Below are 70,235 nucleotides of genomic sequence, written 5' to 3'. Positions count from 1 at the left end.
TGTTCTCAGCTTAAACCCCTCTCCTGGAAAGCCACTTATTGTTCCTTTGAATGGGAACCCCGTTCAAAACAACATTGCTCTTTAATAAACATCAGACCTCAAACTCCCTCTCTACACTTAGACAATTGAGGGAACATTTTCAAAAGGAGCCAAGTGATCTGGGAGCCTGAGCCTCATGGAAAGTCAGTGGGATTGAAGGCTTCGCTGTCAATTAGGTGCTTTTGAAAATTTCACCCTTTGGCAGAACGCTGAGAAACGAGCCAGGGTGAGAATTCGCCCAGCCCGGGGAGAAGGAGCTAAGAAGTCTTTAAGCCTTAAGGAGGTTTTAGTACCCTTATACAAGGCACTGGTGAGACCTCACCTGGAATACTGTGTGCAGTTCTAGTCTCCCACGTTTAAGAAGGATGAATTCAAACTGGAACAGGTACAGAGAACGGCTACTAGGATGATCAGAGGAATGGAAAACTTGTCTTATGAAAGGAGACTCAGGGAGCTTGGCTGGGTTAGCCTAACTAAAAGAAGGTTGAGGGGAGATATGATTGCTCTCTATAAATATATCAGAGGGATAAATACCAGAGAGGGGGAGGAATTATTTAAGCTCAGTACCAATGTGGACACAAGAACAAATGGATATAAACTGGCCACTAGGAAATTTAGACTAGAAATTAGACAAAGGTTTTTAACTATCAGAGGAGTGAAGTTTTGGAATAGCCTTCCAAGGGAAGCAGTGGGGGCAAAAGAGCTATCTGACTTTAAGATTAAACTCAATAAGTTTATGGAGGAGATGGTATGAAGGGGTAACATGGTTTTGGTAATTAAATATTCATGGTAAATAGGCCCAGTGGCCTGTGATGGGCTATTAGATGGGGTGAGATCCGAGTTACCCAGGAAAGAATTTTCTGTAGTATCTGGCTGATGAATCTTGCCCATATGCTCAGGGTTTAGCTGATCGCCATATTTGGGGTCGGAAAGGAATTTTCCTCCAGGGCAGATTGGAAGAGGCCCTGGAGGTTTTTCGCCTTCCTCTGTAGCATGGGGCACAGGTCACTTGCTGGAGGATTCTCTGCTCCTGGAAGTCTTTAAACTACGATTTGAGGACTTCAATAGCACAGATATAGGTGTGAGGTTTTTTTTGTAGGAGTGGTGGGTGAAATTCTGTGGCCTGCGTTGTGCAGGAGGTCAGACTAGATGATCATAATGGTCCCTTCTGACCTAAATATCTATGAATCTATAAGCCACTTTTGCGCCCTCCTGATTCCAGGCTGCTGTAGAAACCAGTGCGCTCCCAGAGAGCGGCTGTAGAAGCCAGTGAGACCCCTTCCTGCCCCCAACGCTCACCCAACAGAGGGGCTTGCAGCAGGGCCTTTTAGGACAATGTAAACTGCCTTGCCCAAGCCTGTGCGGGGGATAGGGGGAGGAGGAGAATTCTCTCCTGTCTGGAAGCAGGGCTCTGCTACACTCTGCAGCAGTACAAGGGAGCCGTAGAGAAGAGAATCCTTCCCCCTGCTGCCCACACTCCTCACTACTTCGCCTTCAGTGATGGGGTACAAACATCTCCTCTCCCACACTCAGCACCCAGTTGGCTACATCTTACAGAACCACTCATGAGTCAGCTAAGGAGCGAAGTGATCTAGCAATCCCTAGAACAGCCCTCCATGAGAGTATTGCAGGAGTGACGTAGGCCAATATGTTCGACAGTGGCTGCTGATTTTTGGATGCCCAACTTGAGACACCTGTTGATTTTCGGAGGTGCTGAGCACCCGCAGCTCTCTCTGATTTCAGTTGGAATTGTAGGGGCTCAGCACCTTTGAAAATCAACAAGCTGGGCACCCAAAACATGGGGCCCCCAGGACTGAGAGGACAATATTTCTAATTTTGGCTTTCCTGTCTTGCCCTAGAATCAACTAGGGCCCTACGACTTCTGGGCAGGACTGTATGGGAGCTCTGTCCTCTCCAGCTGTGTCTTAGCAAGTCCAGCTGAAGAAACATTGTCCCTAAAATTACACAAATTATCAGTGCTGCTACCTATTAGAATATAATAGTTACTAGGTCTTCACAGACATACTGATCACTTATTTATAATGTTAACCAGGGCAGTGGCTGACTTCTAATGCATACAACCATACCCATTTCAGCTTACCACACAGGGAGAATGCCTGAGAGACAAGGGTTGTGCAGATGACTAGTCAGCATGAATAAAGCATAGGACAGACATCATGATGATGCCAAGTATCAGAGGAGTAGCTGTGTTAGTCTGTATCCAGAAATACAATGAGGAGTCCAGTGGCACCTTAAAGACTAATCTTTTAGTCTTTAAGGCGCCACCGGACTCCTCATTATTATTGTGATGGGCACAGTATGGCTATAGTACAGTTGGCTACTGTCAGCCAAATTCTGCCCTGGCCTTCATTTAGATTGTAAGCTTTCTGAAGCAGGGATCATCTCTTTGTTGTGTGTTTATACTAGCACAATGGGATCCTGGCCCAGTGACTGGGGCTCCTAGGCACTACTGCCACACAAGTAATTAATACAGAAAATAATAATAGTCTGTATAAGATTCCAGGATTGTCACTCTGAAGCCTAGAATGCCTGTTGAGTCAGTGTGACGTGATAGACACCACTACAAGCATGGCTGAGAGCTTTTTGTTCCAAATATCACCAGGTTAAGTTATCACTGGGCTTCACGGTCTATTACCATCCAGTGTTTAAGTTCTCAGCCATTTTGAATGTATGAAGTACACCCGTACAGTGAACAGCTACAGTAAGGCCTGTATCTATGCCATGCCAAGAGTCCTAGACCACTGTGATATCAGAGGTAACTCAACCAAACACCATCCTCACTCTACAGGTAATTTGCTTGCAACAGTTTCATTCGTTGTATTAGGGAGTGTGGACGGATGGTGGATTACTTGGCCCAACTCCCATACCTATGCAACACCAGGGCTTTCAGTTCCTGGTAATAATAATAATACTGGCCTTTGTGTAACTGCACTGAAGTCTAGGGAGTTGCACAGCCTGTGAGTCATTGTGTTTGTGTAAGGGGAGAATGTTCATCTTGCCAGAGGTGTGCCTGGCTAGAATTGTTCTCTTCTATAACTGCCAAAATGTAGGTTTCTCCCAGCTGGCAGCAGCTCATAAAAAGTGTCTGAAAACTGCTGCCGAGCTCTGGCTATGAAGGCTCCAAGGAGAACTGTTCATCCCCATCATGCAATTCCCAGGCAAACCTCCTGTCACTTGGCAGAACACTTTTCCACGCTGTGTTTATTTCCCTTTTTATTTTATTTCTTTTTAGAAACCTGTATTTCTTTGGTTGGCAGCCTGCCACCAGGACTGGAACAAACTGTTCCCTTGCGTGTGGGGCACTCGCCTGTATCAGCCAGTCAGAGAGCCACCTGCCATGTCACCACTCCCTAGCCAGTGCCACTTTATCAAAACACACACTATTTTGTAATCAACTTGTGTTTGCATTAGGGGTTTAGGTTCCAAAACAACTAGGAGATGGATGAGTAATTTATACTCCATGCCAGTGTAGGGTGACCAGACAGCAAATGTGAAAAATTGGGACAGGGGGTGGAGGGTAATAGGAGGCTATATAAGAAAAAGACCCCAAAATTGGGACTGTCCCTATAAAATCGGGACATCTGGTCACCCTCTGCCAGTGCAACAGGCTCTTGGGCTCCTACCTGTCTGCAATCCACTCCCGGTTCACACACCACAGTGCACTGATCTGGGGGTGGAGGGATTTTAATCCTTAAACTGATAGGATTTTCTAGGCTGCCAGGAGGACATGCATAGTCTGCGTACCTCAGTTTAAAAGTGGTATATAGCTCCTAGGAAATGCAATTCCTTTCCCCCACTGTTGGCCTTGCAGTAGTTCAGCTACTAGATGAGGCGATAGCTTATTTTTGGTATTTCTTTGGAACTCTACCACCATAGTATCTGAGCACCCCACAATCTGTAACATAGTTCTCTTCACAACCCCCCGTATGAAGTAGGGCAGTGCTATTATCCCATTTCACAGGTGGGGAACTTAGGCACAGAAACTAAGACCCAGATCCTCAACAGCATTTAGGTGCCTAACTCCCATTGGAAATCAGCGGAGCACTTGAGTATTTCACACCCTTCATAAACGTTGTTACAAAAATTTCCTGCTTTGTTTTTTAATTTTGAAAAATATGGTGACCTTATCCCACCCCCGCCTCTCCGTCTCGTCTAATCTAAATGATCCAGCCACCGTCCACCCACTGGCTGGAATACATTTGCATAAATCATTAATCAAATACTTTTGAATAATGAACACATATGTAAGAGCCAGTGTCTCTTCATGGATAATTCATTGATTGTTTGCTGCAAATAGGTCACTGAGCTCCTCTGAAGATGCTCTCAAAATGGGGTCTAGTACAAGTCATCAGGTCTACCTTGTAATATTAATCTGCCTGAAGGGGAGCAGAGAACTACCCAACCTCCAAGTGGCATAGTGAGAGTGTGTGGAAGGAAGGGGGTTGGAAGTAAAGGGAAATTTAGGGAGATTTTTCATAGATACCAGATTCAAAGGCCAGAAGGGACCACTGTGATGGTCTAGTCTGACCTCTTTGATGCAGACTTTGGGCATCTCATGTTCCATCACAGAGACACTCTTAGAGATGGAGATAACTAACCTATTCTGTCATCCAGTCCATCCCACTACCAGCACAGAATGATTCTTTGCAAGCTAGTATATATTCTAGTGTTTATCCCTATCTAGTTCTAATGAGACTTCCATGACTTGAGATTATACCAATAAATACCACTGTCAGGAATTTTCCCCTTCTTAACTTAATCTTTTTGTAACCCGTCTGCCTGTCAGAGTTGGCAGCAACAAGGGCCGGGTTCAGTATCTAGAGGTTCTGTTCCAATAACAGAGTGCAAAACCGGCTCGAGCCCCCACCCAGTGACCTGGGATAACTACATACCCGGGATAACCACCCCCGGGCACCTTCAAGAGGCAATACTTCCCCTCTCGCAAGCACAGAGGCTGAGTGTAGCAAAAGCCTTTTAACAACAGAGAGAAACAATGTGGCATTATATTGGGGAAACACCACAAACAGGAATTGTAACACAAACCATGAGCAAAACCCACCCCAGCAAATTGGGCTGTGTCCTTTCCCTTTGGTCCTTGAGTCCCCAAAAATCACCCGAAGTCCCAAAAGTCCAACAACCCAAAAGTCTCTGTCCTTAGTCAGTGCATCCCCAGAGTTCAAAAGTTTATCTGCAGAGTTTTACCTCCCAGCCTGGGTGGAAATGGGGGGGGGGTTAAGGGCACCTTACGTGGTCCAAAGCCGACTGCCCCGCCTCTCCGTGGGGCTCCTCTCCACCAGCCATCCCATGAGCTGCTCTAGCCATCCCACAAACTGCTCCACTCTGTTAGCCGCTCCACTCCACCAGCCATCCCATGAGCTGCTCCACTCCGCCAGCCGTCCTGCAATATATCTTCAGAGCCCACCCCACTACTTAACACAGCACTCAGTAATTTTAGCTTTTTAGTGATTTCAACTTGTAGTAGGGGAGCCTCAGTACTGGTGCACCATTATTCCAAATCAAGTTCAGCTCTGCAGCCTGTAACTAGACTCCTAAGGGAATCAAAATTAGCTCTGATATTCCACAGTAGTGAGATGAAAAGGTACAATTGGTGTTTTAAGCCATCACCAGGGAGCCTATACCATCAGATATTAATACATATCCCCAACCTCTCCCCATTCACTGGGCTCTGGAGCCCATGACCCTTGCCTAGAGAGTGCTGCTTAGTTGATGGAGAGTCCCACCATCATAACAAAAGGCCAAGTATAGTTCCACTGTCCTTGATTCACATAATCAGGATAATAACAGTTTATTCCTTCCCCAATAACAGAGAAACTGGGGCTCCTACAGCAGCCAAAGTAACCATCTAGGCAGGGTGGGTGTGCCTATGCAAATGAGATCAGCCCCTGAAGTTCTTTTCCACAACCAGCCACAACTCACCACCAGATGTCAGGGTAGAGCTCATCCTGACTTTGCTTACATCATTATTCCCAGTTAGATTTAATAATTTATTAAGATGATGTTGAAATAAAAAGAAAATGGTACAGAGTTGAAGCATAGAAGTTTCTGGTTATCAGGGAATAAGGTACAGATTATCAAGGGGTGCGAATTCGGTTTAGGAACAAGGTGGCGTAAGGAATACATAATCTGCAATCTCCCCGATTGGGGGTAAAAGGTTAACGGGTCAAAGTACAGACATTGAGATATGGGGGTATGTTGTCCATATAATGGTTATGTTCAGGTGTGGAGTATAATGAGTGGATATGACGATGAGGATAGAGTTACCCTCATTTGGTGACATTTAATGTTCAGTGAGTTTATGGCTCCAGTTCATGTGGTCCAATGGAAAAAGTCTCTCGGTCCCTTTCTCGGTCCCATAGTTGATGCACGATGTCATACCCCCTCACATCTCCTGGTACTGTCGGTGGCCGGTGATGTGTTCGATGTAGATGTCCCTGGACCATCGGATGGTGTCCGAGACCATGAGGTGCCGCATGAGCCGTGCGTAGTGTCGACCGATCCCACAGGTCCACAGCACACGCTCGTTGTAGGAGTCCCAACCGCCCAGGGCTCCAACGATCAGGGCATCCATCTGCACCTCGTAGCCCTTCGCTCTCAGGGTGTCAGCCAGGGGGAGGGGGATGGGCGTATTTTTCCAGCTTACGAGCTCGGGCTTCGCGGATGGCTGAGGTCCTGTTCTCAAAGGAGACCATGACGTTAACGAGAATGATCTTTTTCTGGGCCTCGTCGGTGACTACCATGTCAGGTCATAACTGGCTGTCGGTACCGGGGATGGCACAGTTCACGGCGACCTCCCCGAGGCACGATGCGATGGCTTTCACCAGGCGGTTCTGGATGGTATTGTGGTGCAGCTGCCAGGCTCTGGAGTGGGGCTTACAGCTGTAGAGGATGTGGGGCAGGGTCTAATTGGAGTAGCCCCACTTCCTGCAACGCTTGTCTTGGTTCCCGTGGTGGACGGCTCCGTTGAGCGGGACGCAGTTGAGCCGGGCATGGTGGATGGCAAAACGGGTGAAGCTGCCCCTGGTGAGGAAGTGGTTGTTGGCGTCCCACTTAATGGTCAGTTCGAAGGTTTTACCCTGGTCTGGTTTACGCTTCAGGGTTTCCATGTACAGTGAGTGAATGGCTGCCTTCAGGGTCCTCTCCAGCATGCCCCTGGTGCTCTGGGTGATGATGGTGTTGTCGGTGGACCTGATCTGCGGCACCAGGAACTCCCAGCTCCTGGTGCTCCTCGCACCACTCCCAGAGGCAGCCGATGCGCTTCCCCAGGCGACATGTGGCATTGCGAGCGCAGGACCACAGCAAAGCGATGTTGCGCCTGTCCCGTCCAAATTCGCCATCCAGGGAACTGCTCAGGAAGGTGGCGATGTCTTGGTTGGAGGGGGCTCTGCTGATCCGCTTCTTTGTTGCGTCATGGAGGGCATTTGCCGCGATGTTCCTTACCATGGCGTCGGGACACGTCAGCAGGCGGAAGGCGTGGGTGATCTCCGCGATGTCACACAGGTTGCCCATGTGGGGGACATTGGCACCGCCATGCCTGTGGGTGACGTAGACCAGCTCGTTGCTGGCTCTCTGGGGAAGGAACAGCCACTTCTTCACCAGCTGCCGGACGATCTTGTCTGCCTTGTTGAGGGGTACCTTCGCCATGGCAGATCCCCTTAGGATGAATGGGATGCGCGGGATCAGGAAGGCGTTCAAAGTGTTTATCTTCTGCCACGGTGCTCGCAGGGAGACGTCAATCTTGGCGGCATCCTGCAAGATCTCTTGGATGGTGTCCTTGGGAGTCTGCCAGACATGGAAACCCGTCGGCGTGCCAAGGTGCTGGTATGCCTGTCCCTCTGCCAGGGGGATGACGGGCTCGCCCAGGATCTGGAACCCCATCGTGTGCACCGAGTCCCTTTTGCTGCCGTCAATGTGGAGAGTTGCACGCTTCTTTGCATTGAAGCGGAGCCCCATCCAGTCGACAGTTCGACTGGTGGCATCTAGCATACCTTGGAGGCTCTCTGGGTCGTCCACGGTCGGGACCAGGTCATCCGCGTAAGCCAGGACGCTCACCCTCTCATCATGGAGGTTGAAGCCATCTGTGCCATTGGAGATCGTTCGCAGCAACGGCTCCCTTCCAACCATAAATAACTCCTCTTCTTGATTTGTCTACACGTTTCAACTACTTATAGCAAGTTTTCATACCATCACCTCCCTTAGAGATTGTTTGCCTAAGATGTACATATTTAGCTCTTTCAGCCTTTCCATAATCCTTATAAAAGTCACTCTCTGTAGCAGCCCCATAATCATTTTTGTGCCCTAACTCCCAGTCTACATTGTCAATAACCGTATAGTAAAGCAGTATCCAATAGCCATTGCATAGCCCAAATGCTGGGATCAGCCTGTGACTGTGTGTGTGGGAGGGAAATAAGGAGAGGATCTGGGCTGATGGCGTAATGATCTTTCCCCCCAGTTGCATCAAATGTTTCCTGGAGGAAGGCCTCATCCCCTGAACCCACCAGATGGCAATTCTGTAGGGAGTGAGGGAGTCTGGTGCTTGGGCCCCAAAGATGGGAAATAAAGCTAAAATCCACCCACTTTGTTGGCCTGCAACATGGCTAGATCAAATATCCCTGCACCATGTCTTATAGTTATTGCATGGAAGTTGATATCTTATATAGAACAGCAGTTGCACCCTGCTTCTCGATATGTGTCTTGCTGGAAGTATCATCAGTGAAGGTATGTTATGGGGGCTGGCCCCTTGTCCTGGTTTCTGAAGGGTTGACATTACGTTCCCATGAGGACTAAGAGGCAATATATACAGGAACTGGTGTAGATCAGCCTTTGTATACCTCAACCACTGCAAACTTTTTGTTGTCACTGTGAACTGAGAGAAGAGACAGTCATTATGGAAACCAGGGGGAAAATATACATTATATCCCACTTTAGACCTGTTTCAAGGAAACCTTTTCATCTAATTCCACAGCTAGGTGGGTTACTACAATGATTTAATTTCTAAAGCATCTCTGGCCCGTCTGGCTGTGTAAAAATAGCCAGAGCTTCGCGAACCAGCTGAGCGGCGGCGAACCAGCTGAGCAGCAGGGGACAGCAGAGCAGCTCACAGCAGGAGTTTGCCTGGGACTGGTAAGTATCTGAGTGTGTGTGTGTTTGCTTGCGGAGGAAGTATCCGAGCGTGTGTGTGCTGGGAGGGCAGTGTGAGAGCCTGAGTGAGTGTCTGATTGGCTGCTAGCCTGCAGGGGGCGGGCAGTAGGGTGTCTGTTTGTTTGCGTCAGGGAAGCCTGGCTGTTTAAAAATAGCCAGAGCTTCGCGAACCAGCTGAGCAGCAGGGGACAGCAGAGCAGCTCACAGCAGGAGTTTGCCTGGGAGTTCACCTGGAGTGAGCCCAGTGAGGCTTACGTCTTGCAAACTGCTCTGAGGAAGCTCATAGTAGGAAGGTGATATGGAAGGGGGGGGGGTTCAGCTGTTGTGACCTGCACTGGATGTGCCATGTTTGTCTTTCTTCCACAGGACAGAAGCGACTTTGTCTGTACAAAGTGCAAGCTGGTCTCCATATTGGAAGAGAAGATTGAAGGTCTGGAGCAACAGATAACAACGCTGCGTTGCATACGAGAAACTGAGGATTTTCTGGACAAAACTCAGGATAGGCTTCTAGGGGCACAAAGCTCTACAGATATAGAGCAGGTTGCACAGAGAAGCCAAGAGGCCAGTGAAGAAGCTTGGCAACATGTGACCTCCAGAAGAGGTAAGCGGAATGTCCGGGTTCCAGTAACACAGACACAGGTAACTAACCGCTTTCATGTTCTCTCCACAGGTATCGTTGCGGAGAGTGGACCAGATGATATGTCTGGGGCGAGAAAGCAGAAGGAGACTCCGCTGGTTGGAAGGCATGAGATGCTATGTCCTGAGGTTGGGGGTTCCACGACCACCACTCCCAAGAGGAGAAGGCGGGTGGTGGTGGTCGGGGACTCTCTCCTCCGGGGGACTGAGTCATCTATCTGCCGCCCTGACCGGGAAAACCGAGAAGTCTGTTGCTTGCCAGGGGCTAAGATTCGCGATGTGACGGAGAGACTGCCAAGACTCATCAAGCCCTCGGATTGCTACCCCTTCCTGCTTCTCCATGTGGGCACCAATGATACTGCCAAGAATGACCTTGAGCGGATCACTGCGGACTATGTGGCTCTAGGAAGAAGGATAAAGGAGTTGGAGGCGCAAGTGGTGGTCTTCTCCATCCTCCCCGTGGAAGGAAAAGGCCTAGGTAGGGACTGTCGAATTGTGGAAGTCAACAAATGGCTACGCAGGTGGTGTCGGAGAGAAGGCTTTGGATTCTTTGACCATGGGATGGTGTTCCATGAAGGAGGAGTGCTGGGCAGAGACGGGCTCCATCTCACGAAGAGAGGGAAGAGCATCTTTGCCAGCAGGCTGGCTAACCTAGTGAGGAGGGCTTTAAACTAGGTTCACCGGGGGAAGGAGACCAAAGCCCTGAGGTAAGTGGGAAAGCGGGATACCGGGAGGAAGCACAGGCAGGAATGTCTGTGAGGGGAGGGCTCCTGCCTCATACTGGGAATGAGGGGCGATCAACAGGTTATCTCAAGTGCTTATATACAAATGCACAAAGCCTTGGAAACAAGCAGGGAGAACTGGAGGTCCTGGTGATGTCAAGGAACTATGACGTGATCGGAATAACAGAGACTTGGTGGGATACCTCACATGACTGGAGTACTGTCATGGATGGTTATAAACTGTTCAGGAAGGACAGGCAGGGCAGAAAAGGTGGGGGAGTAGCACTGTATGTAAGGGAGCAGTATGACTGCTCAGAGCTCCGGTACAAAACTGCAGAAAAACCTGAGTGTCTCTGGATTAAGTTTAGAAGTGTGTGCAACAAGAGTGATGTAGTGGTGGGAGTCTGCTATAGACCACCGGACCAGGGGGATGAGGTGGATGAGGCTTTCTTCCGGCAGCTCACGGAAGCTACTAGATCGCATGCCCTGATTCTCATGGGTGACTTTAATTTTCCTGATATCTGCTGGGAGAGCAATACAGCGGTGCATAGACAATCCAGGAAGTTTTTGGAAAGCGTAGGGGACAATTTCCTGGCACAAGTGCTAGAGGAGCCAACTAGGGGGGGCGCTTTTCTTGACCTGCTGCTCACAAACCAGGTAGAATTAGTGGGGGAAGCAAAAGTGGATGGGAATCTGGGAGGCAGTGACCATGAGTTGGTTGAGTTCAGGATCCTGACGCAGGGAAGAAAGGTAAGCAGCAGGATACGGACCCTGGACTTCAGGAAAGCAGACTTCGACTCCCTCAGGGAACGGATGGCCAGGATCCCCTGGGGGACTAACTTGAAGGGGAAAGGAGTCCAGGAGAGCTGGCTGTATTTCAAGGAATCCCTGTTGAGGTTACAGGGACAAACCATCCCAATGAGTCGAAAGAATAGTAAATATGGCAGGCGACCAGCTTGGCTTAATGGTGAAATCCTAGCGGATCTTAAACATAAAAAAGAAGCTTACAAGAAGTGGAAGGTTGGACATATGACCAGGGAAGAGTATAAAAATATTGCTCGGGCATGTACGAATGATATCAGGAGGGCCAAATTGCACCTGGAGCTGCAGCTAGCCAGAGATGTCAAGAGTAACAAGAAGGGTTTCTTCAGGTATGTTGGCAACAAGAAGAAAGCCAAGGAAAGTGTGGGCCCCTTACTGAATGAGGGAGGCAACCTAGTGACAGAGGATGTGGAAAAAGCTAATGTACTCAATGCTTTTTTTGCCTCTGTTTTCACTAACAAGGTCAGCTCCCAGACTGCTGCGCTGGGCATCACAAAATGGGGAAGAGATGGCCAGCCCTCTGTGGAGATAGAGGTGGTTAGGGACTATTTAGAAAAGCTGGATGTGCACAAGTCCATGGGGCCGGACGAGTTGCATCCGAGAGTGCTGAAGGAATTGGTGGCTGTGATTGCAGAGCCATTGGCCATTATCTTTGAAAACTCGTGGCGAACCGGGGAAGTCCCGGATCACTGGAAAAAGGCTAATGTAGTGCCAATCTTTAAAAAAGGGAAGAAGGAGGATCCTGGGAACTACAGGCCAGTCAGCCTCACCTCAGTCCCTGGAAAAATCATGGAGCAGGTCCTCAAAGAATCAATCCTGAAGCACTTGCATGAGAGGAAAGTGATCAGGAACAGCCAGCATGGATTCACCAAGGGAAGGTCATGCCTGACTAATCTAATCGCCTTTTATGATGAGATTACTGGTTCTGTGGATGAAGGGAAAGCAGTGGATGTATTGTTTCTTGACTTTAGCAAAGCTTTTGACACGGTCTCCCACAGTATTCTTGTCAGCAAGTTAAGGAAGTATGGGCTGGATGAATGCACTATAAGGTGGGTAGAAGGCTGGCTAGATTGTCGGGCTCAACGGGTAGTGATCAATGGCTCCATGTCTAGTTGGCAGCCGGTATCAAGTGGAGTGCCCCAAGGGTCGGTCCTGGGGCCGGTTTTGTTCAATATCTTCATAAATGATCTGGAGGATGGTGTGGATTGCACTCTCAGCAAATTTGCGGATGATACTAAACTGGGAGGAGTGGTAGATACGCTGGAGGGGAGGGATAGGATACAGAAGGACCTAGACAAATTGGAGGATTGGGCCAAAAGAAATCTGATGAGGTTCAATAAGGATAAGTGCAGGGTCCTGCACTTAGGACGGAAGAACCCAATGCACAGCTACAGACTAGGGACCGAATGGCTAGGCAGCAGTTCTGCGGAAAAGGACCTAGGGGTGACAGTGGACGAGAAGCTGGATATGAGTCAGCAGTGTGCCCTTGTTGCCAAGAAGGCCAATGGCATTTTGGGATGTATAAGTAGGGGCATAGCGAGCAGATCAAGGGACGTGATCGTTCCCCTCTATTCGACATTGGTGAGGCCTCATCTGGAGTACTGTGTCCAGTTTTGGGCCCCACACTACAAGAAGGATGTGGATAAATTGGAGAGAGTCCAGCGAAGGGTAACAAAAATGATTAGGGGACTGGAACACATGAGTTATGAGGAGAGGCTGAGGGAGCTGGGATTGTTTAGCCTGCAGAAGAGAAGAATGAGGGGGGATTTGATAGCTGCTTTCAACTACCTGAAAGGGGGTTCCAAAGAGGATGGCTCTAGACTGTTCTCAATGGTAGCAGATGACAGAACGAGGAGTAATGGTCTCAAGTTGAGGTGGGGGAGGTTTAGATTGGATATTAGGAAAAACTTTTTCACTAAGAGGGTGGTGAAACACTGGAATGCGTTACCTAGGGAGGTGGTAGAATCTCCTTCCTTAGAGGTTTTTAAGGTCAGGCTTGACAAAGCCCTGGCTGGGATGATTTAACTGGGAATTGGTCCTGCTTCGAGCAGGGGGTTGGACTAGATGACCTTCTGGGGTCCCTTCCAACCCTGATATTCTATGATTCTATGATTCCAATCCCAGAAAAGTGATGGAGGGGTGGGGCCTATGCAAGGGTTAACAGAGCTTAAAACTGAAGAAAAAAGCAAAAAGAAGCACTTTCAGATGGTTCTTATAGGTGCAGAAGGACAAACTGAGGAGGATACCAAAGGGAAAAAAGTGTCAGTTCCCAGCAGATGCCTCAGCAACACCTCTATCAGTGACCGGCCGTGGGTGTAACGGCTGAGCTCCTAGGTGGCAACTAGTGTCAGATACCCATCCAGAGGAGGCCCACAGACAAGGTCTTGAAATAACCCAGGCCTGCAGCTCTTTACAAGAACCAGCTCGGAATCAATTTGTGTGACTTCATCCCATCCATGCCCTTTCACTTCTCCCTTCTCACACCCACCTCTCCCTCAGCATCTTTCCCACACCTCCCCAAACAAACCTCCCACACATACTTTGGCCTAGCAACACTGGCAACTAACAAACATTAGTAGCCTTTCATCAAGCATGGAGAACCTACCAAAGCAGTCACATAGATTCATAGATACTAAGGTCAGAAGGGACCATTATGATCATCTAGTCTGACCTTCTGCACAACGCAGGCCAGAGAATCTCACCCACCCACTCTTGCGAAAAACCTCTCACCTATGTCTGACTGCTGTCACCTTACCCTCCTCCCATGCCCCTTACTATCTGGACATCTTTCCCTACATTATGTCTCCTTATCTAAGGCTGTATGCGCCCCCAGGACAGCCCCCTCCCCTTTTACTAGTCTGTAAAGTGCCTTGCACACTATGGGCACTGGACAAATATGAAATCATAATAGCTGTGATCGGACTCACTGTTTATCAGCATCCAATGACTCCTGCCTTCCAGGTGTGATTCAGACCAATGGAGAGCAATTCCACACACACATCAGCAACATTCCTTGGAACGCCAAGGCAACAGCACAGACTCAACCACCCCGAAAGCTGCCAAGAGGCCCAGCGTGGGCAGCTGGCCCCAACCTAAATACAGCTGTAGATCGTGCCTTTGAAATTATTGAAACAAACCATTTTGATTTGTCAGGCTAGATTCACAAGGAGATTTCGGCACTAGTCACAAAATTGAGGAAGAGCAGGTGGTAGTGACTGTGGTGCATGCCTTCCTTTTAGCCAATAGCCTGATGGTTAGAAGAAAAGGAGTACTTGTGGCACCTTAGAGACTAACCAATTTATTTGAGCATGAGCTTTCGTGAGCTACAGCTCACTTCATCGGATGCATACCGTGGAAACTGCAGAAATAATGTCTTCTGCAGTTTCCACGGTATGCATCCGATGCATAAGTGAGCTGTAGCTCACGAAAGCTCATGCTCAAATAAATTGGTTAGTCTCTAAGGTGCCACAAGTACTCCTTTTCTTTTTGCGAATACAGACTAACACGGCTGTTACTCTGAAACCTGATGGTTAGGACACTCACCTAGAAGGGGGGAAAACCTGTTTCAAATCCCTGCTCTGGATTTCAAGTGTTCCCAATCCCAGGTGAGTGCCTTAATGACTGTGCTACTTGTTAAAAGGGGGACACCGCCTCCTCCATGAATCTAGCCCTTCATGCCTTTTGCTTCTGTTAAAACTGTAACCCTTCTGCCAGGTGGAGCCATCAGCAACCAGGGCCGGGTTCGCTATCTAGGGGTTCCTTTTCAACAATACAACACAGAACTGGCTCGAGCCCCGATCCAGTAACCTGGGAAAATTACACACACACCCTGGGCGCCTCTGAGAGGCGATACTTCACCTCTCGCAAGCACAGAGCCTGAGTGTAGAAAAGAAACATTTAATGAAAGAAGTTACCCGACATTAATTAGGGAAAATGCTGCAAGCAGGATTCATAAACATAAAACTGTGAGCAGGATGCCCACCCCAGAGTGCGTGGGGCAGTGCCTTCCACCTCATGTTCTTGAGTTCGACACCCAAAAGGTCCTTTACTGTGTCCCTCTCTGTTCCCTCACCGTACCCCACTCACTGTGGTTGTCCTTGATCAGCGAGGACCCTGGGTTCAGAGGCGCATCTGTGTGAGTTCACCTCCCACCTGAGGAAGAAGGCACCTGGCTTGCTTCACCATCTGAGCACTTGCTGTGGCTGGCTGCTTCGCCAGCCGCAGTTCCTCACTGTCTGGCTGCTTCGCCAGCCACTTGTTGCCTCACCAGCCGCTCATTCGCTGGCTGTCAGTCACCTTCTGCTACCACCTGCCTCTCTGTTGTGACCTCTACACATCAGTCTCTTAGTGATAGCAGGCTGGACAGAAACATTGCGCCCCCCAAGTGATTTCAGCTCTCATTTGAGCTCTTTAATATAACAAAAGGCTCCTAATGAAGTCTATTTAGCTCTACCTTTTAACAGTGGGAAGGATCAGGTTAAACCAGATTAGGGACCGTTAGGAAGAGTCCACACCTCCGGCTGGGAACACCTGTCCCCACCCCTCTGACTTTCACAGAGGTCTGGCATTTGAGCCCCTGGCTTAGCAAGTTCCTTTCAGCTGAGGATGGCCACTCAATTGGACAATGTTCAGTTCTGCTCCCCTTTAGTCATACAATGAAGATAACATTGATAACATTTCTCTACCCCTGCATTCAATACTAAAGTGATTTGTAACCAAGCATCAGACAAAGCTGATTATTTGGAGCTACACAACTCCTGTCTGCTAGATACCTACGCAGAGGGGTGTGTTCATGTAAATACAGTTTGCTCCTGAAGTCTCTCCCTCTCCCGAGCTAGCTGTCAGGGGAGAGTACATTCAGACCCTGCTTACAAAACAAAAGGCTAAAAATACGTTCCTCCTCCCGCCCCCGCGCATGAATAAATAAATAAATAAATAAATAAATAAAATTAACCTGACATTTTGTTTCAGGTTGTGAAACGTTTCATTTGACCAGAAATGAAATTTCCAATTTTTTTTCAATACGCTGTAAATTCTGATTACCTTTTTCTTTGATTTTTCAGAACTGCCAGAGAACCAAACCAAACAAACAAAAAATCAGTTATTTTCACAGTTCTAATGGTGGGTCAGAGGACAATTTTCCTTCACAGAGCTCGCATCTAATCCAAGAAGGGGTGGACAGTGTTTTCAGTTCATGAGAGGAGGGAGAGAGCGGCTGGCTCCCTGCACCGTGAGCAATGTGGGGAGCATAGCTAGCTGCCTGTGCTCTGGAGGAGATACGGGCCCCCTTTCATTTGTGCTTGTAGCATAGCACCACGGCCTGTGACCCAAACAACCCAACCCCTTCTCAGGAGCTGCCAAAAATTATGGCATCCTCAGAGCTCTGTCAGGGATGTATGTATGTAGCGGGAGCCTTCTGGAGAAAATAAAATGTTCTGTTCCAAGCAGGTCAATGAAGTCTGAAAGGGCTATGAAAATCCCTTTAAATGTATGCTCCCGTCAGGAAAAGAGAATCCTTTTCTAAGACTTCAGCTGAAGCCCCCTGTTCAAAAATCACCTGACACCTTACATAAAAACCCTACTGCCTTCCTAATTACTCCTGCTAAAAGCAAAATCAGGCAGGACACTGCTAATAAATCAATCAGGTTTAATCATAAACAGTATACATATTTATAAAGAGTGAGAGAGACTTGAGAATATAGGGTGTTGCCATGGCACCAGGAATCAAACACTTGTGCGTTTTACCTGTGAATACAAGGAGAGGATGGAATGACGGACAAGTGGAGACAGGATTGGGTCTCTCAGAGGCTATTTCTAGCAAATATCTGTCATTTTTTGTCACCTGTCAAGTTACAGAATGAACTACCATTCAGCCCACAGCTCCAGCCAGGACACAGCGAGATGAATACATACAGGGGCAGTATGTGAGGGATGGGGCGGGCTGGAATATGCCAGGGCTGGTATGAGGTGTATATATAAAAACCACACACTCATGGGAAGAATATATGCACTGTTGTTACTTACAGTTTTAGAACTAGATTCTACCCACAGCTATGTATGCGTTTCTCCCATTTAAGTCAATGGGAGTGGCATGCTCATATCAAAGGGAATACATCTGGCTTTCTGAGTGCACACAGGGGCCCCAGCACACCAAACAAGAGATGCTGAAATAGAAAAGACAGGGAGAGAGCAGCCAGGGACCAGGGCAAGGGAGGAATGGGAAAGAGTGACTCAACTCCAAATTAATCACAGTGGCAAAATTCACACTGTGCAGAGAGCTAGCACAAGGACTGTGCTGTCAGGGACTTTAGTGGTGCTACCTATGCCCATCCTCTGTTCAGGGGCAAACCCCACCAGTAACAAGGAGAACTCTGGAATGAAGGGATGGTTCCAAGCAGAGTTGGTTCCAAATCAACTCCCCACGTCCTGTCACCCTTGAATTTCAGAGGAAGGTCCAAACCTCTTTCTATAATGGTTCAAGCCAAAATTCAAATCAGGTCCAGCTCTTGTCAAAGACACGAGGAAGGAACCATTGCTCTGATAGAGAGGTGGGGCAGAGTGAGTGAGTACCTGTAACAGATTTGTGTTTGTTTTGAGAAGCAATCACACATGAGGAGAGCTAGCAGTCAGATGTGTTGGCTTTACAGTACAACAATTTCACTTTCAATTACTGTACATATTATGTAACCTTAAAACTGAAAATACTTGGCAAGTCTAGAACACAGACACAGTTTTCATTTCAAATACACAATTGCCATCTGGTTTCACTTGAAAAAACAAAACAAAAACAAGATTAAAGCTATAATACAAAAGTGACATTTACGTCAATGGCTGTTAGAAATTGCCACCTGTACAGCAAAATTTCATCGCTCCCAGACTTTCTAAGATACAGCAAACCAGAGCTCATCTACCTGGCCAGTCAGAATTGCATTCCTATGTATCAAGTCCACCCTCAGTCCTGGGAGCCTGGGTTAATACCATTATCCGTTGGATGAAGATGGGGAAACTGGAGCATTTTTAAAGTGTGCTTGAAAAAAGACACACATTTGTTTTTCTCAGCAGAGGCTGAATGATGGGTTACTCGTTATTTACATATATCCAATGCCTTCTCTGTGTTGCTGACCTATTCCCTGGGTAGGCATGAAGCAAATCCTTCTTTACAAGTCCAAGTTCTTCAGACAGGAGAAGAACAAAAAGAAACTTAATTAAGAAATGAAGAAGCTAGTCACCTTTCAGACCTCGGATTTCCTCAACTGTTTATAAGGTGGCTTGGAAGTTTACTATTTACATTAGCGATGCTGTGGAGGTCTGAGGAAGAGCCAAGCTTACGGCCATGGTGGGCATCCTCCATCAGGTGGGTGCTATGAACCTGTTCTCAAACCTTTTACTTTAAGGCACTGCACCAACACAATGATTTCACTCAGAATGATGGATACCCCTTCACTGGATAGTGCATTTCTCCCTCTCCCTTGCCTGGCCTTCCCTGAGAACTTTGGATTTGATGTATTTCAGGTCACTGTTTACGCTGGGTCGGCGAGCGAAGGGGGAGACCATGCCATAGGCATCCATCTCCTTGACCCGGCGCATCCTGAAGGATTTTTGGTGGAAGGCGTCACCATACTGGACAGAGATTTTCCTGTGAAGGGCAGGGCTCATCTCGTGAGGTAGCTTGGCCATGCTGAAAAGGACATAGAACATCTCATCCACATTCGTGTTCTTCTTGGCTGAGATTTCGAAGTAGGCACAGTTCTCATCGCTGGAGACAAGCTTCTCTGCTTCCTCCGAGCGCACCTTGCGGTAGATTTCACTATGATCATTTTTGTTGCCACAAATCACCATGGGGAGGTCAGCTGTCTCCTTGGTCTTGTTCTTCAGGCAGGATTTGACTTCAAGGATCTGCTTTTGGATCCTCTTGACCTCATCAAAGGAGTCTCTGTTATCCAAACTGAACACTAGGATGAAAACATCCCCTGTAATTAAAAAGAAAGCCAGAGGATTTGTTTATTAGAATCCATCTCAGAGCAGTCTACTTCCCTTCCACCAAAGAAGTTGGTCCAATAAAAGATATTACCTCACCTATCTTGACTCTCTCTATTTAAAACAATAGATTTCGTTCCCCCTACACACCCATCATTCTTCCTCTTTGCTTGTTTCTCCTTCGATCCTATACACTCTCTAAGGAGTGTTCCTGGTCACCTTCTGATTTACCTTCTCCCTTGTTCCCACAGCTGTAGAAACGTCTTATGGTCAAAGTATTTCCTCAGTCATATCCTGTTGTCTTATCCTAGACTGCATTTGACTTATTGATGTGGCCTATTTGCACCATGTGTTTTCAACAATCTTCTGACTTAATTCTTCTGGGTCACTCACTCCTCCCCCCCACCCCCCAATCATTTCTCCTGAAAAACACCACCCGTTTAGCAACTCCTAAGAGCAGAAAACAGTAGCTATGATACCTCGACCCTTTCAATATACAAGAACAGGAGCAGCACTTGACCACAAGACCCACAAGCCAGTCTGTTCAGAGCATCTGAGAAATGAGTTTGAGCTTCCAAGAATCCAGTGCTCTGCTACAATTTCACTGGCTCAAGAGAAACAGAGTACAAAAGGAAGTGCAAATGACAATTTGCACAATCTACTTACAATGCTGGGAGAATCTTTCTTGTACAAATATAAGATAAAGCAAACTAACAGCCTGTTAAGTGCAGTTTACATGGAACTGAGAAAGAGATCTTTCATGGACCCAAGCTTACCCCCACTCACATCCTGGAGTTTGGCATCTGCATCATGTAGGATGCAGATCCTGGTATCAAACGCTACCTAATATAGACTTGGGGTCTCACTGGATAGTAGGGCAAGTAGGACTTAACCCAGGTGGGCTATAAACTATGGCTGTATATTCAGCCATGTACACACCCACAGTCTAATTTTCAGAAGTGATGTACGCACAGCAGCACCCACTGAAAACAGGAACTCCTAGCTTATCAACACTTTCCATATGAGGCCACCATTCTTCTAATATGTGGTTTACTTCATTCTGGGTGACTACAGGAGAAGGCAGAAATAGTAAGAGTGGAGGGAGTGACTTTAGGGAGATGCATTCCACTGGAATTTTTAATTGTCCAAAAGCAGGAAACCAGTTTAAAATTTTTTTTCAAAACCTTGTCAAGTCATTTTTAAATCCCTCCATGTATATTTTACATTTGTATTACATTGCTTGTGCATGGTGGTGACAAACTTCCTCTTTCTCCTGGTGTTCTTTATACCTGTGAGATTTTGATTTTACCATTCACTTGTCACCGCAGTTAAAAAACACAAGTCATACGTATTATACACGGGGGGTGAGGGGAGGAGAATAAATTAGGCAAAACAACTCAAATTTTTGAACATCTCCAAGTTGATTCCTGGGTGAGTGATGTACTCCCTGATGACATCTGGAGTGCTCCAGTCAGGGAATGTCACTGGGGAAAAGATGCATCTTTATAACAAGCTCCATCCCATTACCCATCATTCCCTCTATCTATCTCCCATAACTAGTGCTTTGTTAGGAAAGAATGGTGTCCTGGTTATTATTGTCAAGCAGAGATCCACAGTTGGGATCCTTGACCCACCATCCCTCAGTAGGACACCCTTTTCTGTCTCACACCCCACCCCTCTCACCTGTCAATATAGAAAGCCTCCTCATTGCGGGGAAAGGGTGATTCCCAGATGTGTCCAGGATGTCCAGCTGGTACATGTCTCCCCGGATGTTGTAGACCTTGCGATGAAAATCCTCAATGGTGGGAGTGTACTGGTCCTCAAAGCGGCCAGTGAGAAAGCGTGAGACGATGGCGCTCTTGCCCACTCTGGAGGCTCCCAGCACCACCATGCGGTAGGAGTTCTTGGCTGGCACGCTCAGGGTGCAGTTCCCACTGGACACAGTCTTCATCATTGCTTGGTGCTGAAAGGGTCAAAATAAAAGCAGGCAGGGGTGGAGAGAAAGGAAAGAAGAGTGAGGCTGTAGTGGAGAGACCTCTGTGTTTTCTTACAGCTAACTCAAAGATCACTGTGGATTGCTACATGATGTAAGATACAGCATTTGGTTCTGGTTAGCAAGTCTGCTTAGCAGATATAGGAAATCTTGATAAGGAAATTACATGAGGGAAACGGTCTCATTTTTTAGCCTGATTTAAGGAGAATTTTCTTTTCTAAGTCACATCAAAATGAAGAAATTTATATTTGAACATAAAGTTTTGAACTACAATTTGCCATTTTATTTAAACATTGAGGGCTAATTTATCAGCTTGGCTCTAGCCATGACTCCAGTTTCATACCCACAGTTTAAGCCACTTAGAAATTTGGGGCCTGATTTTCAAAAGAGCTCAGTTCTCGTTTAGACACCTCAATGAAGCAGCCGGGTTTCCAGAAGCACTGAGCAGCTCCCATTAAGATCTAGCCACTCCCTTTAGGTATCTAAATGGGAGCTGCTCACAGTACCTGCTTTCTAGGATCAATCAGATACTTAGAGTCCAAGTGACCTAAAGTGCTGGTACAGGTAATTGCAGGCACAGAATTGCATCATCAGACACTAGCTTCAAAGACTTGGGCCCCAAATGTTCTTTTTCAAATTCTGACACCAGATTTTTATCCAACAAATCTCTTAGGCCAGAGCTCCTCACCCCCAAACTGTTAGCATCTCAAATACTGCTGCTTTGCAGCAAGATGGCTGGTAGTGGATGGAGCTGCAGAAATGCTAGTTTTGTTTTTCATGGATGTGTCACTCTTTACATTCACATGTTAGTCCTCGGTTCTGGCAGTCCTTGGCTGTATTGAGATAAATGAGGGACTGTGGGGGAAGAGGGCAGCTTTCTGATATAACCAAAGGGCAAGGTGAATACTAAAGTGAGTCTACAGACCCCGGAGATTACATTTTGACACAGCAGAAAGATACAGGAAATCTTGATAGAAAAACATGGATTTCACAGACATTTTTTATCTTTCAGATCAAATATGTTGTGCACAGAAAAGAAAAATACAGGCACACTGTGGAAAACTAGCTGTCATAGCATAGCAGACACATTTGGACAGTTTATTTTGGTTACTAGGAGCGTATGAAAGAAATATCAAGTTCCCATTGTGCTGTTTATTAAATGTAGGTGTTGTTTACTGAATGATAGGTTTTGAGTATTTATATATACACTGAGAGATTATTTCTGGGTACAGATCTGGATGACTATCCTTTCCCCATGTGAATTTCATCTCCCAAACCTTTATGTATCTGGTATTTATGCCAAGAAAATCACTGAAAATGTTTTACATGTGTTAAGTACCAAGCAGAAGTAACGAAATATTCTTTGTAAATAAAGAAGCCTGTAAGAAGTCCAAGCCAGTATCCCTACTGGCTTTGTGCTGTGGCTTAAGGCACTAGCAGAACATTACTACTCATCGTTATGGTTATTTACTGAGCATTGACAGCATTCTCAGCTCTGTAAGGAGCAGAAAAGAAAATGCAGTGCTTGCCCCAAAGGCAAATTATAATCTAAATTACACTCAAAGGGGATTACAGCCTAAATTACAATCAGGCAGTAAAATCAGGATGTAATATTGTGCACATGTAGCATGGGTCCAATTCTGTCGATGTGAGCGCTGTGCCAGGCTAGGCTGGCAAGATCCGGCCCTATGTTTGGACTGTGTCTAATTTGGAACAGGTTGTACCTTCTCAGTGCAAAGTCACCAATTTTCCTCAGAAACACTGACATCCAGTGGTGTTCGCTGGCCCTTGTACTCTCCTTTGTACACTAGGATGTGCAGGTTCTAGGGTCTGTGCACCAAATGGATGGGGACTGATCTGTTTTGGGATTAGGCAGAAGTCCCCCCTCCCGCCTCCCGTGCTCTCTGAGCTTTGTTTAGTAAGGTGGGGTATTTTAAAAAGGAGAATCAGTTTTGCCAGACAATCCTTATAAAAAAGATTGACATTATCCTGCCATAATGGTCTGATGCTGTACATAGGGCCAAATCCTCAGCTGTTGTACACTGGTGTCATTGCACTGACTTCAGTGGAGTGATGCTGATTTACACCACCTGAGGATCTGGCCCAGTGTCTTGCAGCTGTGCTGCTACAGGGTGAATACTGTTAGAATACGGTAGCATTCTTCAAATACGGAACTCTATCGGTGTTATCTGATGTGTTTGGTACAGTGCCCAGAATGACAGGGTCCTGATCCTCACTGCAGCCTTGGGGTGCTACCGTAATATAAACTAATAAATAAATAAATACTGGCCAAAAGGCAACTGCGTGAACTAGCAGCAAATCACAGATATATAGCCCCATCAAGAAAGCAAGCAGGAGAGTGTCTCATTTCAATGGGTGGGAGGAGAATTCTGCATCTATCATACAGACATGCCAAGCTGCACGTGTGCATCATCTCTTCTATATTTGAGTGCGTGGAGGAAATACTCATTTGGGCTAACAGCTTTAAAGTGGTCAAAGTCTGGGGCTATCCAAATCTAATGGATCATAATATAAAGTGGCTCTGAGAGATGGCCCACCACAGGGGTTCTATGGGGTTGGGGATGAAACAGACGCTCCTCAGCTGAGCACTGAAGGAAGTGATAGAACATAGGGCCAGATTTTCAGCAAAGCTCTTTGTTGGGATCTGAGCACTGGAATATCTGGCCCCAGTTGTGCATGATGTACATCTGCAAAGCTGGCCCCAAGTTCATACTGGCCCTATATAAACCCTATAAACCCTGAATCCTTCAGAACATGCTGAGAACAAGAAGCAAACAACTGAATTGGGGCAGAAGAGTATGATTTTAGTTTTGGGTCTGGTTGGGAGCATACACACGTTGTCAGTTTCGTTTTACACGTGCAGGCTTTTCACACTGCTCTGGATTTGTCACATCACTTTATTGATAACAAGCCACCTACAACTCTCTGTCCATTCTCTTCCAAAAGGGGACAGCACACATTCTTCCACTGAAAATAAAAATAATCCACTTTCTGTCCATCCTGCCTAGCACAGGACTTTTAGGAATTTTTCTCTCATATTCATCCTAACAATCGGGGCAGAGAATCTGCAGAACAGTCTCTCTTGGGAACTGGTAGGAGCCTTATGGCTTGGGCCAATTAACAAGCTTGATGAAGCATGGGAGAGTGCACAGTTGGGAGCAATCCTAAAACATACGGGTCTTCTCTAATTCCCATACACACAGGCTGGGGCAGCTCCAACTTTTCTCCTTCCTCTCAAAGACGCACTGGCCATGAAAAATACAATAAATCAATACCCCTTTTGCATCTCCACAGCACCTTCAATCCAGAGACTTCAAAGCACTTTTTGTTAATTTTTCCTTCAGTGTACTCCTGAGAGAAAAGTACTATCATCCCCATTTTACCGAGAGGGAGAGAATGAGGCACAGAGCGGCTCAGTGACTTGACCAAGGTCAGACAAGTCAGTAGCAAAGTGGGGAACAGAACCCAAGTCTCCTGGCTCTCAGAGTGCCCCAAATTCCAGTCACTAGGCTACACTGCCTGCCAACCTGAGCAGGGCAAACCCTTATTGTGCATGGTTAGGGGAAGTGGTCAGACAAGTCAGTAGCAAAGTGGGGAACAGAACCCAAGTCTCCTGGCTCTCAGAGTGCCCCAAATTCCAGTCACTAGGCTACACTGCCTGCCAACCTGAGCAGGGCAAACCCTTATTGTGCAAGGTTAGGGGAAGTGACAACTGGAAACAGATCTCCCACATCACACCCAATATTCATTTAAAATGTCACCTTATGGTGCCCTTGAGAGGTTCTGTTTGTCAGATTATTCCTTTAAGGGAGCTCCCATGCTCTGCAGCCTGCCTTTGGTCTAGTGCACAGTAAATAGATCCTTTCAGCACTTCTAATTCCTGTAGCTGTTATTCATTTCATTGCCTCCCCTGTGCACCTGACTTGCAGGGTGCGGCATAACCTGGAACCTTCATTTGTCTTTCACGCTCTTCAAATCATCACAGCTTCTCTCTGACTCAAATCTTTCTCCTCTCTTACTCAGAGAAAGAGACCAAGTTCAAGCCCCTTGCGGGGTACAGGGAGCCATACACCGGAAAGATTAAAGGTAGTAAGGAGGAAACAGAAAGAGACCACATGGTTATTTACTAAATAAAGTAAAAATCAATCAGAAGAGGACAAACACACACCACAAGCTGGTTTGAATCTATGACTCTTCCTTCAAGTTTATTAAAGGTTTAAAAATAGATTTGTTCCCTGCTCTGTCTTTAACTTCCTGCACTGACCTGAGGGTAACAAAACACCTGATTTATACTATTTTGCAATTTTAGAGCACCTTCTGTCCAATGATTTTAAACTGTTTCACAAAAGGTAGGTAAATTTAAAACTATCCCTATCTCTGTGAAACCAGGGCACAGAGAGAGAAAGCGACTGGTCTAAGGTCACACCATGAGCCAGTGACAAGGTAAGCATTAAAACCAAAGTCTCCTGACTCCAGCCCCTTGCTCTAATCATTAGACAATGCTGTTTTTGCAAATTTAAGACTACATTATAATGCATCTGCCTTTGCAAATCCACGCGTGCACTAAACAGATTATGCCAAAATTCCAGTGAGGTGGTGAAAAGTCTGATCCTATGCACCAGTTACAGAAAAACATAATGAAGATAAAAAACCTGCTGCCTGGAGCTTTTACATGTTAGCTTTCAATACCCAAATGCTGAGTATTACTGCATGCAGTATGCTCCCTACCACTGACCATACATAAAAACATTCTGAGATGCCACTGTTTACAGTCACCAGTTACAGTATCTCTCTCTCTATACTAATCCTAAATGATTTATTGCATCTGGCTAAAAGAGACATAGGCAGAAGCAAACCAAACTGTGCATTACAGACCTGTCATTGATTAGAAAATCCTGGAGTACCTTTCATTTTCATGCACACTGATATTATTTCTGCAGGGTGTTTTTCTTCCTTTCTATTGCTTTAATTTCAAGTTCAGTGCCTCTCCCTTACCTTTCTTTGTTTGGAGGAGAAGTCCTGAATCTTAGTGCCGTGGATGAAGCTGTCTTGATGGCTTTCAGAGGCTGCTGCTCCTGCTGCTCCTTTCTGGATCCCAAGTCACTGAGCTGGGCTCTTCTCCACCACTTTGGACCTTAGCTGGACTGGGAAAGACCAGAGCGCTCCAGGGGCTGGTTCCCCATGGGTGATCTTTATTGGGTCAGAAGATTGACATGATCCAAAGTAGGCTCTGTGTACCAGAAGTAGTTTTTGCCCTCTGAAGAGGTTTGCTCTTCTCCTGGTAGTCTCAGTTCACGAGGTCTCCCACACACTTTCTTGTCTTGCAACTTGTAATTCGTAGACTCATTTGCATGGAAGTGGCCTCTGGTGCGACACCTAGCTGTCAAGGCTAGTGTGTGCATTCAGCTGACCCACAGTGCTTTTATGTAGACCCTGTGAAATAAAGAGGGGGAAGCAAATTAGGGGTTAAGAGGGGGGCCTGGGAGTTTCTTATTATAGCAGGTTTGAAAGTACACCCTCACTCTTGCACTGCAAAAAATCCTGGCAGATAAAATAGACTTCCCCACCTCATCTGAGATTTGTTTTAAAATGCTTTGCTTTTTCTTTACATTTTAGAATTTGTCTATTGATTCTTCCTCCCTGCCTCTCTCACTGTCTCTCTCCCCCAGCAGCTAGTAAGTTGCAGGTTTTCCTTCTGCAGAACTCACCGATAATTGGCTCACTCCTCCCTTTAAGTCAGAGACAGTGGAAGAAGAGTTGCCAAGGGGGTGGGATCTTATGTTTATTGAAGGGCTTTTTTTTTTAAACACAAAATTCTTTCACATTCCAGATTGCAAATTCTTTTTCTTTCCACAAGAGACCTGTGTGTATATCTGTGATCGTGTGTGAGAGATCCTTTTTACTCCTATTATATTTTATGCTCTGAAAACTCATGAACTTTTTAAAAGCACTATTTTCCCCTTCCAATGTTTCCTGCTAAACAGAGATGGACTGAGCGGTTAACCAAATAGGGATTTTCTGTTCCTAATTTCTATGATTCTTTTGAGATATAGCATCCCCTGCCCCAAGACACTTTGCAGTTGTTAGGAACGCTCGTTGGTTTTGATCTAGAACTACAAATCAGGCTACAAATGTTAAGTGGCTTGCAACTTCATTTTGCTCTGGATCAACCCAGAGACAGTGCTAATTTCCCCTCTAAAAGCTGTGGTCCCGCCTGCTTTCTCATGTTTGGATTCCTGACCTCTTCTTGCTGCAACAAGACCACTTTCTCCATAGACTGCATATCGGCATTACTGCTGCTGGCAGCCCTGATTTGTAACCACCTCCCTCCTTAGCCACACCCCTTAGCTCTACAAATGATTAATCGCTTCCTAGGAAGAGGACTGCTGGTCATACCCACCCACTGCTGAATGTGCATGTGGTATTCCTGATGGCATTCTGTGCCAAAAAATTTTAAAAATTGTGCCAAAAAATTAAAATTCTGTGCACAATATTTTAAAATTCTGCAAATTTTATTTATCATAGAAATGTGGAGGCTCCAGCATGGCATTGGGGAGCACTGGCCATTGGCTGCACAGAGGTGGGCCATCACTGTGCAGTTCCCCCCTGGGACACGTACTCAGCAGTGAGGCTGCACCCAACCCTGACACAGCACAAGGACGTGGCCTGCCCCAGAAACACCCCAGGGCCCTGCCCCTCTGTGTGGGCAGGCAGACTCAGCAAGGGAGGATCCAAGTGTGCAGGGGCTTAATGTGGGGGGATCCAGGTGTGGGCTGAGAGGGTTCTGTGCGGGACAATCTGGGTGCAGGTGGCTCAGCAGTGGATCCTGGTGTGTGTGTGGGGGGGGAATCTGGATGCACAGGGGCTTATTGAGGGGTTCTGGGTGCAATGGTAATGGGACTCTGCAGGGGGGTCCAGGTGAAGGTGGTTGAGGCTCAGCAGTGGGAGGGAGTCTGAGGGTGGGCTCAGTGGGGGATCCAGATGGAGAAATCTGGGGGTGGGTCTGGCCTGGCCCCGGATGCTGTGCAGGGAAAGAGGAAATCCCATCCTCCCCAGCCCAGCCGGGACTAGCAGCTGAACCCAGTGCAGGGTAGGAGCCACTAGCCGGGTCTTCCCCAGTCCTGCCTCCTGCCCTCCCCGCTCTCTGCCGGCTGCCCTGGGCACCTGAAACATACTGCTGGGGAGGGTCACATGACCTTTCTTGTGGCTTCCCTTTGCTTCCCATTTTTCTGCAGGGAAGCAAAGAATTCTGCAGGGAACATAAATGCTGTGTACATGCAGTGGCACAGAATTCCTCCAGGAGTAATGTAGCTGCACTGTGTCAAGTTTTCGGGCTCCAGCCCTGGGGCTTGGGTTCTCAGCCATCCCTCGTAACTCCTGTATGATAGAATCATAGACTCCTAGGACTGGAAGGGACCGTGAGAGGTCATCAATCCAGGCCCCTGAACTCATGGCAGGACTACGTATTTTCTAGACCATTCCCGACAGGTGTTTGTCTAACCTGCTCTTAATCTCCAGTGATGGAGATTCCACAACCTCCCTAGGCAATGATGGTACCCTACAATAATGGGGGATAAATCAGTGCATCAGGTTAGCTCCCTGCCTAACCTCCTCGTCTGGGGTGAGAGTAGGGTTGCCAACTTTCTGATTGCGGAAAACTGAACACCCTTTCCCTGTCCCCTGCCCCGCCACTTCTCTGAGGCCCTGCCCCTGCTCACTCCATCCCCCGTCCCTCCTTCACTTGCTCTCCCCCACCCTCACTCACTTTCACCAGGCGGGGGAGTAAGGGCTCCAGCTGGGAGTGGGGGTGAGGGGTTTGGGGTGTAGGAGGGGGCTCCAGGCTGGGGCCGAGGGGTTCAGAGTGGGAGAAGGGGCTCAGGACTGGGGATTGGGGTGCTGGAGGGGGTGCAGGCTCTGGGAAGGAGTTTGGGTCCAGGAGGGGACTCAGGGCTGGGGCAGGGTGTGGGGGGAGGTGCAGGCTCTGGGTGGCACTTAACTCGGCACGTCCCTGCGGCTCCTAGGTGGAGTCATGGACAGGTGGCTCTGTGCTCTGCCCTCACCCGCAGGCACCACCCCCGCAGCTCCCATTGGCTGCGGTTCCTGCCCAATGGGATCTGTGGAGCCAGCACTTGGAGAAGGGGCAGCATGCGGAACCTCCTTGGCTGCACTGGTACCTAGAGGCCACAGAGGGACTTACCAACTGCTTCCGGGAGCCATGCAGAGCCAGGGCAGGCAGGGAGCCTGCCTTAGCCCCGCTGCACCACCGACCGGACTTTTAACAGCCCAGTCAGCAATGTTGACCGGAGCTGTCAGGGTCCCTTTTCGACCAGGTGTTCCAGTCAAAAACCGGATGCCTGGCAACCCTAGCCTGCAGTTGGCTGGCTGTCTAATTAGTCCCAACCACTACACCTGGGAAAAAGATGGCAACTTAATTGGCTGAGCCTCATAAAAGGAGGAGTAGGAAATGGGAGAGTGGGCACCGATACTTGTCAGAGGTTAGGATGTGCAGCTCCAAGAAACAGAGGGGAGACTGGGGAAAGTCCTGTTAGCACAAAGGGCTCTGAGGTAAGACCCAGGAACTTTTGGTTGGTGATATCATAGAGTGAGGGACAGACTTGGGGGTTGGGGAAGGGACTTAATCTTTACAGGCTTTGTGGGGAAAGACTGTGAAACTTTGATCTTGTTTTCATTAAGAAGGCTTGAAATAAAACCCACAGCAGTTAGTGGGAGTGGAAACTACTCTGTCTGGATTCTGTGAGAGGCCCCATGCAGGATTCCCCCAGGGAGGGAGCTAGCTCTGCAGGCACCAGCCTGGGTCCAGCTGGAAGAGGGTGCTACAAGGTAGGCCTAGTCCTTCTTATATGGCTCCTGAACAGGGACCTTTCAATCTGAGCCCTTTCCATCAATGGAGTAGATACTCTGACTAATGATGAATCAAAAGCATGTGGAGAATAAAAGGATCGGTCAGTTCCAGGAGGCTCTCCTTGGTTCCCAACAGCACCTGCAAGAAGGCCAACTGGCTGACCATGAGCAGAACAGACAGCTCTTAGATAGAAATGGCCTCGCTTGCTCTCACGATGGCTGGCGGGAGAAAGGAACAGCCACAGAGGGAAGCCAGCTCTGGAGTTTCACCCAGTCTTACTTTGACCAAAATGGGCAGCAGTGACAACCCTGAGGCCTACCTGACCACCTCTGAATGTGTTGCTACTACAGTGGGCTGGCAGAGGAGTTCCTGGGTGGCACATCTGGCCCCATACCTCATTGGAGAGGCCCAAGCAGCTTATCAGGCCCTGCGTGTGGATGAGGCACAATCCTATGCAATGCAAAGGGGAGTCATCCTGGACCTCCTCTGTCTCTCTATAGAAGCTTATTGAAAGAAATTTTGGTTGGAGCCATTCCCTAAAGGGCGCACCCTTGGGCAGTAGCTCAATGGCTCCTGGAGTTGACTACCCAATGGCTAAACCTAGAGCCCAAGATGGTAGTGGAGCTCATGGACAACATTCTCTCTAAGGTGGTACACACCTGGGTTCAACATTTTCAGCCTGGATGCACTGCAGAGGCTGTTGAGACAATGGAGAGGTTCTTGGCGGCTGAATTACCGAGGTGTGGGAAGGACAGCCTCTCAGTCAGCTGGTCTCACTTAGAAAGGCAGCAAGAGACTATGACCTACCCCCCCCAATCGAAACTTTACCGCTATCAGGTCTCCCACACTCACAGCAAGGGTCTCAAAGTTCCAGACTTCCCATGGGCCACTACTCCCCCCCTCAAAGGGCCTGTGGTATGTTACCGCTGTGGGCAACATGGGCACATCTGACCAGAATGCCCTATGATGGAATGTGACTATTTAGGATGCCTCTTTGTCCAAGCCAGGGAGACTCCAAGCCAATCCATAGAATTGAGCGCGAGGCCCCTTGTGGTCCCAATAAAGACAGGGCCAAACATGATGGAGGAATTAATAAACTCAGGGTGTGGGCAAATGCTATTTCAGTAAGACCTGGTTCCATCACTGGTTCCAGAGTTCCAGACCTACTCAGATTTCTTGCATTCATGGGGAAATCCATGCATACCTAACAGCCTCTGTTGTTTTGCAGGTCAAATATGGCGCCTCCAGGTAGGAGTGGCAGATTGCCTACATTGGCCCATGATCCTGGGTTATGGCTGGAAACCTCTTTCAACTCTCCCGGGAGAAGAATCAAGTCCCTGCAGCCAGACACTTTAGAGAGGCAAGAAAAGAACCCCACTGAGGATATCTGGGATCTGTTTCCCATTGCTCAATCTGACTTCTTTGAAATCCCACGATGATCCCAAGGTTTGCAAAGACAGCCCAAGAAGTCTCAGAAGGGAGGACAAGCCAGAGGTGATTCGATGGAGCTGTGAGAAGAATCTTCCTAAAAAGCAGACCCAGGTGAGGGGACAGCCTACTGATTGTTGGGATATCCCCTATCCATGGATACCACAGAGCCCATCCCATCCTCTACTATAACACCCTAAGTGACACCTTTGATGTGGTGGTGGGTCAACACTATGACCAGATGCTCTGGGAATATTTCAACCAGTTTGCTGCCATCAATGGGGTGGCCGTCTCTGAAGATGCATCTCACCAGTTCCCCCCCTCTGAATTACAGGAGGAGATCCTGTACTGAGTAGAGACACATCCCCAAACTTCTTGCCTCATGAACTCCTATGACTAGCTCATACACTCCCCATGGCAGGACACCTAGGTAAGGTGAAAACCCAAAAAAGAGTGTTTCTATTGGCGCTATTCTTTTGGCTAGGGATACATAAAGAAGTAGGCGATTTCTGTGTATTGTGTCCCAATTACCAAAAAGTGACCCCAACAAATCAGGGCTGGGCCCCTTAACTCCCTACCCAACATTGCAAACCCCTTTGAATGGGTAGGGATCGATTACTAGGCCCTCTGGAGGAGAGTGTCTGAGGTCACAAGTTTATTTTGGTACTTGTGGACTACGCCACCTGAATTCCTTTATGAAATTCCTTTGCCTCCACCCTAGCATTTTCCTCAGCTGATCTTCCTGTGGAAATCCTCACTAATCGGGGAATGAATTTCACATCCCAGGTGCTCCAAGCGTGGCCACTGTTGAAAGTAAAACCACTCCAGATCTCAGTCTACCACCCTCAAAAAGATTGACATGGAGAGTGGTCCAATAAGACCCTTAACGATATGTTAAAATTTGTGGAACAGAAGCCAAAGACTGGGACCAACTGCCTCTCTATATTTTGTTTGCAGTGTGGGAGGTACTGCAGGCCTCCAGAGGCTTCTCCCCTTTGGAGCTCCTTTATGGGAGACAGCCTAGCAGAGCGTTAGACATAGTTAGGGTGTGTTGGAAAGCTCACCCCTCCTGCTCTACCAATAACCTCCAATACGTTATTCAAACTAGGGAAAGGCAGACCCAACAGGCCCAGATGCAACAATAAAATAAGGGGTCTAGAGCCAGGAAATTCCAAATATTTCCCAGCTCAGAGAGCAAGCACCTGGCCAAATGGCAGGGATAATATGAAGTGCTCCATTGAGTGGGATGAGTAGACTATGAAATCTATCACCCTGACTGGAGAAAACAAAAGTAGATTTATCACATAAATCTGTTAAAATCCTGGAAGATCCAGGAATGTCTCTTCATCCGCCTGAAGGAGGGCGAAGAGGATCTGGATTCTCAGCTCCCTACACCAGCTGAAATAGGGATAGGAGAGGTGCCACTTGGGGACAGACTGTCTGATGGGCAGAGAAGGCAAAAAACCTCCTGAAAGTTTACATGGAAGTGTTCTCCCCACTATCAGAATGAACCTCCTTAGTAATTCACTGCATCGTATAGAGCCGGGGGGGGCAAGCCCCTCCAGAAGTCACATCCCATCCCAGACAGCATAAAACCCGTTAATTCAGGAAAAACAGGAAATGTTAAGATTGGGATTAATCAAGGAGTCTAGTGGTCCCTGGTGTAGTCCGGTAGTTTTGGTACCAAAGCAAGCTGGGACTGCCCAATTTTGGGTAGATTTCTGTCAAAGATTATGCATATCTGATGCTCCAAGTCAATGTATCGCCTTGGTCAAGCCTGCTTTATCATGGCATTAGATCAAATTAAGGGCTATTGGCAAATTCCTCTTACTCCCTTTTCTACCCCACTGGGTCTATTCCAATTCATTAGCATGGCCTTTGGATTGCATGGGGCCCCGGCTACCTTTCAAAGGCTGATGGCCCAGGAGTTTCAGCCCCATCATTGCTATGCTACAGCCTACCTTGATGATATGGTGTTCTATTGTCGGGACTGGCTCACCAAAACCTAGCAGGTGTCTTTCAAGCCCTATAGGAGGCCATCCACAGCAAATCCAAAAAAGTGCCTGGTGAGGAAATGGGAAACAAAATATCTGGGGTATCTAGTAGGGAACAGAAAGGTACAAAGTGGACAAAGTTGAGGCCCTAGCAAAACTCCCATATCAAGAACTAAAAAGCAGGTCTAGTTCTTCCTAGCTCTTGCCGGGTACTGTAGAAGATTGGTACCGAACTTTGCCCAATTGGCAGCACCACTTATGATCTTGTTTAAAAAATCAGCCCCTCGACAGGTCATGTGGTCTTCCCAGTGTGATCAAGCATTTTGGAAAAATTAAACAGCTTCTATGCAACAAGCCAATAATGCACAGCCCCAGTTTCTCTCGAGAATTCATTCTACACCCTGACACCTTGCACCACGTTGTGAGTGCAATGTAATCCCAAACCTTCCATGGACAAAAACACCCTACCCTCTATATAAGTAGAGAACTCCTATTCTGGGAAACCTGATACTTGGTCCTTGAGAAGGAATGCCTGACCATACACTGGGCTGTAAAGGCACTGAGGTACAGTTTGGAAAACTCTTTGTCTTGGTCACTGACCATGCGGCTCTAAGGTGGCTCCAAACCATGAAAAACTCAAATGCCCATGTGACATACTGGTACCTACCCTTACAACCCTTTCAGTTTTGTATAGAGCATTAACCCGAGAGTGATCATCAGAATACCATCTTCCTGTCACGAACTGAAGACTACTAGGGGCCCTGTGGTGAGTGCCTGACAGGACCTCTCAAGGACAGGTGATATGTGAAAGTATAAGGGATAGTATTCCTCTGAGGACAGAGGCCTCCAGATGGCTGGCTGGCTAAGTAGCCCCACCTGCTTCACCTGGAAAAATGACCAGCAACTGAATTTGCTGATCCTTATAAAAAGAAGAGCAGGAAATGGGAGAGGGGTCAGCCATACCTGCCAGAGGCTGGAGCAACCGTTGGGAGGAGCAGCTCCAAGAAACAGAGGGAGAGAAGAGAGACTTGGAAAAGTCCTGTTAGTGCAAAGGGCTCAGAGGTAAAGAGCCAGGAACTTTGGGTTGAGCAACTCGTAAGGTGAGAGACAGACTTGGGGGGTGGAGAGAGAAGGGACTTAACCTGTACAGACCTTGTGGGGAAAGGCTATGAAACTTTGATCTTGTTTTCATTAAGAAGGCATGAAATAAAACCCACAGCAATTAATCGGAATGGAGACTACTCTGCCTGGATTCTGTGAGAGGCTCCCCCAGCAGGATTTCCCCAGGGAGGGAGCTAGCTTTGCAGCCTGGATTCAACCGGAAGAGGGCCCAATCCTTCACACTCCTTTCATACAGCAAGACCAGGGCTCCTTCAACTACCGGGTCTCCCCTGGCATCTTGACACATACTAGGGGTGGGGACTGGATAGCTCAGGGAATTTTTTCTAAAACTGGGATATAATGCCCTTTACCGCTAGGTTACCAATTCAAACTGAATACAGGCCAACAGGAACCAAAAGCTGTCACTATAGGATAGCTGTTCCGTGGTCTAAATAAGATGAGCATGAGGGCCCCACCACCCAGCTTCTAGCAGATAAGAATCAACAGCACAAAATCACCACCCCAAGAAAACGGGAAGAGCTTGGTTTGTTTAGCCAAACCAAAAGAAGGCTGAGAGCGGATATGATTGCTTTCTATAAATATATCAGAGGGATAAACACTAGGGAGGGTGAGGAGCTATTTAAACTAAAGGACAATTCTGACACAGGAACAAAAGGATATAAACTGGCCAGCAATAAATTCAGGTTGCAGATTAGAAGAAGGTTTCTAACCAACAGAGGGGTGAGGTTCTGGAATGGTCTCACAATAGGAGTTGTGGGGGCAAACAACTTAATTCATTTTAAGGGATAGCTGGACAAAATTGAGTGGGATTGTATGACGGGGTTGCTTGTGATGGGATGTCCCTTCTGGTTTATGTCTTATTTTCCTAAAGCTTATGCTTCAGGACTTCAGCCAATCACCTACAGGGGGCAGGAAGGGAATTCCCCCCCCCCCCCCCAGTGTATTATGGTGGTTTTTTTGGTCTCCTTCCTCTGACGCATCAGAGATGGCCAAGGCTGGAGGAAATGGGATACAGAGTGGGATGGGCCAGTGCAATGAGGTGACACCAAGAAGTCTTTCTCCAAGGTGCTTGGCTGGACGGTTCTTGTTCACATGCTCAGGGTCTAAGTGATCACCATATGTAGGATTGGGAAGGAATTTTCCTCCAGGTCAGATTGGCAGTGACTTTGGGTTTTTTTGGCCTTCCTCTGCAACATGGGGTGTGGGCCACTTGCCAGGATTATCTGGGTGTCTTTCAATCAATTCTCTGCCACTGCTGGGGGCCTCAAGTGCTGGTGTAGCTCAGACGCTCCTATCTCTGCCTGTGGCACATAATAGTCTAGTCTCACGTGGGCTGTAATGCTTTGGTTTCATTTCCATTGTGTGGGTGCTGTCTGGTGTTGGTGGTCTGTGATATACAGGAGGTCACACTAGACGATCTGGCGTTCTCTTCTGGCCTTAAACTCTATGATTCTATACCTGTCACTGGCAGTATTATGGCCAAGGACTGGATCGGCTATGGAAGCTGAATTTGCCTTCCACTCACAGAGTGCATGTACCCAGAGAATATCTCTAAGAGTTTCTCTGAGCTGGTGCATCTCCACCAATGTTATCAAAGGCAGAAGCTGTAGAGTAGACAGGGTGCAGGCCATATCACCACCATGATGTCTAACCCTAATCAAGGTAGGTCACTCTATACCTAATGCAGGTGAAGATGAAGACGCAGAGAAACAAAAGTGAGGTTACAGCCTGAAAGACTTACCCAGCCTTCTTCACCAAAACCAAAATTGGACTTGGATATCTTTTTCTGAAAGGTGCCCAGATACCATGTTGATGGCTGCTGGATGGGAACCTAGATAAGATAAAAGATTTCCAGACTTGCAAATCAGTTCCTGCAATTATATCAAGAGATAATCTGGACAGATTTTGTCAGGTGCCCTTGGATCCATTTGATTTCACCAAATGGGTAATAAAACAATCAATTGTATTAATAAAGTAAAAATAAACTATAAATCTTCAAATTGCTTTATGAATAGCACTATGATTTTTATTTATATTTTTCTAGCATAGTCACACAGTTCATGAGAGGAAAGATGGCCCAGTGGTTCATGCGCTTGCCTGGGACTCAGGAGACCGGGAGTCAAGTCCCTGCTTTGCTACAGACTTCCTGTATGACCTTGGGCAAGTCACTTAATCTCTCTGTATGAGACCCATGAAGCAATTTAGGCACCAGAGTTATGCTCCTAAATCCTTGTATGCTCCTAAACCACTGTGACCCACAAAACTGCTGCTTGGCTGCTGCCTAAACTCACTTAGTGCCTAACTTTCTGCTGTCAAAGTTCCCTAGGGACCAAAATTTTAGACCCTAAGGCATGTACACTGCTGCCCTACTCTAGGCATCCAGACACCTCTCCCACCTAAGCCCCAGAATGATGCACGAACCAGGAGCATTTGGCTACCACTCACTTCATAACTCGTATCCCGTTATAACCCAGATTCAATTTCCCCTCTCTGCCAGAGGGTGGGAAAAGGAATTGAACAGGAGATTGAGAGCCCGTCTATAGAGTCATTCATTCTCTCTCCCCACCTCAAATGACTGTGCCACTGTGGATAAATACTTAAAGAGCCATTGAGCCAACAAGAGAGTGAGAATGACTCCGTAGTCCACCTGCCTAGGAGATGGGAGACGAAGGGACCAGTCCTCGTGCTCCAATCACTCATTATATATCCACAGGGCAACAGGACAGACTGAGGGAGCCCTAACTCAGAATATCCCCTAGCTCAGTGTTTAGAGCACTCTCCTGAGAGGTAGGAGACCCCTGTTCAAATCTTCTCTTCCCGCTCTGGCAGAGATGGGGGAATTGAACCTGGGTCCCACCTTCCAGGTAAGCGCTCTAACCACTGGTCTAAAGTTATAAGGTGGACACCACCACCTCTGGATATTTAGTGAAGAGCAAAGCAGATGCCTAACCCATTCCCACAAGAAATGTCTTAGGTGCTTACGCTGTCTGACTCCCGATGATTGCTTCCCATTCATGGATTGCCAGCAGAGGTAAGTGCCTATCTCATAAGAATATAAGAACGGCCATATTGAGTCAGACCAAAGGTCTGTCTAGCCCAGTATCCTGTCTTCCAACAATGGCCAATGCCAGGTGCCCCAGATGGAATGAACAGAACAGGCAATTATCAAGTGATCCATCGCTGTCGCTCATTCCCAGCTTCTGGCAAACGGAGGCTAGGGACACCATCCCTGCCCATCCTGGCTAATAGCCATTGATGGACCTATCCTCCATGAACTTATCTAGTTCTTTTTTGAACCCTGTTATAGTCTTGGCCTTCACAACATTGTCTGCAAGGTGGTGCGGCTTAATACATACTCCTCTCATCAGCATTTCCCATTGGCTAGCTTAGGTGGCTCCCCATCTAGCTTGCTGGCTTTTGTGGATCAGATTCTAAGGTGCCTCTCTTTCCCCAGTCATTATACAGGGAGCTCAGCTGTCTAACTCAGACTTTGTGGATCACTGTGTTGTTCCTGTGATATTTTTGTTGTTTTGTTTTAAGTGCCTATAAATTAAGTGCTGTGACACTCAGCATTGCAATGTGTTGTGGATCCCTCCCTTTGTGCCTCATTTTCCATCTGTAGAATGTGGATAGTAGCACTGTTCTTCCTCCCAGGAGTATTGTGAGGATAAACACCTCACAGATTGTGAGGTGCTCAGATACTATGGTAATGGGGGCCATATAAGTGCATTGTATAAGTACATAGTTGATTTGTAATCCAGAACATGAAGCCAGCTAAAGTGTGTAAGAAAACCATGTTGCATGATACTGAATGCAAGCACACTCACTATGGTACAGATCCCATAGCAGTGTAGAGCCCAAAGAAAGAAGTCTGGGTTATGGTCAAGATGAGAGAAACCAAATTGCACATATCAAACAGCTCTCTATCTCTCTCTGGCTAATTAGCAACTAGCATCAACAGGTTCTGGAGGGAGCTCTGCCTACCCCTTGTTCATATCAGGGCTTTAGAGCTGTGCTCCAGCTCTGCTCCAGCTCCAGGCAAAAACCTGCAGCTCCACTGCTCCAGAGCTGCTCCGTGCTCCAGCTCCGGGCTCTGCTCCAAAGCCCTGGTTCATATTGACAGTGTCTGTGACGTGGAGCACAAGTCTGGGGTTAAAGTGTAAGAGAGGTAGGGAAAAAGGAACAGTGCTTCAGATTCTTATCAATTGAACAAAAACAGTAGCCATTATTTGGTCAGGGCCCACAAAAATGTTTCTTCCTCCATATACTGGCTCTGCAGCAATGAACACATATATACACTGTCCTATGAGTCCAAGATCACTCACTGATGCTGGTGTATAAATGAAGTTGTTTCTACAGCAGAATGTGCGGTAGATGATGAACTGGTTGCTGATGGGCAAAAGTGCCATGGTCATTTCAGATCAACCGGGAAAAAAATAGGTCAGCAGAGGAGAGAAGGAAAATTTACCAATAAGGGTCAAAGGAAGGAGAGCAAACATGGTGATGGGAGAAGCTCCATGTTCCAACTTCACCAGAGGCTTTACTAATAAAGGAGGAGGGGGCATGGAGAAGTGAAAAGCCAGAGTACAGTGCAGTTCAAACTGACTGCTTCCAAATCTAAATGACAGACAGAAAGCAAAGTGACTTGCTCTGTAATATTCTGCATTTGAACCAAAGCACAAGATGGCAGCTGCAGGGAGGCTCCTCCATTTTTAAAGATGCAGTGCTCCCAAAACAGGATGGTTGCATCACCTCTCACACTGATTGCTTCAGGATCACAATGGGACCCCTCCCCATGTAACATACACCATTGGACAATAGGCTAGGTGCAATAATTGTTATTGTTTTACTTCTGCATACTTCACTGATGAAGACTGGATGCTGAATTAATGGACTAGTGGTCTGATGAAATGAGACTCATCTGTTCTCTCTTAACCAAGGATATGAGGAAAATGACAATCGCATGCCTCTCACCTCTGATCACAATTAGTTCAAGACAAAGGATGTTCCAAGGTTTTTGTCTCCTTTTCAATGCACATGAGAAATTAAATATTTAAATCAGCTTTCCTGTCTTCTCCAATTCATTTTAATCTCCTTCATTATTCAATGTACCAGACTCATTCTCCCTCCCCCACCATCTTTGTTCTTCCCTCCACCCCTCTCGTATTCACTTCAATTGCTTGTGGCCCCTCCCTGAATAATTGAAAAGTTATTATGCAGGAGACAGCAAGCTGCAGCTCTTTTCCCCAACCCCATGTAGATTGCCAGTTTTGGTTGGAAGTATTCCTGGAGCTGTTTCAGACTTAATCCTGGAGACTCCAGGACAATCCTGGAGGGTTGACAACCCTACATGTCACACTTACTATAAGCAGTACAAAGTTGGGTAGCCCTAAAGATGAGAGCTCCCTCCACCCCCCAGCTAATTCAACTTAGTGAAGGACACTCAAGGAGGGGGGAGTTTACAATCAGTCATGAACATGGGGAAATAAGCGGCTATCAACAGCGTTAACCTAGAATGGGAGGAAGGATGAGATGCAAGCCTGGGAGACAGCCGGGATTCTATTCCTAGCCTTGCCACAGACTTTGTGTGTGACCTTAGATAAGTCATTTGATTTCTCAGTGCCTTACTGGCCTTGGGTGTAAAACAGAATAATAGTTACCCTTCTCACAGGGAGACTGAATAAAGCTGGTTGAAAAATGGAGGAACAATTTTGTGAAAGTTCTAAAGCTGTTTCTCATTCACGAGGTTTGAAATTGAACAATTTTTCATTCAACAAAAATGAATTTTCATTTGCCCCTGTTTCTCTCACTTGGCCACTGAGTGCATAAAATGAAGGATGCCCAGATTTTACCTCTTCCCCAAAGTGCACAGACAGTCTTTTTTTCCTTTTGCCACTCTAGCTTTTCAAAATGTTTTGTGCATCTTTGAAAAGTTACCAAGTAGCAGAGTTAGAGTTCCATTTGAGTATTCAGAAAGGTTACAGAGTGGAAAATGGGAAGAAAACAGAAAAATGAGGAAAAAACCCCCACTGAACTGGGAGAAAAAAAAACAAATTCAAAATATGTGGTTTTGGTAAAAAAAAAATGGAAAAAATGGAAAAACTGCTTGCAAAAGTTTTCAATTTTGAAACAAGTCATTTTTCATCAAAGAAGTTGTGACTGAAAGTTTTCAGCCATCTCTACTTGCAAGTCTACATTCCTTTATGTTTGTAAAGCTCTTTGAGGTTCTTGGATAGAAGGTGCCAGGGAAATACAAAGTATTATTCTTCCCCTATCCTAGGGAGGGCTGTACAGCTAAGGGTAAAGAAGTCAGTGTCTATATTCCCATTGGTGGACCAAGTTAATTGGTTTATAATCTCCCCTGCCCTGATGAAGGAAAACAGAGTGGTCTAAGGCATTCTCTGCTGAAGGAAAGCCCTGTTCTCCTCTGACACTGAGTACAGAGTACTGTACTGTATAAAAACCCTTCATGAACATGGAGGAGCCGGCACAAGTCATGAGTTTGGATCTCTTTCCCACACCCATTTCTTCAGGCAGACAATAGTGCATATTGGAGCAAGGAGGGGTGCACACCTCTGCCTCCTGAGTCCTGCAGGCCAGTGACAGTGGGTATGCAGCATGGTATGAGGGGTACCACAGACTCCATTCCCTAGGGGTCCTGATGGCTTCTTCCATCTAGGAGCTGCATACAGAGAGGGGAAATGGCAGCTACCTGGCCTCTTCCACAGTTCTGTTTCTACAGTATCTGGGTTCTCCTTGGCTCTCCATTTTATGACCCTACTTTCCCTCTCCCTCCCTCCCAATCACCTCCTGTCAGGGTTGGAACCTTCCAGAAAATGTTTAGTTACAACAGGAGTGTGAGGAACTGACCGAGGAGTGGGGTGAAGAGGTGAATACAGGGGACCACTTGAAAGCATCAGAACAAAAGCATAATAAAGCCTGGTAACATGGGAGGGGAGGTGGGAAAACAGAGACAAAACAAACCGCATAGAAACAAACTGAAATACATGAAAAATGCATGAAGCATTGAGTAAAACACCACAGCCTTCTGCAGCACATGTGATGCTGTCTCTGGCAGGTAGTTCTATTTTGGTCCCCATTAAGAAACGTCTGTTATAGCCCAGGCAGCTCTGGCTGCTGCTACATAAACTGGGACAGTGTAAATACTCATATTCTGAGGCTCCATCTGCCTTGCAAACTGGATGGAGCACTACGGGGTGGGGAAGCAGCTTACAAAAAAATGCTTCTCTGGGATCTAGGTTTTTAAAATCTATTCAAAAAACCCTTTCCACGTTCACCCCCACCTGTGCCTTCAGGAGATGGTGGGAGCAGTATTTGCAGAAAATACTTTGCAGATCGTTTCTTCTAGCACGAATGCTGCCAAATCTGTGTTCTTTGTGCCTGAGAGATGGACTTTTCTCAACCCTGATTCTCTGCTTTCTGGAGCTGATACCTCACTGGTGGAAGGTGCAACTGAGGGCTAATCCCTTTGACACTTCCCTTGGTCTTTCTCCCTGAAGTCAGTGTTTCAGGACCAGATTTCCCCGTTATTAAAGATAATTAATCCCTTTGTTATCCCCCTTGGCCTCCTCCCTGAAGCTGGCTTCACCACCATGTTGCTCCAATGTTATACTATTGCAGATCCATGGATTTCACCTTGGCGCTTGGTTTCAATGGAGTCACACCAGGGTAAAAATAGATGGCAGTGAATCAGGCCCAATGCCTCAGTGATTTAGGTGAATGTCTCATTTACCCGCCCTTTCCTGTCCCATAGAACTGCTGGACTATCTCACTGCTGTGCCATTTCTATGTAATCACAACAACTGTTCTTTCCCTACCATTTTTAACTTTTATTATGAAAATAAGGAGGCCTCTGGGATAAATAAATGCCTCCTTACTTTGACACGATATTAAATACCTCTGGGTTTTTTAATTGAAGTCTGTGACTAACTATAATTCCTGGAAAAAGAATAGCTCAGAATTAACATTTGTCCATTTTTTTGTTCTTGTTCTCCGCACCCTGTTTTTCTCTTTTTGTTCTAAGCATAGCAATAATGTACTCAAGATGCAAAATGACAGCCATACTAATAAATAATAGTAATGCTTGAACTTCTATAATCTTTTACTAATACCACAAAATGCTTTATGAACACCCATGAGTTTAGCCTCAGACGCTCCTATGAGACAACTACACAAATATTTGTCTCTTTTGACATATGGGGAAACTAAGGCATAGAGGCAAGCTATTTTGTTCAAGGTCGCACAGTGAATCAAGTGGGAGAAGTGGAAATAGAAACCTTGTTTTCCAACCATGCCAGTGCTGGGTCTGAACCATCAGACCAGGCATAATCAGCACAGAGAGAGGATACAAGGAAAGCTAATTGCAAAGTCTGAACGCTTACCATGGGAGGTGAGTTATTGCATGAGTGAATAACAGTCCATGTGGTATGAAAGTTTTTTTGGGGGGGAAACTGATAACTCATATGGAACAAAGCCATTTTTGTCCAGTTGTAATAAATGCAGCATTGTCAACTACAATGCCAACCACAAGCAATCAAAAATTATGAGTCAACCTCCCCGAAAATCATGAGATAAAAAAATATTTTGGGTTCTTTTTATTGTTTGATTTTTAAGCCTTTAGGATACATTGGGGTCACATTTTAAAACTTTGCTTTGAAAATAAAAGGGCTAAAATCTTACTTTAAAAAAGCTGGGGTTTTAAGTGAAATGTCAAATATCACTAGATGTGCAATAAAATCAGAGCTGGCAGTGCTAAAACAGAGCACTGTATTGTTGAGTGGAAGATGTAGGGTACCTACCAGAAGGACTGTGTGAATTTGTTTTCCCCCAGGGTTTGATCTCAAGTTTGAACGAGCCCCAAAATTCAATGTGGAGCTCATCTGGAAGCTCTAATATTCAGGAACCAGGGCTGCTCCACTGTTTTTGAACCTGTGTGCAAGCCTGGTCTGAATTTCAAGCTTTGAATGAAATTCAGATCTGGATGAACATGGCCCAGTTTCAGGTTTCATAATGAAAGCTACAAACAGCTGTGCTGACATGGGGCCAACTTCACCATCACCTCGCTCTTTAAATGAATAGATTTCAAGGCCAGAAGGAACAATTCTGATCATGCAATTGGGCCTTCTGCATAACACACGCTCTGCAATTACACCCAGTGATTCCTGCATCAAGCCCCAATAATTTGTGATCAAACTAGAGCCTGTATGAATGATGCAAATTGCTACCACTCTGACACAGCAGTGGTTTATGTGTGTAAGTGACCATACAAGGTGCAGGGCCATAGGGAATCAGACCCAAGGTGCTTTCTATGTGTTCTGGATCAAAGTTCACAGAACATGTGTAGTACAAAGTTATTGTTACCTTCTTTTCACTTCCATATCCTCCTGACTTTCCTCTGCTTTGAGACGCTTCTCTCCTCTCCAAATAATCCCACAATAATCCAATTAGCAACAAGCTCCCACTGGCTGTGACCACCACTCTCCTTAAAAGTAGAAAAGGACTGCATCTGTGAAATGAACAGCGGAAACAAATTTAATTAGTATCAAACTAACCAACTGGAGTGCCACTCCTTGCAGTGCCAGAGCACAGGGAAAGTGAGCTACAATTTATATGGGGATTAGAACTCTCCAACAAAACAAGGAGAGGAGAAGAAAGAGGGAAACTATGAGCATTTGTGCACTGTAGGATACTATTTTATAGCTAATTAGGCCATGAACTGTGTATATTCACCTCTGCTTAGGGTTGCCAACCCTCCCAGTTTCGCCGGGAGTCTCTCGGAATCGCGCTTTATCTCCCGGAGGCTACTGAAGCCAAACCAGGAGATTTTAGGCTGCTAAAAGTCTGGCAGCGGAGTGGGGCTAAGGCAGGCTCCATGCCTGCCCTGGCCCTGCGCTGCTTCTGGAAGTGGCCGGCACATCCCTGCGGCCCCTGGGGGTGGTGGGGGCAGGGGGTCTCCATGTGCTGCCCCTGCCCCTTGCGCCGACTCTGCAGCTCCCATTGTCCCAGCCCTGAGCCCCCTCCATCACCCAGACTCCTTCCTAGAGCTTGCATCCGCATCTTCTCCTGCACTTAACTCCCTGCCCCAGGCTCAGCCCAGAGCCCCCTCCCACACTCTGAACCCCTCAGCCCCAGCCCAAAGCCTGCAACCCCCTCCTGCACCCCAACCCTCTGCCCCGTGAACGTGAGTGAGGGTGGGGGAGAGTGAGCGATGGAAGTAGGGGGGATGGAGTGAGTGGGGCGGGGCCTCATGGAAGAGGCGGGGAAGGGGGCTGGGCAAGGGTGTTTGGGTTTGTGTGATTAGACAGTTGGCAACCCTACTCTGCTCCACATAATACACAGCTAAACTATCCTTGAATTCTCTCTCTGCGTCAAGGGTCCTACTGCCTTACTCTATGTCTCCATTTGGGCATTTGCAGTTTACTTCCCTGTCCCTGCCTTAAGAAAAGACTATAGAAAGAAAGTTGACGAAGTTAATATTGATTTTTTGGGGGAGGGGGTGGTGGTGAGGGGAGATTGTCTCTAGAAAGCTTATATAACCACCTGGAAAAAAACCTCACTGTCCTTGCTAGTTTCTTTAAAAAGCACTTTATTCTATTTTAATCCCAGAGAAAGAGACACCAAGATACAGAGAGATACATACTGCATTTCAGTTCCCCCTGGCTGGTGACAATACTTGCTCAATGAGGACTGAAAGCTAAAGACATCTGCAAAGGACATGCTACTTGGAATGTTGAGGTGAAATCGATGCTCATGAAACTGAGGTAGCAAATAGCCCAGATGGAAAGACACTATACAAACTTCCCATTCACCGTGTCAGTGCACCTCTGTCCCAGCCTCCTGCTAATTCAATCCTGGGTACCCCTCCCTGTTCTACCAGTGCACCTAAATCATGACCTGCAGTTCCCCTGCTATTCTACCCCTGAGAAACGCCCCCTGCCCCAACAGCTCTGACAGTGCATTTAAATCCTCACCCGCATCACCCCCTGTTAATCCCCTTCCCAGAACCCTCCAGCTCACAAATACGGCCCTGCTAATGAACCTCAGTCCAACTTTGCAGTGCCACCTGACATTATTGTTGCCAACTCTTGCAATTTTATTGGGAGCTGCAGGATATTTGGTGCTTTGCTTAAAGCCCCAGATCCTAATTTTTATTAATGTGATTATGTGAAAGCCTCAGATTTAATTTTAAATTTTATATTTCTAGCCCTCACAGTTGCAAAGCAAAGCTTGAAAACACGATACATTTCTTTGGACAGGAAAGTGTGTTATGATTTTATTTGACATGTGACCACTTGTTGCCAACACTGGTATTCCTTATGACTTGACTCTGCTCTTTGATTATAAACTTATTCTTGTTTTCACAATAAATACATCTCAGTGCTGTGCTGCTAAGTGAAGTGCTGGTCCAGAGTTGAATCTTACAAGCTGGTGTGTATTGTTCCTTGGGGGACAGGAGGCCCAGTTATTCTGAGAGTGTTCAGTAGATGAGGGGCTGGACACTGCAAGGGATCCTCCGAGTATTCAGGGGTTGGCATGTGCCTGTCACGACCTGTATGGAGAGTGTGAGGTCTGCAGAGGCCTGGAAGGCACTGCTTGTGCTGACAGAGGCTCTTGGTTTCAGGAAGCTGACCCACAGCAAGCACAGAGAGGACTGCTTCATGCAAAGGGCAGGTAGTGGTAAGGTGCCTCACAACTCTGGGAGCATCACAGCCCCCCCCCCCCAAAACAAGGGAGTTATTTGTCCATCACTACAGTGTGTGCTCTCTCTCTCACACACACACACAAAGTTTTCTATCATGAGGGAGACGGAGACTCGGGGATGGAAGTTGCCATAGCAACCTCCGACTCTGCAGTTCCAGTCTTATGCAACCATAAGCAGGTTTGGAAGGTGCAGTGGGGCACTTGGCTTATGGCAGAAGATTTGCTTTAGTTAGTTACAGTTCAAAGGCATGCTGTGGGGTTAAACTGAGGCAATCTGTTTGCCAGAGCTACAGCACTTTCTTCCCGGCACAGCCCTTGCCCTCTTCATTCACATCTCGCTGCCGCTTGCATGGCGGGATTGCAAGCTTGTGTGTGCAACACCCTCTGCTAACAGACCAGCCCTGTTCTTGGAAGGGCATCCAGGCAAGCCATTTCCCACCACACCATCAGCCAAACATGAGCATCCACAGCCAAGTGTCACACCGCTTAAACAGGTGCACACAAAAAAAACAAAACCACACCACTGTGGTGAGGCTGGACTGAAATGCTGTTGGACCAGGTGGGTGTGTTACTGCCACCAGTCTCTGCAACTGCTTCATTGAAATGCAGCTCTGCAGCTCTGAGGACACAAGGCACAAGGTCTAGGAGTAAACGTGACTGTTTTTCGCTCTCCTTGCCAATTGGAAGCTTGACGATTTAGACACTAAAACAGCAAAGAAGCAGTTTTCTCTCCCCACCCCGCACAAAGGAGAAAGGCAGAGAGAGGCCAGGGACATTTCTCTCCAAGTGGATCTGCTGGAGCATGGTGGTGCCAGGGGTGTGAGCCGTGTTTTGCTTTCTTTGACCACATTTGCTCACTGCATCCTTGGGGGTGTCTGTTCTGTATTTTCAGACATGAAGAACAACCTGCATCTTTTGTTTTAGAGCAGCGATACTCAGACCTCAGTGGTTCAGGAGCCAAATTAGCAATCAGCATTACCCAGAAAAGTCACAGTAGTGTGAATTCATTGTTTCATTTACTATAGTGCTATATATTCCTATTTAAACAGTATGACAGGGTAAATATTTAGCTTCTATATGTAATTCTCACAGCAAAATGACTGACCAAGTATTATTATATCAACTACAATTGGTTAACAGCATAGTAAAAGCCTCCTGACTGGTTAATAATTAAATCACAACGTGTTGTAATATCATGTGCTGTAAAGAGCTGCAGGAGACCCATTAAAGAGCCACTTGAGACTTGGGAGCCTCTGTCTGTATCTAGATGAATATTATTTCAGATTAAAGAAAATAAATGGAGAAGAATTCCAAAGTCACCATGACAGAGGGAATACAGTGATTCACTCTAAGGCCCTGCATCTGATCCAAGCTAAAACTGATCTCCAATATGGACAGCCTCAAAATGAAAACACAAGGTGGGTGCGGTCATATCTTTTATTGGACCAATTTCTGCTGGTGAGCAAGACAAGCTTTCAAGCTACACAGAGCTCTTCTTTAGATCTGGGAAATGTACTGAGAGTATCACAACTCTGGATATAACCTTAAAATGGACAACCAGGCTGCCTTCTTGGAGATTTAAAGGACCATACAGAGAAAACAGATTCAGCATAACATTAACACAGCAATGCTGCAAACTCTTGTGATTTTACTGCAAGTCTTGCAATATCTGGTGCTTTTCATAAAGTCCCAGCCTCTAGATTCATATGATTAGAGGAAAAAAGAAAAGGAGTACTTGTGGCACCTTAGAGACTAACCAATTTATTTGAGCATAAGCTTTCGTGAGCTACAGCTCACTTCATGCATCCGATGAAGTGAGCTGTAGCTCACGAAAGCTTATGCTCAAATAAATTGGTTAGTCTCTAAGGTGCCACAAGTACTCCTTTTCTTTTTTGCGAATACAGACTAACACGGCTGTTATTCTGAAACCTGTCATGATTAGAGGAGAATCTCAGCTTTCATTTAAAAAACAAGGTGTCTAGACAGAATGGTTTCAGATAAAAGCTTAGAAATGTGACCCAAGTGTGACAGTTGGACCCCCCCACACTCTTGGTCCAGGATGCCAGCTGATGTGCTGAGGTTTCATTGAACCTGTCTGCTCAACTAGCCTGGGCTCCCTCTCCCTGTTTTGCTGAATCAGGCTTTCCGGCCTCTGGCAGCACACACAAGGGCAGGGACGCACCAGCTGTAGACTCACACACAGTCTGCAAGCAGCTCTCTATGGGGAGATTCAGCTAGGAAGTTGCCCAGCACTCAAGTGCACACCCCCTTTTGGAGAGTAAACCCAAAATAATATTGTTTTGCGCTATATAGAAATATCTGCACAGCGCAAGCTCATAAAAATTCACCTTCTCCCTCAATGTGGAGAGTTATGCACAACTTCTTGCCCCCCCTCCCAATAGGAATTCCACAATCTGGGTTATGTTATAAACAAGAAATAAGTTTATTAACTATAAAAAGGTAAATTTTAAGTGATTATAAGGGATAGCAAACAGAACAAAGCAGATTACTGAGCACATAAAACGAAACACACATATTAGGCTTAATACACTCAAGAAATAGATAATAAAATGTAATTTCTCACCCTAAATGTTGTTTTAGGCAAGTTTCAGAGTTTCTGTAGCTTAGAGTTCCAGTTATTTCTCTTTACAGACTAGACTCCTGTCTTAGTCTGGATTCAGCCCTTGACTTTCCCACAGCTCATTTCCTTTGTCTCTTCAGGTACTTTCAGCAGTCTTTCTTCTTGGGAAGAAAGAGTCCTGTTTGCCTTACTCCCCAGCCTTAAATAGAATTTACATAAGGCGGGAAGCCTTTGTTTCCAGTGGAAAAGTACCAGCAGTGTCAAAAGTGGTACTTTTTACCAGGTGACATTATCACCTGACCTTGCCGTGAAAAAGCAACCATGAAACCAGGTTTATTTGCAATGTCCACAGGAAGGAACCCCCAGAAGACGGAGGATCCGCATCTTCAAAGACTCATTGTTTTTTTCTTATTGGTCCATTAAGGCTGATTGCTTACTGTCTGGTGGGTGTCTCCAAGTCTAATCACAGATGGAATTGTTACATAGTCAATATTCCTAATGCCAGATACAGAAATGATACATGCATACAAATTGGATAATCTCGTTCAGTAAATCAACCTTTCCAATGATATCTTACATGAGCCATCTTGCATAAAATATCTTAATTATGCCATATTCATATCATAAGCATATTTCTATAAAGAATATGGAGCGTCACCTCACACCAGGTTCACCCTAGAAGCTCAGAAACCAGGTGATAAATAGGAAGAATCTCCTTTTTTAAAACCTCATTATTGTTAAGCCAATCTCATGATTTTTGGGGACTTGACTCATGATTTTTAATCATAGAATATCAGGGTTGGAAGGGACCTCAGGAGGTCATCTAGTCCAACCCCCTGCTCAAAGCAGGACTGATCCCCAATTAAATCATCCCAGCCAGGGCTTTGTCAAGCCTGACCTTAAAAACTTCTAAGGAAGGAGATTCCACCACCTCCCTAAGTAACACATTCCAGTGTTTCACCACCCTCCTAGTGAAAAAGATTTTCCTAATATCCAACCTAAATCTCCCCCACTGTGACTTGAGACCATTACTCCTTGTTCTGTCATCTGCTACCACTGAGAACAGTCTAGAGCCATCCTCTTTGGAACCCCCTTTCAGGTAGTTGAAAGCAGCTATCAAATCCCCCCTCATTCTTCTCTTCCGTAGACTAAACACCCCCCAGTTCCCTCAGCCTCTCCTCATAACTCATGCGTTCCAGTCCCCTAATCATTTTTGTTGCCCTCCGCTGGACTCTTTCCAATTTTTCCACATCCTTCTTGTAGTGTGGGGCCCAAAACTGGACACGGTACTCCAAATGAGGCCTCACCAGTGTCGAATAGAGGGGAACAATCACGTCCCTCGATCTGCTGGCAATGCCCCTACTTATACATCCCAAAATGCCATTGGCCTTCTTGGCAACAAGGGCACACTGTTGACTCATATCCAGCTTCTCGTCCACTGTAACCCCTAGGTCCTGCAGAGCTGCTGCCGAGCCATTCGGTCGCTAGTCTGTAGCGGTGCATTGGATTCTTCCGTCCTAAGTGCAGGACACTGCACTTGTCCTTGTTGAACCTCATCAGATTTCTTTTGGCCCAATCCTCCAATTTGTCTAGGTCCCTCTGTATCCAATCCCTACCCTCCAGCGTGTCTACCTCTCCTCCCAGTTTAGTGTCGTCTGCAAACTTGCTGAGGGTGCAATCCACACCATCCTCCAGATCATTTATGAAGATATAGACAAAACCGGCCCCAGGACCGACCCTTGGGGCACTCCACTTGATACCGGCTGCCAACTAGACATGGAGCCATTGATCACTACCCGTTAAGCCCGACAATCTAGCCAGCTTTCTATCCACCTTATAGTCCATTCATCCAGCCCATACTTCTTTAACTTGCTGGCAAGAATACTGTGGCAGACAGTGTCAAAAGCTTTGCTGAAGTCAAGGAACAACACGTCCACTGCTTTCCCTTCATCCACAGAATCACTTATCTCGTCATAGAAGGCAATTAGATTAGTCAGGCATGACTTGCCCTTGGTGAATCCATGCTGACTGTTCCTGATCACTTTCCTCTCCTCTAAGTGCTTCAGAATTGATTCCTTGAATGCTTGGGGTTGGCCAACCCATTGACCACTACAGGAAGGGGAGGTGTAGGACTTTATAGGCATGACATATGCATAAAGCCTTCTCTCTCCTAATTGTAATATCGTAACATCCCTCAGTGCAAAGGGCCTGCCAAAGATACCCTGCTTTCAGTTATATATTCAGTGAACATGGCCCACTTGCTGACTGGATAAGCCATCAATCCTTTAAGCAAGGGTCAGTCCTAGAGCAATATTGTGTATTTGCATGAGGAAAACCTTCTGGTCTCTCCAGTGTAAGTGGTGATTCCACCCAAAGTTTTACCTGCAAGCAGGTAAGGATCTTTTCCATTATAAAAATAATCACTAGCCCATGGGCTAGGACATTTTGTCAGCACTCAGACATGGGCATTTACCAGGATGGTCTCTGTAGTTAAACCCTACAGCAACGCTGCACATTGCAAAGAATTTTTGGGTATTTCCAGGCCGTGGCTATACTCTGCAGGGAGAGAGCTGACAGAGAGGACTTGGCAAGCTGACATAGGCTGCTCTGGAGATGTAAGTCCACATGTTCATCTAAACAGAGCAGCATTAAACAAACTGTCAAAAGCATCCAATAACAGCTAGCAAAAATCTCCCAAGCCCATCACAAATGTCAGCTGAAGGGGGAAGTGAAATTAAATGTATGTAACACCACAACCTGACCTAGGTGCGATGGCCTGAGGAGAAGCTAATGGAAAGGGAAGGAGAGAGAGATCAGCACATGGGAAGGGGTGAGGTGTGAAAGCAAAAAAAAAGAGAGAGAGAAATGCAGCTGTTCCCCATTTCCTTGTTTGATTCCCGTCTCCGGGCCAACACAGGTGGGGACTCAAGGAGACATATCTCATTCCTTACACAAGGGGGCCAGTCTGCAATAGACCCTACTCTCCATGGGGAGCACGTCATCACCTTATAAGGGCAAAGAGGGGTGAAAACCATGGCCCTGCCTTCCTCTGCACTACCCACTGGAACAGAGTGGGTTTACTGTGGATAGCAGGCTGCACTATCCTCCTTCTGTGCACCAAGCAGCTTAGGAAGGGTTTGTACAATCCTTAGAGTTCCCCCTAGGGCAGGGTAGCTCTGAACAACCCTTTACTGAAGGCTGCCGATTAAAGGCACAAAGTAGGCCTCTTCATTTTATGCCCTCAATAGCCAAAGACAATTAAGCCTTTGCCTTGGACAGCTGCTGAGCCTCTAATCACTTACAGATGGGAGGTTTTAGTTGTCAAGCACAGCTGCTCCTCGTGGCTAAGCATTGCTTACTTTTGCAGGGAGGCTGAAGGAATGTTGCAAATTTTTTGGCCAGCGGCTGTGGTAGCTCAGCCCGACCTGAGCTGAGGTGATCTCTGACCCAATGCCTCTTGCACCATACATTCTCCTTGAGGTGGCCTTGGTGACCAATGTTGAATTGTGACACTAATCTGAACATCCTGGGTAACCACAAGAATTAAATGCAGTGTCATGAGGGGCCATTTCATCATCACGATAGTGGCGATCACAGACTGATGACACAAGTAGCTGCTGTGATACTGCAACGTGTCACAAGTGATGACTGCATTATCACGCTAAGTTGGAAACAGTGAAGAAACATGTAAGTATCTGTCCTAACTCCTCTCTTTAGTGAGTCTGCTTCTGTGAACCATTATCTAAGTGGTACTGAAATTTTATCTTATGTCAGTATGGGGATGGAGGAATCACCGACGAATTCCTCACATGAGGAATCAAGCCCTCTTCCTCGTCAGCCATCTTTCTGCATCGAGCTCTCTTCCTCATTGGCTATCACCAATCAAGAGCCACAGTGACTTGCCGCAAACCCTGAACCGGCACACGGGCATAATAAGGAAATCAGATTGTGCGTATTTAAGAATCAGGAGAATTTGATGAGACTTTTCAAACTCTTCTTCCGCGTGTTTCATTTCCATGGGAATAGAAGCGTCAAGTCCTAAAAAAAACCAAAACCCTGTGGGTGAATTTCATCATCAGATGCACTTCAGAACCAGCTGAATTGCACTCCAGCTGGGTGTCTTGCTGTGGAATTACATGGGAGCCATCAGAGTTCTTTTCATTGTTTCCCAGCCTCTCTACTGAATGCCCTGAAATCTCCCCATCCACACAGTGATTTACAAGCACTTGACACCAGCCATTTTCTTTAATTTACCTTGATTTCTAAAGCCTCCTTGAGATGGGAGGCTGGCAGGGCTGCTTTACCTCTCTGTTGTGTTCCATCGTCTGCAGCTGTCATGAGCAGTAGGGTATGTCAGCAGAGAACGTTCTCAGGAATGGGTGAGCTTCAGTGCTCCACATCCGTCACTGCAGGGAATGGCTGGTTCGTAGGCATTCCAGAGTTGACGTCCCTTAGCATGAAGCCCTGTCAGGAATGGTGTGGGAGCACTGTTTGTGCAGGAACCTACTCCAATCCCAGCTTCTCCCAGCAGCAGGTGCTGTAGAGAATGACACACAAGCACAGGCTCTGAGGCACAAACAGCTCCACCATTCCCAGCTGTCTCCAGATGTTGAGAATGGGACAGATTTTATTTGAGATGCTCCATTGCCCACCATACAGAACAGGATTCTTCAGAGACTTTGCTTCCAATAGCATTTTGGGGGCTCTTTGAATTACTTCCCCCATCTCCTTCCCCTCTGCTCCACTCCCCAAACTCTGCTCTTGCCTCCTGGTGCTGTGATGACTAGTGTTGTCCCTTGCTGCAGCCTGGCACCTTTCCCCTAGGTAAGCTGTGATGCTTCTCCTGGCTGTCTTTGAAACCAACTTGGCTGCGGTAGCCGCCAGGCTTCAAAAGAAAAGCATCATTAACAAAAAGGGATTTCTCTCACCTCAGATATGGGCAGTGAATACTTTTAAACACAAGATGTGCTAATTGGCACCACTGTAACCCCGTGATCCTTCCTCCTGGGCAAGCTAATAATATTCATGTATTCATTATGAAACCCCAGAGTGAAAGAGGGCTTAACACATCTCCAGCACTCAAAAGAAACACCATACCAACCCCAACCCTCAGTTATGAATGAGCCTAACACATGTGCCAATGCATGCTTTAGGGCTCAAGTCAGGAGGAACCTAAACAGATCAGATACGTGGCTGGAGAGAAGATAACTAGCATGAGTTTAAATGTAGGAAAATACTATCTAATACACCTGCGGGAAAGCAATATGAAACACAGATGCTCAATGGGAGGGAGAACCCCAAAGCAATAGAGATGAAGGAGAAATCGTGGGTGGCAAGTCAGCAGGGCCGGCTCCAAGCACCAGTGAAGGAAGCAGGTGCCTGGGGCGGCCAATAGAAAGGGGTTGCACTCCGTGCGTTATTAGGGTGGCACTTCCGGGTCTTCGGCGGCAATTCGGCGGTGGGTCCTTCATTCCCTCTATTCCTCTTTGGCGGCAATTCAGCGGCAGCTCAGTCGGGTTTTTCTTTTTTTGTTATTCTTTTTCTTCACCACTTGAGGTGGCAAAAAAGCTGGAGCCGGCCCTGCAAGTCAGTCTTGGCTTTACAATTCAAATGTGGCAGCCAGGAAGAAAAAGGGCAATTCAGTTTTGGGTTGAATACACATTGGCGTCAAATCACATACAAAGAATTAATAAATTCCTCTCTGCATGGCTCTGGCACACTTACACTTGGAATATTGAATTCATCTGTGGTGTGGTCACTTCATTATCAGAAAGAATTTGGAGGGTGTTTAGAGAAGAACAACAGAAGTGATTTAAGGTGCTGTAAGTATTGATTAATAAGGAAAAATTAAAGCTGAGATTTTCAAAGGGGCCTAAGGAAATTAAGCAATCAATTCCCATCAAAATTCAATGGGTGTCATGTATGTAACTCCTTTGGTCCCTTGTAAAAATCTCAGCTTAAGTGCCTGATCCAGCTCCCATTGTAGTCAGTGGGAGACTTCCCATTGATTTGCATGGGAGCTGGCCTGGATCCTAAGTGTGCTAAGTACATAGGGTGAAATCCTAGCTTATTGCAGTCAGTAGGAGTTTTGCCATTGATCTCAATGGGCCCAGAATTTCACCAACACAATTTAGCTAAAGGATTGTATGGCTAGAAATGATTAGTGTTACTATAGACCAGTGGCTCTCAACCAGGGGTGTGTGTCCTTCTGGGGGTATGCAGGGGTCTTCCAGGGGGTACATCAACTCATCTAGATATTTGCCTAGTTTTACAACAGGCTACATAAAAAGCACTAGTGACATCAGTACAAACTAAAATTTCATACAAAGACTTCAAGCTTCAGAGGGGTAGCCATGTTAATCTGGATCTGTAAAAGCAACAAAGAGTCCTGTGGCACCTTATAGACTAACAGACGTATTGGGGCATGAGCTTTCCATGCATCCGACGAAGTGGGTATTCATCCACGAAAGCTCATGCTCCAATACGTCTGTTAGTCTATAAGGTGCCACAGGACTCTTGGCTGCTTATACAATGACTTGTTTATACTGCTCTATGTACTATACACTGAAGTGTATGTACAATATTTATATTCCAATGGATTTATTTTATAATTAAAATGAGAAAATGAGCAATTTTTCAGTAATAGTGGCTGTGACACTTTTGTATTTTTATGTCTGATTTTGTAAGAAGTCATTTTTAAGAACAGCCATACTGGGTCAGACCAAAGGTCCATCTAGCCCAGTATCCTGTCTTCCGACAGTGGCCAATGCCAGGTGCCCCAGAGGGAATGAACAGAACAGGTAATCATCGAGTGATCCATCCCCTACCACCCATTCCCAGCTTCTGGCAAACAGTGAAGTGGGTAAGTTGGAGTTACTCAAGACAAATCAGACTCCTGAAAGGGGAACAGTAGTCTGGAAAGGTTGAGAGCCACTGCTATAGAGAAGGGTGTGGTATAAAATTTAGAGCTGGTCTACATGGGAAAATTATACCCCTATAAATTAGGTGTGAATTTAAACCAATTCGGTAATACTAATACAGCCCCTTGTTTGGATGCTCTTATGCAAGAGTGCCATTTTGTTTTGGTTGTTTTTTGTTCTTCACATACGGCGCTACAGCTGCATCGGTACAGCTGCGCCCCTGTAGCTCTTTAGTGAACACGCTACTATGCCAGCGGGACAGCTTCTCCCATCAGCATAGTTAATCCACCTCCCCAAGAGGCAGTAGCTATGTTGACGGGAGAAGCTCCCCCATCGATATAGCACTGTCTACACAGGGAGTTAGGTCAGTGTAACTACATCTCTCAGCAGTGTGGATTTTTCACACCCCCGAGCGATGTAGTTATACTGACATAAGTCTGCAATGTAGACCTGGCCTTAGTTTATATTGCTTAATTTATGGGAAGAAGTTTAAGATGTTAAAGATCATCATTTAAGTTAAAGAGTGTCCACACAGGCAATTATATCTGTATAACAGGGCCCGTGGAGATAAGGCCCTAGGCAGATAGATCAATAGAGGCCATCACAATCTGAAAATATCTGAAGGGTGCGGAAACCCAGGACAGAGAGGAACTGTTTGGAATGAAATTAACAGAAAGTTTGGACAGACTATCATGGAAGTCTTCCCAACGGTGACATCTGTTCAGCTGTGGAATAATCGCCCCAGCGAAATGGTGGAAGGTCCATCGCATGATTTTAAAAACTAGACAGAATAAAACAGAACATATAATGCATGGAACCATCCTCCACGGGCAAGCAGTTTGACTTTAAGATCAAAATGGGCTCTTGCTATCTCTAGGACATGCCACCACGAGCAACTCCAGCCCTCATGAGCCCAAAATAAGCAACGCCACACACACAGCTCTGGCCCGCATGAGCAACCCTGGAATAACAAAACCCAACAATCATAAGCAACCCTACAAAAACAAGCCGCAGTGTGCAGCTCAGCCTTCAAATACAGCCCTGAAGCAACAAACTAACGTGAGCCGGTGAGCACTTTAAATAAAACCAGATTTCGGTTCTAATCTGCCCAGCGGTTATTACAAACAACAGGGAAGGAAAGAGGAGTTTACAAATAAGGAATGCCCAGGTTCCCCTTTTAAGCTGTACAATAACTAGGACTCTTACTTTGAAGAGTTTTCTCTCTACTTCCTTCTTTGTTCTGAGGTCCAGTGCCACTCTAGTTTAGGATACTGGATGAATATTCCAGGAAGCATGGAGACGATGCCTGAAGGTGGTTGGAGAAGGCTCTGCCTGGGGGCCTTACCCACTCTGTGGTCCCCTCTCAGGCTCAACCTTCTGTCTGGCTTCCCGGAGAAGTATTCCCATCTCCTGTAGCCTGTTACCACTCTTTGCCTGGGCTTCTGAGCACCTTTTAACCTGCTCTTTTAGTCAGAGCATGCTCAGCAGGCCCGGAGCAACGGGGCTACCTGGGCCCAGTATTGTTTTTTAACACGTTTGGGCCCAGTGTGGGGTTTGTATACTTCATCACAGCATGGCTGGCTAACTGGATTTTGAAAGACACAACATTTTGTAGGTAAAGGTTTTCGGAGAAGAAGCGCTGATGACCCTATTTTTTACCTTGATCCCTTCAATTCACTACACCTAGTAGATGGGTGGCCCTCAGAGCTGGGACCCTTGCTAACATGCTCAGCGTTAACGAAAAGCACTAGCAACTTTGTTGAATAGGTTTGACCTCGATGGAGGTCTATGCAGCACTAGCTAGGATTGCCCCCAGTATGCACTGGGTCTCATGTAAAACCTGGGGAAGGGTGTCTTTCTCCTTGAGCTGTTCTAAAGTCCTATGGGGATGGGGGTGGGACTTTCCAGACTGTTTTGCTATGGTGGCACGATGGGCAGCTAGAGAGAAGGCAGGACAGTATTCTGGTTCACTTCCCACATGTCCTGGCTTCAGCCCACCTGGAATTCACTAAATGGAGCTCCTTCAAACTGAACGCAGGTCCCGCTGGCCCTTCATTTATCAGACAACTTCGTCTCCTTATAAGGGCTGCAGTGCTCACCCATCCTCCTGTACAGATTATTCCTCCTGCATTTTGCTCCACTTTGCAGTTTGGCTTTTTGATCTTATACATGCCCCACTGCCTAAATCCCAGAATGTTCCTTCCTCATCCCTTCTCCAAAATCCACGAAGTCCTGTTTTTATATTACAGCATAAGCCTCTCTCTACTTCTGGGCCCTGCTCCCTTGGCGCGCAAGCTTTGTTCTCCTGTGGCTATACTTCCAGGCTCCACCCTGCTAGCCCCAGTGAGCTGGACTGGTTTCCAAAGTGAGATCAAAAAACCGCCCCGAGGAGGAAGAACTATAGGAACTCTGTAAGAGCGTAATACCAAAGAAGTGAGGAGGCCCCACTCCAGTGCCATATGCTTCAGCATTGCCAAAAAAGGGAAGAATTACCAACAGCCATGTCCCCAGATGATCACTCTTCTGTTCTCTCTCACTCGCTCACTCTCAGCATCCTGTTCTCTTTTTCCTATAGGCAGATCTGTAGCAGTACATCAGTCACTCTCTGACTCAGCTTGTCATGATGGATTCACCCTCCCCATTATTTTACCCGTTGTTGGTCTCTTTTATTCTGGTTCTTATTCCGTGCCTATCACCACATGGCAGGCATAGCACAGGCATGTGCAGACTGGGAGGGCAAGAGGGGGACAAGGATGGACTGTGGTCTGATGCAGGCTTTGTGGTTGCTCTAATTTACAGCAGCCTTACAGTGTTTGCCTACAGGCTGCGGTACAGCCCGGGACTTTTGTAGCAATGGGCACTACTCAGACTCCCCCCTCCTGCCCCTGGCTCTGCACCCATCACCATAGACTGAGGCTGGCAAGGGGCTTGGTATGGGGCCAATTCTTCCCCAACCACTTGTAGCGCCTTTACAATCCCTACACCACTGCAGCAGCATACAGGGGCTGGAGCAAGGGGGTGGGGAGGGAGGGCACAATTTCTCTCTAACGCCTGATTCTCAGAGGTGATGAGTGCCTGCAGCTCCCATGGACTTTTAGACCTTAATATTTGAGTGAGGATAGAAGTCACCCCCCCCCCCCAACTCCACCTCCCCATTACCCACTTACTGCCATATCTCATCCAGATTTAATTCACTCACATGTACATCCACTGTAGGGTCTTGCTGAATCTTTGTTGGGACCCATAAGAGTCTGACAGCAGCAATTCAATTTAAACTTTTGGCCCTTATTAAAAAAAACCCAGGGAACTTCCTAAACAAAAAACATAAAGGGTTCAGGTTGAAATTGTGTTTCACTGGGCTCCAGCTACCACCAAAAAGCAAGGATATCTTCTTTACAAAAATGCTAAACCTTTAAAAACCACATGCCTCTCAGAAAGCCTGAAAATATTCTGGGTGAGGTGATACGTCAGCTAGAGAGAAAAAAGGAGCTGACGGCAAAGTACAATAGATGCCTTGAACATGTCACACCAACAGCTTTGTACTGGTATGCAAAAAGTTATATAACAGAGCATAAGGCCCTCATGAAGGTGCGGAACAATTAGTGACAGAGTTACAATTGCTGACTAACGACTGTGCATTTATGAATGTGGATGAAATTATTCAGGACAGGAAGCTTTTGGAACAAATTTACCATAATAAGCAGAGAGCTGAGCTTGATTTAACTGAAGCTGTGCACACTGCTAGAATGGCACAGGCCCATCTCAAAATCAGTGTCTAAAGAAGAGATGGTGTGTGCAATAGCCAGCTAACTGAGCAGTTGCCCTCAGGATTCTTGAATGTAAACTGCGATGGTTTGCCCTGATCACAATTTTTTTCCTATTCAGATATCAGTGAAAATGGTCTATAGACTTAATTACTGACAGAAGTTCCCAGCAGGGATGGTAATAATTCTTCTGTGCACAACAAAGACTTTTGCTGTAATAACCTACCACCTTTTCAAATCCTTTATGGTGTTGTGCCAACGCTGTCCCAAATCTGCAGGTTCCCCACTGCTTCGACCCACAGAATTACACTCCATGATCATAGCTAAAAAAATATAACCTTCTTTCTCAAATATTTTTACATACCAGTTACGTTTTCTTTTATATCCTTTCTCAGTTTGCTAAACTCGCTGCTGCTGCCTACACTTTAAAAATACCTTAATAGAGTTAATCTCTCTTAAATCATGCCTCCCTACTTTCCTAGGTTGCTCTTCATATTCACCCCCCTTCCTCCACCTCTCTTCACTTTTGCACTCTCTTTGTTTTAGTGGTCCAGTAAAGTTTGCAGGATACTAGTACTGTGCTTCATCAACAATAAACCTGGCTGGGTGCCTTCGTACCTTAACGGATCTTGTGGTCATTGGGCGGTTTGCTCAAGGTCTGCTGTGCCAACTGTCTGTGCAAAGCTGGGACAACACACAGAAAGAACACACACATGCTGCCAAACATCTAAGCACACCTACATCCCTCCTCAATATTCCATGTGGCATCAGGGGCTGCATGCCTACCCCCACCACTCCACACAGGGAAACATTAAGGACAATCATGGCTTCACATACACTGACTAGTGAAAGCCATGGTTGCTGTATGCATAGCTAATATGGAAATGAATGTTTTCTCCTTCTTAAGTTCTGATCCATAAATGTATTAAGTTTTTAAAGTATTTGCTTTTAACTTGTACAGAAGTTTTTTGCATTATTTTGTTACTAAAATTCTGTAGTTTGGACAATAATTCATCTTTATTAGTTCCCCATATATGTTCCAGAATGCCTTGCGGTACTGAAAGCACGCACTTATTTGTTATTATACAGTGTGACACAACTCATAAGATCGGTGACAAACTGTAATAATTGTAAACGTACAGTAAGCACGTTGCATGGACAGTGTTATATTTATAGATCTACACCAGTGGTTCCCAAACTTGTTCTGCTGCTTGTGCAGGGAAAGCCCCTGGCGGGCCGGGCCGGTTTGTTTACCTGCCACGTCCGCAGGTTCGGCCGATTGCAGCTCCCAGTGGCCGCGGTTCGCTGCTCCAGGCCAATGGGAGCTGCTGGAAGTGGCAGCCAGTATGTCCCTCAGCCCGCGCCGTTTCCAGCAGCTCCCATTGGCCTGGAGCAGTGAACCGTGGCCACTGGAAGCTGCGATTGGTGGACGCAGCAGGTAAACAAACCGGCCCGCTCCACCAGGGGCTTTCCCTGCACAAGCGGCGGAACAAGTTTGGGAACCACTGATCTACACCAATCACCACAGTATTCCTGAAACAGCAGGGTGAAGTAGAGCACGGTATACCACAAGGCAATACTGTGGTTTGCTGTTCAAGCACTCTTTCAAAGCCTCCCTGAGATGTATAGTTCTGCACTATAGCTGTGGTGGCTCACTATTCAAATCCAGCAAACAGCCACTCCACCTCTGTCCTCTACCCTGGCAGCAACTTCTCCTCCTTTGCCTCACAGATATTATGCAGAACACAACAGACAGCTAAAACCTCCGGGATATTTTTTCCCTGAGATCCAATCTTTGATTAAATAACACCAGCATCCCTTCAATCTACCAAACTGTCTATTCAACTGTCATTCTGCACCTGCTGAGCTGGTAGACAAACCTTTCCTTGGTGCTATCATGGTGGCTGGTGTATGGCTTCATGAGCCAGGGGAGCAAGGGATAGGCTGGGTCTCCCAGGATCACTAGTGGCATTTCCGCATTACCAATGGTAATCCACCATGGGGGGGGGGAGGGGAGAGAAGGTCCCTGCTTGTAGCTTTCTGAACTGTGTTCTTAAAGACGCGAACGTCATGCATGTTCCCTGATCGGCCAACACTGATGTTGGTGAAGAATCTCTGGTGATTCTTGCATAATTATAGAAAATAGCCCTTTCTCTTGATGTACTGTGTGGCAAGGTGGTCTGGTGCCAAAATAGGGATGTGAGTGATGTCTGTTGCCCCACTTCAGTTTGGGAACCCCATTGTTGCAAATTCATCCACTATGTCCTGTATATTACTGAAAGTCACATTCCTGCATAGCAGAAGATGATTAATGGACCTGCACACTTGAATGACAACGGCTCCCACAGTGGATTTTCCAACTCTAAAATGATTTCCCACTGACTAGTAACAACCTGGCTTTGCAAGTTTCCACAGCACAATCACCACTTGCTTCTCCATTGTCAGTGCAGCTCTCCTTCTGATGTCCCTGCGCTGGAGGGCTGGGGTGAGCACGGCACACAGATCCAGAAATGTAGCCTTAAACATCCAAAAGTTCTGTAACCACTGCACGTCACCCAAACCTGCATTATGATGTGATCCCACCAGGCAGTGCTCATTTCTCAGCCCCAGAAGTGGTGCCCCATCATCTGCAGCTGCTCTGGGACCACCACCAACAGCCTTGAACTAGTTCTCACTATGTCCCACAGCAATCTGTCCTGCACAAAATAGTCATGTTCCCCACTGATTCAGTTCTTGCAGCTCTGCAAATACTGGAGGATTTTACAACCTGTGTTTGCAATGCTCATGGCAATAGTACAGAGCTGTGCAGGCTCCACGCTTCTGTCAGAGATGGTGGACAGTGAGAAGGGCTAAGTGGGTTTGTGGGATTTTTTAAAAAGGCACAAAAATTATGGGATATAGATGACATGATGTGATGGAGAAAGGTCCATGCTGGTCCTCTTGCTCCCAATTGGCCTTGCGTGCCTCATGCATTGCCAAAACTTTGCAAAAGACGGTGTGCTGGATGGTGACAAGTTGCACACAGGGATACTTACCCATGATGCACTGCACTCTGCATCGACACAAGCACTCCTGAAGTCTACGTGCAGCACCAATACAAGGAGCCTAGCACACATGCGCACATGGGGTTTGGAACGTGTCCCATATGAGGAGAGATTAAAGAGGCTAGGACTTTTCAGTTTGGAAAAGAGGAGACTAAGGGGGGATATGATAGAGGTATATAAAATCATGAGTGGTGTGGAGAAAGTGAATAAGGAAAAGTTATTTACTTGTTCTCATAATATAAGAACTAGGGGGCCACCAAATGAAATTAATGGGTAGCAGTTTAAAACAAATAAAAGGAAGTTCTTCTTCACTCAGCGCACAGTCAACCTGTGGAACTCCTTGTCTGAGGAGGTTGTGAAGGCTAGGACTATAACAGGGTTTAAAAGAGAACTGGATACATTCATGGAGTTAGTTAAATCCATTAATGGCTATTAGCCAGGATGGGTAAGGAATGGTGTCCCTAGCCTCTGTTTGTCAGAGGGTGGAGATGGATGGCAGGAGAGAGATCACTAGATCATTACCTGTTAGGTTCACTCCCTCTGGGGCACTTGGCATTGGCCACTGTTGGCAGACAGGATACTGGGCTGGATGGACCTTTGGTCTGACCCATTACGGCTGTTTTTATGTTCTTAAGCAATATACTAATTGTGGCAGCTTTATGCTGACATAACTTGAGTCAGCAGAAGTTTGAAGACATACACATTGCCTTACACTGATAATCTTCAGGAGTAATTTGGGATAATTGATAGGTAATCTACATAATCTACCCCTCCTCCCCTGCCCCCCTACACTCAGACATACAACCCTCTGTTAATATAATCTTATATTACCATATCGTGGCCAGTCACCACCTTGATTTCTTCCCTGATCTGCTGGGCCTCTTTCTCTTAACCTTTATTTTTAGACTGTGAGCTCCTTGGGACTGAGACAGTTCTTTAATCTAGGACATCGTGGGCTGTTGCCAGAATGGAAATAATAATAAATATCTATACCAAAGATAGTGCCAATGGGAATTCCTGAACAACAGCCTACTGTTGACACAGCCCGACAGCAAGAGTTTGACATTTTGGAAGGCCAAAGAGTGGATATAAAATCCTTAGATCCTGTCTACCTTAAAGGTGGAACCATGTTGGGTGTATCAAAGACCAGGTACACCCATTTGACATGAAGCAAACTCATTTCAGTATGTTTACACAGTAAATTTTTTCTTGACACAAGTGCAGATACAATTCTTCCCTTGTTTACAAGGTACGACTCCCCACTGAAGTTAACAGATGTTGCTCTGTGCAAGTGAAGGCAGAATCAGAGCCTATGCATCAACCATGTTAAGCCCTGAAACATGACATTTAATATCTCTGAGGACAGGTTAAGACAATCTCTAATTACTGGGGATTAGGATGTTTCTTGCACCTACGTCCGGTGTTGGCTACAGTCAGACACAGGATACTGAGCTAGATGGGCCTTGCATCTGACCCTCTTTGGCAATTCTTATGGTAGATGTGGACAAGCTGACATAGTTGTCATCCAGGCTCCAACACTGCCCTCACTTATGGATGGCAATCAATGCATTCTGGGAAATTCTGTACTCAATGGCAAAAGATCATTGGTGTTTTTCAGACAGAGCAAAGCACTTTGGAATGTCCCCTTGTACAAGGATCCGAGAGGTAGGAGGACTAGCTAACCCAGTTGTACAGCAGAAGAACCACATTAAAACTTTACAGCCTGACAGCTCTGCTATGGCCCCATTTATGAGCGGGGCCTGTGGCAGTATGCATGGATTAAGTAGTCCAAAAACTACTCCAAGATCCCATTCTTCGGCATGGGACGTTCCCTCTGAGCACAAGCATGCTCCAAAGGGATACACAAATGGACATACTGAACCATCTTTAAAAGTTATCCATAAAACATTAAGAAAGGGTCTCTAAACCTCTCCCTGGAGAAAATGAATGAGACCTACAAACACCAGGAGAGCCCAGTCCCCTCCACAGGGCATTCAGCTAGCCTCACTAAAGCATCTCCCAGCTCAAGCCTTTCCACACTCACTTTATAACCAGCTTTTCCAGCCAGCAGCTCTCCCAACAACTTTCAGGGAAGAAAACTGTCTCTTGCTTTTGTCTTACTCAGAGGCTTTTATAGCTACTGTCCTAAGCATAGGTACAGCTCAGACCATCCACAGGTAGGCCTAGTTTGCCCTCACCATTACAGCTCAACTAGTCTTAACAGAACCACCTGTGCCCAAGTAAATCAAACTGTTCTTTCAGGCCTCTGGCACTCATAAATGATCTCTAGCAGAGGGTTGAAACACAACACTTCCACATGGTTAGAAACTACATGTTAACCAGGTGGTGTGGGCATGGACTGGAGGTCGAGTCAACCATACTACAGATATGGTAAAAACTTCCAGTACAGATGGGACCTTGGATTACCCTGACATTTTGTTTTCCACATGCACAAAACCACATATTTCTAATATAAATAAAAGTTACTCCTGTTCCTGCTTATAAGCTTGGATCCAGACTCTGATCTCTCTGGGAAACTTAGAACTGGGATTTGGCTGTTGTCAAATGAAAATAAATACAGGGGTTTGATAGATGGAACAGCTCTGTTCAATGTTGGTTTAGTTAGTCTGTTGAAGAAGGGTGAAAAACCCCAACATCAACTAAACATGGCACATTGACTTCATGCAGCAGATGCTTTGGAGTTTGTAGGATTTCACATGGGAATCAGCTGTGGAGGGACAAGTGTAGTGGGGAAGCCATGAGTTAAGGGCAGCATGATGTTGCAGTCAGTACTTCTTGGAGTAATACCACAGAGCCGGCCAATCTGGACTGGCTTCTCAGCATTGGAAGAAGTACAATTAGTAACAGTTTATCCTGTGCATGCTACTGTAGGAGATCCAAAATAAGATGTTATTTTCAAGGCAGCAGCAGAGCCACCATTAGGAGTAGGCTAAACAGGTGGCAGACTATGGCACCTTATTTTTAGAAGTGGCTTTAGCCCTGCCCCCATGACACCAGCTCAGAGAGCTTGGGGATGATGGGCTGTCCCTTTAAGGCTGCCCATCCCACCACCACTTGGAGCAGAAGCAGGTCGAGGAGCTGCTGCATCAGCATGGTTCCAGTCCAGCTCCTCCTCTCCACCAGATGGGACAGCTTGTGGGGGACACAGTCTGCCCCGTTAAGGGTGCTCCCCCAACCTCAACCACCAGGTAGCAGTAGTTGTGTCTAGTCCCAGGCTTCGGTAGCAGAATTCTCCCCCACTCCCATTCATTATTCCTAGGCATCAACCCCTCTTCCCATTTGGAAACAGCCAAGTTTTTCCCACATCCTTCAGGTCCACCTGTTGCTCATAAAATCTGGCCTGATATTTGAGGTAACAGCTGTTGTCTGTCTGTGTCCACACAGCTCCTGAGACCTAACTGCAGTGCTGAAGTAGAATAGCCATCCCACAACTACATGCCACAGGGAACCCTAGTGAGGGGGAGATTGCATGAATTACCAGGCATTCCCTCCCTGTAGAACACTCAGGAAATCTATGTCACGCTCATACTAGCCCAGAGGTGGGCAAACTCTGGTCTGCGGGACTGTCCTGTCCAGCCCCTGAGCTCCTGGCCTGGGAGGCTAGCCCCCAGCCCCTCCCCTGCTGTTCCCCCTCCCCCACAGCCATGCCGCCGTGCAGGCAGCACTCTGGGAGGTGGGGTTGTGCGCTCCTGCAAGGCAGCACGGCAGCGTGTCTGGCTCCTTCCGGGTGGCACAGTTGCCAGACATGCTGCGCTGAGTGGCATGGTAAGGGGGCCTGGGCTGGGGGGCAGTCAGGGGACAGGGAGCATGTGGGTGGTTGGACAGGGCAGAGGTTCACGAGGGTGGATGGACAGGGGGGGTTGGACAGGGGGTGGGGTCCCGAGGGGGGCAGTCAGGGGGTGGGAAGTGGGAGGGGTCAGATAGGGGGCAGGGGCAAGGCTGTTTGGGGAGGCACAGCCTTCCCTACCCAGCCCTCCATACAGTTTTGCAACCCTGATGTGGCCCTCGGGCCAAAAAGTTTGCCCATTCCTGTACTAGCCCCTATTAACTGCTACTTTAGTACGCTGGAGAACACTTTGACTAACTTGCATCTTTGCAGACCTTTCTATATTCTCACTTCCAGCCGATTGAGATAGTTATTTTGAAGTTGCTTTCAAAAACAACCATATGGAAAAAACTCTATATTGCTTCTCTGGTTATGTATATTTGTATGCCCCAATTTCTGTAGTATCTGAGTGCCTGGCAATCTTTGATGTATTTACCCTCATTATGCCCCTCTAAGGTAGAGAAGCACTATTATCCCCAGTTTACAGCCTGGGAAGTAAGGCAAAGAGACACTAAGACCTAGATTCTCAAAGGTACTTATGTGCCTAGCTCCCACTGAATTCAAGTGACTTGCCTTAGGTCACACATGAAGTCTGTGGCAGATCAGGGACTTGAACCCACATCCCCCAAATCCCATCTTAATTGCCCTAATCACCAGACTATTCTTCTGTGATGCTGCCTGAGGGGGTGGGGAGGCAGGGCTTTGAGGCACATTGCTACCACCTGCCCTTAGTGTGAAGAACCCGTGTCTGAGGGCCGTGGATCTGTTCCCCAACACCAACAGTCTCTGGCAACACAAGCACTCCCCTCTAGGCCTCTGCAGGCCCTGCTTTCTCTTTACAGGTTAGCAACAAGCTCATTCCAACTCCTGAGTCCTCCAAGCATCTCCTTGGAGTGTCCAGCCCTTGGTCCACTGGACACTCACAGAATTCCCATATCCTCTCTTCCCAGAGGGACAGTACAACCCAGCTTACTAGTTCTGCTGTAGAACACAGCTCCACTTAACACCCAGCACTTAGACTTGCTTTCTCTACAATCAAATCTAAGTTTATTTAACAAAGAGCAGAGATTCAAATGACAGCAAGCAGAAATATTGGAAACAAAGGGTTACTTACAACATGAAATCATAACACACTTACACTTAACTGACAAGACATCGTCCTATCATACAGAGCAAAAGCTCATGCAAAACCCTTCCGGCATATTACAGCCAGACTTGGCTGTGGTCTTCCATTCACGAAACAAGCCCAGTATCCGCTTACTTCCTAGATGAAAAATGCACACTGAGTCTCTGTACCTACAGTTATACTTCCAAACATCCATCATTTCCACTTGCAAACAGGATAACTCCTACTACTTATGGGTTTTCCTGGGTCACACCTTCCACTACTGAGAGCTCTGTTTCTGAGTTAGTTAGGCTAATCATTCAGTTACCCTTTGTGTTTCATTGTCAGCCAGCCTGAGGCAGGTTTTCAGAAGCAAACTAGTCAGCCAAAGTAGGATCACATGACAATTTTTTTTCTGCATCTCTGTTTTCTGCAGTAATATAAATGTTCTTTGGGAATTTCAGATGATGGGAAAGTGATTGTCAGGAATGGCCTGCACCTGCCTTACTGAAATCCCATTGGGGGTATTACCACTCACTTCGCTGAGTCAGGATCAAACCCTATGTAAGGGGACTGTTGCCTCCTTACTAACATTCAGTGGGGGTGTTTTAGTTGCTAGCTCCCAGTACTCAAAGGGGAAGGGTCAATGGGGAATCAGGACCCTGAGACTGACAGTCCCCAGGAACAATGGGGAATGGCCAATGCTCCAGGTTAGCCTGATTGACAGGGCGGGCAGGCTAATCAGGGAGTCAGGAGACTAGGGGGGGTCCTGTCCTCTGTGTGAGCTGGAATTGCCTGGGTCAGACAGAGTGGGGCCGAGCTAAGGAGAAAGCAGCGGTGCAAGCTGAGGGGGGGAGCAGAGCTGTGCCAGATCCAGAGAGAGCAGACCCTGTCCTGGGAGCAGAGTTGCAGCTCCAAAGCCAGAGGCACAGCCCCGAGAGAGCGGACTTGCCTTGGGAGGAGGGCTGCAGCAACCAGAGCCAGAGGGGCCACAAAAGCAGCCCAGGAAGCAGGTCAGTGCTGGGAGGAGGGGCCACAAAAGCAGCCCACAGAGCAGACCTGTCCTGGGAGCAGAACTGCAGCAACCAGAGGCAGTAGGGCCAAAGAAGCAGCCCAGGGAGCTGGAGGCAGAGCAGCAGTAGTAGTGCTGAGAAAGAGTGGTGGAGCTGGGGCTGGAGCAGTCCGGGGCTGGAGCAGTCCAGAGCTGGGGAGAGCGAGGGGGACCCTGGGCAGTGGGCCCAGCACAGGGAGACACCTCAGCCAAGAGGCTCTGCAGGCCAGGCTTGGATCGTAACCCCGAGAGGGTGGGGGCGACACTGGGAAGAAGGGTCCTACCTTGTTGGGGTTACGAGGACTCTGCCAGTCAGGAGAGTGGAAGGGGAGTCCGCAAGGGCAGGGAGGCCACTGGGTAAAAGAAGTGGGAGCGAGGACTCGGATCCTTTCGCTAGCCCACTTCACCAGGGTAGTGCAGAAGCCAGGAAAGTTCCCCACAAAAGCAGGACTATTCCCCTGCTTAAACCTAAATCTAGTAAATAAAACAAAACAGCATTAACAGAGGATAATATCAAACCTACCCATCAGAAGCAATCAAGGTTGAGCAGCATTTCAACTGTATGTTTTAACTCCTTTAAATTTTCCCTTTCTGAAAGGAATATACTGGGAATTCCTTACAAAGGACAGACACAACCTACATATCTTTCCAACATAGTTCAGGTCATCAAACCTTTGTGCTGCCATTGAATTGAAAGGGAGTTGATGAGAGGGACTTTCAGTCATCTGCAGTACTTTTCTGGTTTGCTTAGGATCTCATATTTTGCCTTTGTGCTGTACTCTGAGTTTTGTACCAAAGGGCTGCAACCCCGACATTTTCCTATAATGGGCTGTGTGAACCTTGATCCTCCAAGTCCTGGTGTGGTACAGAACCAGGAGTATAAGCACAGGTTATGGATGGACAGAAATACAGTTAACCTTGCTGAGCAGAAGCAAATCTACCTTGCACACATGCTCTCTTACGCTCAAGAACATGGAGTGAAAAAGAGGGCAGGTGTGTGTGTGGTGAGGGCAAATGGGCACATCTGAGGAGACTGAGTCTAAAGGTTTGTTGTCACTGCTGTGTTACTCAGGTGATTGGCACCCAAGTATGAGCAGCCACACTGCAAAGCCCTTCCCGAGTTACTGCATGCTCACTGGTGCTGCACTGCCCTTCGGTGTGTGTCGCTAGGACTTCTGGGGGCACAGCCTATAGTTCCTTGTGCTGGAGTAAGCCGAGCAGCTCTAGGAGTCTTTCCAAGTGAATTGTGGAAGAATTTGTCCATCCTTCTGTGCACATGGAGGAACTGGCGGAAGGAATTGGAGGACTAGCAGCACTGGCATGATTTAGTCTGTGTCCTCACTGCAAAGAGGGTGGGTTACCAGCCTGAGCAAAAGTGGTACTAAGCTCTAGTTTGTATCCCCAG

The 70,235-nt window shown here is 46.8% G+C and overlaps 1 protein-coding gene across 1 annotated transcript; it reads right to left on the bottom strand.

Moving 5' to 3' along the window:
- Window positions 1-17,031: 17,031 nt before the first annotated feature.
- RASD2 (RASD family member 2) lies at window positions 17,032-27,077 on the bottom strand. The gene is made up of 3 exons (XM_084617444.1): window positions 26,386-27,077; window positions 21,060-21,339; window positions 17,032-19,369 (listed from the first exon to the last, which is right to left on the bottom strand). The coding sequence occupies exons 2-3, from the start codon at window positions 21,328-21,330 to the stop codon at window positions 18,840-18,842; spliced, it is 801 nt and encodes a 266-aa protein (XP_084473570.1). The 5' UTR covers window positions 21,331-21,339; window positions 26,386-27,077; the 3' UTR covers window positions 17,032-18,839.
- Window positions 27,078-70,235: the final 43,158 nt, after the last annotated feature.

The sequence above is a fragment of the Lepidochelys olivacea genome, assembly GCF_965140295.1.
Source record: "Lepidochelys olivacea isolate rLepOli2 genome assembly, chromosome: 1".
NCBI classification, from domain to species: Eukaryota; Metazoa; Chordata; order Testudines; family Cheloniidae; genus Lepidochelys; species Lepidochelys olivacea.
This window is presented reverse-complemented; position numbering and strand designations above follow the sequence as displayed.

What these genes read in the sequence shown, in the direction of transcription:
- RASD2 (XM_084617444.1), bottom strand. Translation starts at nt 21,330, where the DNA reads ATGATGAAGACTGTGTCCAGTGGGAACTGCACCCTGAGCGTGCCAGCC. An exon ending in GAGGCTTTCTATATTGACAG is followed by an intron (nt 19,370 to 21,059) that starts GTGAGAGGGGTG and finishes TTTTAATTACAG; the next exon opens with GGGATGTTTTCATCCTAGTG.